Here is a 72,089-nt window from a genome sequence, read left to right as displayed (position 1 = left end):
GCTTGTATGAGTTTTGATAGGAATGGACTAAGCTTGGAAAAGCATTTTGTTCATAAAACATGGGTCATGGAGGAAGTTATGGAACATGAAAGCAGTCATCAAGCATGAAGCATTTGGAGACCGATAAAATAGGATGACTTGTATATGAAGGGAATGTAGGATATAATTTAGAATGGGTAGTTGACTCTGGTCAACTGTTTGACAAAAAGGTTAACAATTGACCAAAAGTCAACTCTATGGAAAAATATGGATTTTTTTTTGTCTTGTGTAATGAAATGGATATTTTGGTAATGAAATTCCCTTTTGAATAGATTTGGGTAACTTGTTTTTTAAGTAACATGCTTTTCCCTCCGATTTGAAATTGAACTTGAACTTGGTTCTTGAATTGATCTTGAGCTTAAATGAAATGCAATCTTTAAGTAAGACTTTAAGTTAAAATGTTCCTTAACTCTCAATGCCATGATGTCACCCACAAAGACCACAAATCGAAGATTAATGACCCATAGAAAATTGATCCAAGAGAATGATCTACCAAAGTCTTGTGGTGCCCCAAGCAAAATGTCAAAGTGAAACATCATGAACCATGTTTACAAACCATGCATTGTTTCTTAAATAATAACCTTTGAATCAAATGATACCACTTGAAGAATGCAATTCTAAATGAATGACCTTAATGCTTATGAGTATGCGGATGAAATCCAAGACCATGAACAAGATGAAAAGTGGAAAGAAGTATGGAAAAATTTGGGGGTATGACTACTGGTATCTTTATTATCTCTACCTTTTTTTGGTACATGTGATTTCTTATATTGTTTTCCTTGGTGTTGTACCACCCCAAAAAGGGGGACATATTCTACATGGGGATTATCTTTTTCGAACGAATTTCTATGGAGATTGCTAGTACCTCTTATTGTCCCATCTTATCGTGTCATCCTTAGTGTATCGACCAAGTCTTATCTTTTTTATATAAAATCTTCTATTGCATTATTCAAATGGATCTAATCATCAGTTTCATGTCCATGACACTTTTGAAATCTACAAAACTTTGTTTCGTCAACCCGAGATAACTCTTGCATGGTGTAGGGGCATTTCACCTTAACTTCCTAAAACTATGTATTAGGACATTCTTGTAAGGTCGTCTCCATGGACATGTTTAACAGAGTATATTCTAAGAACCTTGATCATGGTTTTTTGTTCCTCTCTCTGCCTCTGTCTTCACAATGCTTGTTATCATGCCTTCTAAACCCATTTTTCTTATTCTTATATATGTCTTCAGCCAATATATTTTCTTTATAGTTGATATATGGTTGAGCCATTGTAAGTAGACCAGTTATTCTCCCCGGTTCTTTCAACCACATATTCTACATGAACATGTAACCAGTCCTTATGCCTTTATAAAAAAAATCAAGCACTTCAATTTTTCATCATCTCATATGACCTCCATTGATTCCTTGGTGAACCTATCAATATACTAACTTATGGTCTCCTTCTTCCTCTAGTGGACGGTGTTGAGAAAAACCACATTTTTTGGTTGACACCTTTGGGAAGTGAAATAAGAGGTTAATTTGTGATAAAATTTCCTCCAAGATTTGATATAAATATAGTTATTAGCCATAGCCTTGAACCAAGTCAAAGCAACTCCTTTGAGAGTTATAATGAAAATATTGCACTTAACTATACTCATAGTTTGTTGGTAATCGAAAATGGTATCCACGTGTTCGACGTATTTATCGAGGTTTCAAGTATTTTTGTAAGTTTCCATCTTTTGGTGCTTTTCCAAAGGCTTAGGGATACGACAATCAATGATGTATTTTATGAATGGGTTCTATTAATGATGAGATACAAATTGGTCAATAAGGCGATCGTTCTTAGGTCCTCTTTGAGAATGATCGGAGAAGGATCTTATTGGAAGGTCATCATTTGATGGGGTATGTATGCTACCTCCGTCTCAAAAATCATAGGGAGGGGAATGGGTGAGAGTTATTACCATGTAAAAGTTGATGATGTCTCCTATAAATATATTGACAACTTACTAGTTTCAACCTGAATTCGATAGAATGATCCCTTTGGATACCTCAAGAGTGACCTCCTTAATACACCTCTAGTTGTGTTGTTATTTTAGTTGGATATTTTGTTGGTTTTCATCGGTATAAAGAAGCCTCAGGTTTTACTGTTATAGCATATTGGTGATGTTTATCATAATTTCATTTGGATTCAATGACGCAAGTATGGCCAAAAGTCATTAAGGATCATACTGGAACGACACTGAATGCTAAGAAGGATGTAGTTGATGTTGAGGAGGAGACAATAAAGGGTGTGGTTATGGAATCTAAAATTAGGGAAGAGGAAGTGGATGATAAAGATGGAATGAAAAATTGCATTAATTGTTGAGGATTTGAGAACTTGTTGTTGAGGATGTTTTTTGTCGCATGAAAATATTACATGTGCACCGTTGTCTTGGGTAACTTTTACGGTTAATATGATGTTGTTGTTCATATTATGAGTGTGAATTGTTCTTGGAGGTACTATCAAAGAATGTAGCATAAATCTTAATCACGAATGATTATGGTTGTCAAAATTGTAACGTGAATATAATTGAAATGATAGAAAGGTAGAATATGAGAAAACCAGACAAGGAATTCGAGAGAAACAAAAAATGTTTCTCATTAAGGGAATCGTTATTCCATTCTGGAATATAAGTAGATGAAAGGTGAAGGTGACCACCATGGCGAATCTTTCAGTACATTGGTTATGATCTTTGATGATTCAAGGGGGAGTACTTGGAAAATTAGCACTCCATCCCATGATCTTCGATGATTCTTATCTTTGGAACTAGAGAAGCACATGGATTATGCCTCAACTATAACCCTACTATTTTGCGTTGTACTACTACTATCCTATGATTTATTATAGAAGAAAAATTTACTAATGTCGTATGCAATTTAAGTTACTACGTTAAATTTAGGCATGTATGGAATTCATTTAATTGACTCGGATGCACTCCCATAATTATAAATCCTTTCATTAAATTAATTTATAAAACTCTTGTTACAATAAATCTTCCTTTTGCATTTTCTAAACTGGATAATGTGTTACTTATCACCAATGTTGAAATAACCAACTATGGTGAAATATGTTTTTTTTAATATATATTTTTTTATTTTACAAAAATCTCATTATTATAATATATATTTTTGTGAATCAGAACATATCAAAATGCAACAACAATACATTTGTGAATCAAAACCAAATTGGAAACTATTATGAGCCAAAAAATATGTATTATTACATCATAACCAAAATAGCACCAAAACAACATACATTTTACACATCATTACATCAAACAAGTCAATAACCAACATACAAAATTATGTGCACTAAATTCATTATTCTTAAGGGAGATGCACAACATGACCGAACGTCTTTTGGTGGCGCACGTGTATAAACTCTTAGAAATTATAAGTTTTTTTTCATATGTTTATACATGTTATTATTGTTAGAAAATTGGGTATGATAATCCTGGATAACTTCGGAGAATCGTGTTCGTACACTTTCCGAACAAAGTATTTTGACCATATTCTTGCCTGGGTTCACGAAATCTTTGTGGGGATAATTCTTGAAGAACAATTTGTTTCTGGCAAAGAGAAATGTTCAGGAATGTAGAGAGAAAGTTTGGTTTCGTTATGTCTTTTTTTTAACTGGGGCCAAATGACTCCTTATATAGGAGATCAATAACAGAAACCGAAAAGACGCAACTGTTCAGAAACGGTTACGTCGGTTGGGAAAGGGTTCAACTGTTCAAAAGAAATTTCAAACGGGGCGCTGCCCCGCACCCCGCCAGGGGCTTCGCCCCTTGGAACCCCGTTTCAATTATTCGCATTCAATTATATCTTGGCTCGACGAGCGTGCACTCCGCACTACCCCTAACTCGTTTCCAAGCTTTAACGCATAATTGCATCGGCCTATAGTAAATCACATTACTACTAAAATACATTGATGATACTAAAATCACCAACAAATCCCCCCCATTTTAGTGTAATCCTTGATTTACTCAGTATATACAATAATATATACAAGGGTATAACACACAGGTATAACGATCAAACAAATGCATAAATGAAAATGTCTTGCGATTGAATTTTCATCTTAGTACAAATACACATTCCAAATACTCGAAAATCGGGGTGTCATCGCGATTGAACCCGTCAATCCATTTGAGTGTCTGAAGATATAGTACACATATGTTTCTTACAATACTCTACTATTCATACTTGACACTTTACAAGCCATGTGTCCTTATCCATTAATAAGCATATAGGAAGCCAAGTCCAAGCTTCTTGAAGCGGCAAAACTTCATGCTCACATAGGTGATTCTTTTAATCTTGCACCTGCATTTGCAATTTTCCAAAAGAACCATTAAGAAGATATAATTCAACCTAGCCATCACTTGCAGGTCTGAGCACATAGCTTGGGAAGATAAACACAATTGCTCCAATCTCTAACTATGATCTTTCCACATTGAATTCTGCTTCTAATGTTGTATTAGAAGGGAATTGGGTATACCATAGCTAATAGATTTAAATGGACTTTAATCCCATCCCAATTACCGACTTCTTCACTAAGTCTCTAGCTAACCCCTTCGTCAAGTGGTCAGCTAAGTTTTGTTGCGACCGAACAAACTCAATAGATATCACCCCATTCATGATTAATTCCCTAATCATACTATGTCTAACACCCAAATGTCTAGACTTTCCATTGTATATTTGACTATAAGCTTTAGCCAATGTGGCAGTACTATCACAACGAATAGAAATTGGTGATATCGGTTTAGGCCATATCGGAATCTCATATACCAAATTCCTTAGCCATTCCGCTTCTTTACCAGCAGCTGCTAATGCTACAAACTCAGATTCCATTGCGGAATCAGTTATACATGTTTCCTTCTTGGAAGCCCATGAGATGGCACCTCCCCCAAGCAAGAACACCCATCCACTTGTAGAGGATGAATCTTCAGCATTATTTATCCAACTAGCATCTGAATAACCCTCTAACACCGAAGGAAATCCCATATATGACAATCCATAATTCATTGTACCCTTCAAGTACTTGAATACCCTAGTTATCGCATGCCAATGATGTCTACTAGGATTACTAGTAAATCTGCTCAACTTTCCAACCGCATAAGCAATATCTGGTCTAGTGCTAATCATAGCATACATCAAAGAGCCTATAGCTTTTGAATATTCGAGTTGATCCACAGGTTTACCTGTATTTGACATAAGCTTTTCTCCCGGATCCATGGGAGTACTTACTGGAGAACAACTTTCATAATTGAACTTCTTGAGTATTCTCTCAATGTAATGAGATTGCGTAATTACAATCCCCTTATTCTCCCGTTTAATCTTAATACCAAGAATAACGTCTGCTTCTCCCATATCCTTCATGGAGAACTTTGATGACAAGAAATTCTTCGTTTTATCAACTTGATTTTGGTCGGTGCCAAAGATCAACATGTCATCAACATATAAACAAATGAAAACTCCTTTACCGGAAGTATCAAATTTGCTATATACACATTTGTCAGCTTGGTTTAGAATGAAACCATTAGACAAAACAACCTCATCAAACTTTTGATGCCACTGCTTCGGAGCTTGTTTCAGCCCATAGAACGACTTAACTAGCTTACACACTTTATGCTCATTACCAGGCATTACAAATCCTTCAGGTTGCTTCATATACACTTCTTCCTCCAAATCACCATTCAGAAATGTTGTTTTGACATCCATTTGATGAATCACTAGATTATGAATAGCCGCCAAGGCAATCAACAATCTAATAGTAGTGATACGGGCAACAGGAGCATAGGTATCAAAATAATCAATCCCTTCCTTTTGTCTGAAGCCTTGAATAACTAATCTAGCTTTAAACTTGTCAATTGTACCATCGACTTTCATCTTCTTTTTGAAGATCCATTTGCAACCCAATGGTTTGCAACCTGGTGGTAAATCAGATAATACCCAAGTATTATTTTCCATGATAGAACCAATCTCTTTGTCAATTGCTTCTTTCCAAAAAACAGAATCTTGAGATTTCACAGCTTCATCATACGTTCTTGGATCCTCCTCTATACTATAGCAATAATAGTATTGAGTGTCAATCTGATCCTTTGATCCCTCAATTAAATATAGTTGAAAATCAGATCCATAAGATCTAGATTTTCTAGCTCTTTTGCTCCTACGGGGTTCAAGTGTCTCACTTGGGACATCATTTGAATGATCATCCCTTAGAGATTCATCTGAATTAGGTATAGAGTCCTTTGGTCTAGGTATAGAAGAGAAACAATTCTCATCAAATATGGCATCTCTCGATTCTATAATCGTGTTAATAGAAATCGAGTCATTAGGTTCTATAACATAAAACCTATAGGCCTTGGAGTGCTCAGCATATCCAACAAAGATGCAAGCTACACCCTTTTCACCCAAAGTTTTCCTTTTTGGGTCCGGGAGTCTAACCACGGCCCTACAACCCCAAACACGTAGAAATGTTAAGTTGGGTCGTTTCTTATACCAAAGTTCATATGGGGTAGTCTTGTTCCTTTTATTAGGAACCCTATTTAACAAATAGCAAGCCGTTAACATAGCTTCTCCCCAAAACCCTTCACTCAAACCAGAGTAAGATAACATGGCATTCACCATTTCCTTAAGCACTCTATTTTTCCTTTCAGCCACACCATTTTGTTGAGGTGTATAAGGTGCCGTAGTCTCATGAATGATTCCTACTGATTGGAAAAATACAGGATCATAATATTCACCACCTCTATCTGTACGTAATGTTTTAATCAACACATTTTGTTGCACTTCAACTTCAGTTTTATAAATTTTGAATTTATCTAAGGATTCGTCCTTAGCGTGCAGCAGATAAACATAGCAGAATCTAGATGCATCATCTCTGAAAGTGACAAAATATTTTTTATGTCCTAATGATGGAGTAGCATGCAAATCACATAAATCACTATGTATCAACTCAAGAATGACAGATTTCCTTGTTATACTTTTAAAAGGTTGCCTAGTGATCTTTGTTAACATGCAAGTTTTATAATTTTCTACATTTTTATCAAAAACGGGAATTAAATCATCTTTAGACATTTCATGCATTCTTTTATAATGTACGTGTCCTAGACGAGCATGCCATAACGATGAATTGATAACATTCAAAGAGGACATAAATACAGAACCAGAATCATTAGGAACTCCATTCAAATTCATCATAAACATACCATTATTATAATATCCAAATCCTACAAACACACCAGACTTCGATAAAACATATTTATCGGATTCACACACTTGCTTGTATCCAAGCTTATTTAATACAGGACCAGAAATTAAATTCTTACGTAGTTTAGGAACATACAAAACATTAAACAAAGTAATAGTCTTTCCAGAACTGAATTCTAGCACCACGTTTCCTTTGCCTTCAACGGGAGAGAAGTGATCATCTCCCATGTAGAGGACAGAACCATCTTCCACTGGAACAAGAGTCTTGAACCAGAAACGATCCTTGCAAACATGTGTTGTAGCGCCAGAATCAATCCACCACGCGATAGCATCATCCTGCACATATAATGCTTCAGAATTTAGTGAAACCGAATGTTTAATCAAACTATTCAAATCACGAATTGATTTCTGACCTTGGTTTTCGGATTGGTCCTTAGACCCCTTTCCTGAACCACTTGCGTTCGCGTTATCATGCTTTTTGCCGGAACGGAAATCCTTCTTGAAGTGGCCTATTTTGCCACACTTCCTGCATTCTAGTTTCGGTTTCTTGTTAGCACCGAAATTGCCCTTATTGTTCTTGAAAGCACGCTTCTTTCCTTTGTTTTTGTTGTTACCGTTCTTACCACCCTCTTCGACCATATTAACCGAGGGTCCAGCAATTTCTTTGCCTTTTCCTTTGTCATCCTCCTGCGCTCTTAGAGATTCTTCTATGCGTAAGTGACTTCCAAGTTGGATCAAAGACAATTCGTCTTTTCCATGCTTCAGATTGTGTTTGAAGTCCTTCCACGAAGGAGGCAACTTGTCTATGATGCTTGAGACAGATATTGTTTCATCCATCTTCAATCCGTGTTGTGTGAACTGTCCAAGGATTCGGAGGAGTTCATTGAATTGTTCCATGACAGACCTCGATTCAACCATTTTGTAATTGTTGAAATCGGTTACCAGGAACTTTTTACTGGATGAGTCCTCTGCCATGTACTTGAATTCGAGACAATCCCACAATTCCTTTGCAGATTCTATGTTTTGATAAATATCAAATAAGGGATCAGACATACCGTTAAGAATGTGCCCTCTGCATATATAGTCGTCGTTCTCCCATTTTGATCTACGTCTCAGATTTTCAACCGTATCTTCCTCCAGAAGTTCTGGAATCGGTGTAGAGAGGACGTGCACCACCTTCAACATTGTCAACATGAAATGCATCTTCTTTTGCCAACGCCTGAAGTCTTGTCCTTGAAACTTGTCCAATTTTCCGAAGCTTGTAGTCATCTCCTTGAGCGCTGCCCCGCACCCCGCCAGGGGCTTCGCCCCTTGGAACCCCGTTTCAATTATTCGCATTCAATTATACGTTGGCTCGACGAGCGTGCACTCCACACTACCCCTAACTCGTTTCCAAGCTTTAACGCATAATTGCATCGGCCTATAGTAAATCACATTACTACTAAAATACATTGATGATACTAAAATCACCAACAATTATAAACTCTTAGAAATTATGGTTGGAATAATAATATATGTTAGTATAACACTTATTGGCACACATGTATAAACTCTTAAAATTATAACAAACAATAAATTATGAATAAACAACAAAATTATATTTACTTTTTGGTTTTTTCATATGCCTTCTTCATGATCATAACGAATAACATGCACATCATCTGTATCAACTTCTTCATATGAAATAGGCACACGTGTTACAAAATAAGAAGTCTTAGGAATATCAAAATTTAAATATTGATTTTCATCACTATGATGAATGTGTTTTCCTTGGAGAATAATTTACCATCTTCTGTCAGAAAGGCCAGTGACATAAAATACTTGTTTTGCTTGGGATGCCATGATGAATGATTTGTTCATATAAGTTTCGTTGCGAAGGTCAACACGTGTTAGTCCTAATCCATTAATTTGTACACCAATGTTATTTCCAATCCGCTTGCATTTTAATAAAGGCACTTTAAATATAACATAATCAATCTCCCAAATCTCCTCAGTGACCCTAAAGTACGGTCTAGATGCCATTATAACATTCTTATCTTTAAAACTATAGAAACACATGGATTAAACTTCAACCATAACCCAACTATTTTGCATTGTACTACGACTATCCTATGATTTATTATAAAAGGAAAATTTACTAATGTCGTATGCAATCTAAGTTATTACATTAAATTTAGGCATGTATGAAGTCAATTTAATTGACTGAGATGTACTCCCATAATTAGAAATCCTTTCATTAAACCAATGTATAAAAATCTTGTTATGCTCTTTCAACAACCATTTGTCACTCATTTGGGTAAATTTTTCATTGATAAGTCTTTTGTTACAAGACAAGTAAGGTTGAACTTCATCCATATTATTAAATATATACAAATATGCTTGAAGAACTACATCCCGAGCCATTGAATTAACATTTAAATCTTGAGTACCTCTACCTTCATATTTTCCATCATGACGAGACTTTAGAATTCCTATAGAGTCTGCTTATGACAAATACTTTGCACATAACTCAACAATTTCTTTTGTGATGTACCTTTCCACAATCAAAACTTCTGGACGCTAATGATTCTTTGTATACCCTTTAAATATTTCCATGCATCTCTCTATTGGATACATCCACCTTAAATAAACTATACCATAAAATATGATTTCCCTAACTAGATAAATAATTGAGTGAACCATAATGTCAAAAGATGATGGAGAGAAATACATCTCTAATTGACACAAGATTATTATAGCTTCGTCTTCCAATTCATATAGTTTTTTAAATAAAATAATTTATTACATTTATAATTAAATATTAAGCACAATCTGGTTAAAGTTACCCATACATTTTTCGTAAGATGCCACAGATAGCCACGGGTAGAAGTTTTTGCATCAAGACATGACAATAATGAGATTTTAAGCCAATTAACTTGAGATCTTTCATTTCAAGTTTCTTCATGTTTGATGAGCACCTTTGGGAAACTTTGATACTATACAAACACTCACAATTTTTTTATATATATTTTAGATAGAGTGTGACATGACAGTGTCAAATATGTTATTTTTCCTAATACTTATGGAGCCAAATCTTGTTGTAAACCTATAACCTCCATATCTAGACAAAAATTCTTACCATTTTTGTCTTTCCTTGAATGTTTAGAAGTGTTCCAATTAAACTAACACACATATTTTTCTCTACATGCATCACATCAAGGCAATGTCTTACATCTAGGTTAGACCAATATGGAAGATCGAAGAAAACCAACCCTATTTGCCATATATTTTTCTCAACGGGCCTTTTATGGTTCTTTCCAAAGACAACATTAATGTGTTTTTGTCGTTTATAAACTTCCTCCCTAGTTAAATACTTAAGAGTGATATCAAACTTCTGCTCACCATTAAAAGCATTCCATAATCAACAATATGGATGATTAGGTTTTTTAGAAATTTTTGATGCTCAAGGTAAACAGTCTTTTTTCCATGCTAAAATTGGTGGAAGCACATATTAGATTCACATATAGGAGATACTTTCTATTCATTGACGTTGTATCCAGACAAGTTACCATATGTATGAAAGTCGTGGATTGTACAAATAGCATGACACACGTCTTACACTTTTCACCTGAATACGTATCATCAAAATCAACGAATTTATCCCACAAAACTATTAAATCTTCAATTAATGGACTTAGTTAAACATCCTTATCATTTCCAAGTTATCTTGGCCTCAATATCATCATAGATAACAACATATATTTGCGTTTCATTCACAGGTTATAAATCATAATAAGAACAAACCATTAAGTATGGTTAGTACTAAGATTACCAAAGGGTTTAGTTCCATTAGTGCCAAGTCAAAGCTAAGGTTTCTTTGCTCATGGCCAAAATCTAGAAACAACAAATCAATTTTCGTATATTGCAAAGAATCAGCTACATGGCGAATTTTTCCATCATGTTTTATTTCATCTGCATATCATCTAATATTCCTTGTGTCACTAACATTAGAAAAACATTGGAATTATTTGCATGTACTATAAGACTTTAGCAGGAGGACACTTCTTGCTAATATTGTCATCGTCATCACCATTGTTGTCCTTTACATTGTAGCAAAACTATTCACATTTCAAACATTAATTCAATTTTCCATACACTTTCCTCTATAATATAAAATCATACGGAATGCATTTATTTTGATATACTCCAACCGCATTGGACATAATACCTTTTTGGCCTCATAACTACGATCTTAAAAATTGTTACCTTCTATAAGCATTTCTTTCAGTAACTCAAGCAATTTTGTGAAATTTCTATCTGTCCACCCATTTTTTGCCTTCAGATTAAATAATTTTAACGAATCTTCCTTGTCACTACATAAAGTAGCATACATATGGGATTTCCTAAAATAATCTTCTATAATATCACAAATTATATCTTCTAGTCGATCATCCATATATACATCAACTTCATGCCTTTATGAAATCGTAATTTGGTTTTTATCTACTTCCCCATGCCACGTCCAAATTATATAATTTTTTATAAATTTCATCCCAACATAGATGATGGGATATTACTTTCTTTTCAATTTTTTTGATATTCCCGTATATAACACAAGGACGATAAAAGATTTCATTATTGTGGGGAAGATTTTTTCTATGAATTCAAGGAATTCAAGAACTCTTTTCTCATACACTGGACCTAATCTATCCGCTTTCATCCAATTACACTCCATAATACACTTTAAAATTTATATCAAATGCTTGTAAAATCATTTAACAATACAACAATATAAAAACAACATTCTCAACAACACAATAGCAATCTTAATACAATAACTTACAAAGTTACTTTTCAATAATATGAAAAAACAATATATAAAAATAATACAATAATACAACAACATTCTTAACAACACAATAATAATCTCATTACAATAACACAATAACAATACAACTACTACAACAACAATATATCATATTCTCAATAACACAAAAACAATCTCAACATCACTCAATTAGAACAACATATAACATTAAACAAAAACAATAACAAAAACACACAGATAGAAAAAATAAATTTTATGACAATGATTTCATCTCGCATATCGAAAAACCAAGTTAAAATTCCTGGACACGCCCTATTTTATTTATTTATTTATCCATTGTCGCACACGAGTTAAAAACGAGTTTAAAAGTATAGTAAAACGGAAGTGGCATTCGAATGTTGTATCACAAGGACTCTTGAATGTTGTAATCAGACTAATAAAAAGAAGGGGTTTTCAAGGTTCAGAACTTAAATCAAATATATTTAAGGTAAAAGAAAAATTGATAATTAAGTTAATCTACTTTATCAATTTTCGACTTATCATCGATTCTTATAATTTTAGTTCCCTAGCGGATTCGGTCCTATTCGATTACAATATCCACTAACAAGCATAATAGGTATTATATTATGTATGTTCCTAATTTTTGAGTTAAACAAACGAATTTAAGCAGTCGAGAATTAAGCAAACGCGACTTAATCAAACACGATAATGAAAAAGCTACACTAACGTCATTATAGTTAAGGATCATACAAACAATTAAATTTAATCAATTTTATCCTATAATCAACAATCAAATTAAGCAAACGAAAATAATCGAATTAAGCAAACTATTTTATAGGAAGAATTGAAAAGAGATCGAAATTAAAATGAAATTAATAAAAACCTCAAAGTGGAATTCGAATGCAACAGATCAACTCTTTGTGAATTAGCTCTACATGGTATCTGTATGCCCTATTCTCTATTTTGTGAATTATGAATAGTGAATCCTAAAACTATTAACTTATTTAAATAGAGCAATGGAATTTGAGCCTAATAGCAACCGGAAAAAAAATCGGCCCAAAAATTAAGTATTTTTGTAAGTCTAAATTGAAAACGATTTATTCGATTCTTTTTCACTCCAAATTTGCTTCTCACTTCAACAAGAAACTTATAGCTTATCCTCTCAGCTTTCGAGTGCATATTAGAAATTGTCAATCTGATTCTCATAGCTCAAGTTATGATATGTACAACAAAAAGGTGTAAATAACGGTTTATTTAGAAAATAAACACTTATTCAAAAAATAAGCAGAACCCAACTTAACTTCCAAAAACCTATAAAAGCAATTTTTTTTAAAAGTCATATAAAAGTCTTAGCACAAACTAAAAGATAGTGTATTAAAATACACTGATAAATTATGTTGGTTATTTTGAAAACCGAGGGGTAAACTTATTTAGTGTACATGTTTTGAATCCCAACAACTTCAGATTTTGTTTTTATCTCATTAAAAGTAAGGCATTCTTGAATACTTAATTTTTAATCTAAAAATATGTCACTTTTCATCTCAAGTTTCTTTCTAATCGAGGTGAATATGTTTCTCTGATATATATATATATATATATATATATATATATATATATATATATATATATATATATATATATATATATATATATATATATATATATATATATATATATATATATATATATATATATATATATATATATATATATATATATATATATATATATATATATATATATATAGCTTGTAGAATTCAGTTTCACTTGTCTCAATAACAAAAACAGAACCTTGACGAAGAGCCATTAACAAAAGAGCCCTAAATAACGAGAGTCATAAACACATATCATCTTTAATACGAAGACGTTATGTGTTTGAGACTCTCCTTTTTTCTTCAGAGATCCAAATCATTTCCTTTTACTTCTTCTTCAGATATTTGGTATGTCAAACATCACTAGCCATATTGTTGTCATATTGTTGTTATTGTTATTATTATTGTGTTGTCGAGAGTCGAAACCCTAGTGGTTTTGTCTTGTTGTTTTTGTTGTTCAAACATATTTATGTTATAGGTTTATTGATGTTTTTGTTGATATTCTTGTTCTTTTTGTTAAGACCCTAAATCCTAGAGGCTTAATCTTGTTGTTGTTGTTGTTTCTAATTAAATAGATTTATATTATAGGTTTATTGAAGTTTTTGTTGATGTTGTCGTTCTTGTTGTTGAGACCCTAAATCCTAGAAGTTATTTATTGATGTTGTTGATTGTTTTTTGTTGTTGTTATTTAATGTAAGTTGTTGTTTTTGAGTTGAGTTTACTAAATATATATGTTGTATTTTAGTTGTTGTTATTGTGTTTGAGTTTGAGTTTGAGATTGATTTCGATATTGATATTATGTTTTTTTATGATTTTTTGTGCAGCTATCCTCTTGTTACGTCGAGTTGAGTTTATTATATCTAATGTCGATTGTTTGTTTTACTAAACCCACTTTGAACATACAACCTATTAAAATGATTTTGGAAATAACCATATGAAAAATATGTTGTAGTAGAAACATATCTTACACTGACTAATGTTTTTCTAGCATTCTGCAACTCATCATTTATCTCATGCTTTTTTATCGTTAAAATATCTCCAATACTTCTAATTTGTGTTCAACTTTCTTCCATATTTGTTCATTTTACAATGCATCAAGTTTTATGCTTTCAAGAATGAATTAGTAAAAAAGTAAGTGTTGAATAAAGAAATTGAAATATTAAAGAGGTTTTAACCATGGAAGAACGTGGGACGAGTGATGAATTACACGATGCTTCAAAATCATTAATGAATGTAAGTTGTTCTTCAAATATAACACAATCTCTCATATAATTATTTTCCTAATCAATTTTAAGAAGTTATATGTTAAGTATAACATTTAGTGAAATAAACAATCCACACGTGGTATGAGAAAACCAATGTGAAAAAGTGGTATACCTCAGTGAAATGTCAAAATCAGAGAAGACATGTGTTTTCCTTGGGAATTGAACATATGACCTTTAAACTTACCGTCAATTTTTTTTAAATCGAGAGATAAATTATTCACTTTTCATAACGTCCTTCATTACCTCGTTGGTAAAACCGAAGCGAGATAAAAAACATTTTTTTGTTGTAGTAACACACCAACATTCAGCATTAATATTAATTTTTATTTTAGAAAAAAAGAAAAGAAACACACCTAACTTATAAAACTTTACCACAATTAATAGTATAATCAAAGTAAAAGAACATTTAGAAATCTACATTTTCATAGCAGTGAATATAGATTTACCCTTTGCCAACTATATAAAAATTTGGCCAGTTATTCATAGTGAAAGCCACTTTTATAAAAGCAGCCCTTGCTTGTTCAATATTTGATTTAAACATTGACTTCCCACCCACATAACTAGTCGAGCAACTGTCGTAGCTGTAAGATGATAGCCTATATTGCATATAAATAGGAGTTAGTTAGGGGGACAACAAAGAATATCAAGATTAATTTTAATATAGGAAAATGGTTCCGAGGGGAAATCTCCCTTAAAAAGTTATATTGACGGTCTCTTCAATATGTGTTTGAATCCGCTTTTAAAACTACACTAACTATAAAACCCACATCGCAATATTGTTGGAATTAAAATAGATTCTTGATGTGGAATTAAATCAAATTTATGGAGAATTTCGAATCAATTTTGATGAATAAGAATCAGTCTTTCTGATTGATTACTCATCTTGTTCTTCACTCTTCACTCAAGTGAATCAATCAACCTTGATTGCGAGATGATTCTACTACACAATAAATAAGGAAACAAAAATAAAAAGATGAATTGGAGAAGAAATAAAATTAGGATTTCAACAAAAAAGGGAAGACAAATAATTTTGCAGAGTTTCTCTCTATGCTTTCAAACTCAGATTTTATTCAACTTTTCTCTAAGCAACCTTATTACAATCAATGATAGGGTACCTCTCTGAACAACAACCTGCAAAGCAACAACAATAGCATCATCGTTTCTTCCATCCATTTTTTGTTTCACACCACCACCACCAACAATGGTAAAGAGACAACATCGACAGTAATCAACTATCACACCACACCTACTCTGATACCACTATGTAACACTCTAAATTTTTCCCGCGTAAATTTAAAACATTTATCAGAGTAAACAAATAAACATGCAATTTATGATGCTACACTATAACATTTAATCAACCTGCTCAATCGAAAAGACATGTAACACTTTGCAGCTATAAAAGTAGTAGTAATAACCACATGTCTGAATGTTAACTTTTATTAAATCGCAGCAGAACAACAAAAATAAACAGTTAACTCAAAATATTCAATCATCAACATAACATATCATATAATAAATGTTAAAACATAAAGAAAGACACAACATTCCAATTCCCCGATTTTACACATCAGAGCAGACGCCGAAATTAAAAAAATGGAAGACTTCATTTTCCACTCACATCTGAGCTCCTACTACGGATTATCTACATGTTACCCGCGTGGAGGCAACATTAAAATATAAGGTGTGAGGTATCATAATTATATAATGGAAAACATGATAATAAGTAAACATCAGATTATCACATGCACATCACTCATTCCACAACACAATTCCATATAAATCCTCATAACAACTATTCACAACATAATAACAACATAACAACCATCCGACATAATAACAACATTGTCAATCATCCACATAATAACAAATTCAACCAACGTACAATGCAATGAAACTCAACAACTCGATACATTGCATGTGGTACCAATATGTGAACAGTCAGGTTCACCACTTCGATCCTCACCTCCTAGGATCAAAATCATCAATTCGTTATCATCACCTCTGATAACGTCTCACTGATTCCATCACCTCCAAAATTAGATACCGGTCCAATCCACACAATGGGATTTGAAGCTCACCAAAAAGTGACTATTTATCTCATAACATGAATGCATGTGACATATAATACATGTAACAACAATATCATGCATAATTACTCACTTCATAGTCAATGTATATAGCCAATACTGGCCCCCGCGCATTAAACACATGTTATACAACTTAACAATACCAACATACAACATAACAAGAAACAACAATGCATTTAAGGTTATGTCACACCACCACATAACCATTTCAATGCATATCAACTCAATCACATATAAAAATATTCATTTCCAAGTACTAAAACCAATTTTAAATGACAATACATACTCCTAGCTTTCCGACGCTTCGAACAGTACTAAAATCGGACACTCAGAACATAAGTTATGAATTTTTAAAGTTTTTAATAAATTGCTCCCAGTGTAACAGGTTACCCCAAAACCAGTAACCGGTTACACCACAACCAGTGGCGTAACCCACACTATCACACGCACACACACATACACACCACACACGGTAATCAGTTACCCAAAAAATGGTAACCGGTTACACCCCTCATTCCAGACCCTGTGTGGCTTCTGTTTCATAGGATAACCGGTTACCCAAAAACCTATAACCGGTTACACCCCTCAAAATTGTCCCAGAAACGTATTTTTATGCAGTGTAACCGGTTACTCCAATTCTGGTAACCGATTACATTGTCGCAGAAGCACTTTCCTACAATTTTTTTAAAATGAAAAATTACTTGAAACCCATCCCAAAACCCCATTTTCATACAAGACATTTGTACTATATTTTAACACGAAAAATCACTTTTCCAACGTTTAAAACCCCAACTTATTTTCATCGAAAATAATCATAACTCAGCTCCGACTCTGACTCGAATCAATATCAACCACACAACATTGACAATAAGCAATTCAATCAATTTTATTATTCTAATAGTAGTAATTCACCATTCCAACATCAGTTACAACATCATCATACACACAATTCAACAATTGGCAAATATGACAAAGATCATGAACATAGAGAATAAAAATACAAAACCTACATGGCATAATCTACCCACCATCATCATGTTAACCCTTAGATAATCAGAACTCCACCCTTACCTTAGAGTTCCTAGTAATAACTTTCTTGACCTTCAACAATGGTGATTCTCCCCTTGAGCCCTAATCTCTTCTTCTCCCTTTCTCTGTTTCTCCTCTTTTCTCCCCAAAGTTATGTTACTGAGTTTCTATCCCAAATCCCCTTTTCTATTCTTTTTATTATAATTCCTATTATTTTATTAACTTATTATATTATCATTATTTTCTTAATAATAATAATAATAATCCACTCAAATTTAATAATTAAATTAATATTCATATAATATTGTGATACTGTGAACTGACTTTGTGTTTTTGCTTTGAAAAGCAATGTTGCAGATAGCAAGAGTCGCCACCGAATTTTCTTTTATCCAATAAGGAAAGGCGGAAAAGAACAGGAAAGACCTTGATTAGATTTTGAGTTCGGGAGGTACATTATAGAAAGGGAAGGTGTTAGCACCCTTTGTATCCATGGTTATCCATGGGCTCTTAATTGCTTAACTCACTTATGTTTTCCTTGTTTGAGAAAGTGTTTGAGAAATATGGTGTGTTTAGAAAATATTTTGAAAGGAGAGTTCAACTTTGTAATGATTCTTGTACGAATGTATACAAAGTGTTTATCTCGTTTGATTTTGAAAGATGTTTAGAAAAATATAACTCGGCGATGATTCTGGTGCGAATGTATACCAAGTGGTGATTTTCTAAAAGATGTTTTGAAAAGTGTGAGGTGTGAAAAGTATTTTAAGCTGTGAGCAAGCATTTAAGAGTTATACCTAACCAAGGTCTTTATAGGTATTTCCTATCCTTAGGAGGGCAAAACTGTCCTTACTATTGAGAAGTAAGTAGTCTTATCCTTTGGATGTAAAGGGACATCGTGGGGTCGTCGATTGGTCATTGAAGGCAACATTTGTAAGGATGCCTTAGCATTCGAAGGGACAATCATCATTTAATCGTAGGCTACAACGAAGGGTCATCGCAGGACAAAGTCCTATATTCGAAGGCAACGTTCGAGGGACAAAGTCATATATTCGAAGGCAACGTTCGAGGGACTATGATTTATCTTGTAGGGACATTGACCTTTTGATCGAAGGGACTATGACTTATCTGTTTAGGGATGATGATGATTTAATCGAAAGGGTCTTTGCTAAGGGTATCCCCACATTCGCGGGACATGACCGTAATATCGTAAGGCAACAGAGGGTTACCCTAGAGGTGCAAGTGTGGAAATGATTGGATTCAGATATATTATCTTGAATTAATTTATCTAAGTTCGATTATATATCTTTCCATGCAATCCTATTAGCATACATCTAGACAGTTATATTCACAGTACGAAAAAATTAAAGTGCGAAAAATAAGACTACGCTATTACATGGCTTCGGGATGGGGGGTACATAATTTAAAAGGGGATAGAAAATATCTAAATCTTAATTACCTAGTACAAAATTAAAAAGGCGTACAAAATGATAAAACCTAACTAAACTAAAAAGAAAGAAATAAAAATATTTAAGAATGAATTAAGAATATTTTTAGTCTATAATAATATAAACTTTTTTTTTTATGAATTTATGGGAATACTTAGACTAAATTGATAGAAATTTTAAAAGAAAAGAGAAAAAAAATATAATTAGATTTTTATTATTCAAAATAGCCCATTTTAATTAATTAAGTGATATATGAAAATTTAATTAATAAACTAGATTAAATTATATCCTAGTAAAAACACTGAAGAGCTAAAAAATAGGTCCTGAGGGCTCAAACCCAGGACCTTTACGTTGCAGTGAGGGGGAGCTACCAACGAGCCATATTGGTCCATTTTCTATTTATTCGCCTTCATTAACATATATATTAATTCTACATGGATTTTTCCATTTTTTGACACAACACCACCATGCATGTTACAACTTTCTCTCTTACGGCAAGCTACTTTATTTTTTCTCATGCTGTTTCTTTCATGTGAATACAACAAACCTGTAACTTCATCTTATATCAAACCACACACATAAAATAAGATCATATATAATCATCATGCAATAATAAAAATAGCCATGCACAAATCAAGAAGCTTATATTATTTTACTCATGTATTAGTTCTCTTTACTGCAAGTGATAATGATAAAATAAACCTTACACATACATGTTAAAGACAACCAAGGATTTATATTACCACCATTATATCATCATCATCATTATTTTGTAAGAACAGCATGTGAAATAAACATAATCATGCTAGAAACAACACTCATATAATAATAATTAAATGGCATATATAATTCTTTAATCATGCAAACAAAATTTCTCCAACATGCTATGACATATCAAGAACAGATGCATACTTGAATAAAGCAATATCAACATCCACCAAACCATGAATACATCATCTCAATATATATATTAAGCCAATATTATTCATGCATGAATTAAGGAGTATTGCAAGGTTATCATGCTGGATGCAAATTCCATAATGAACACTTACTAGGGATTTGATTCTTCTAGCTTGCTCACTGTATGTGTGTTGTTCTTATTCAGGCTATGAGTGATTTATGGTTGCTTCTCTTTTCCCTGCCCGTGAATCTTCTTGTTTCTGCCTTGCCTTGTGTATCTTCTTCTGCTGTATCTCTCCTCCTTTTCCTCTTTTTCCTCTTTTTCCTCCTTTTCCTCTTTTTCCTCTTTTTCCTCTTTTTCCTCTTTTTCTTCCCTTTCTCTCGCTGCAGCCATATGAACTATTTATAATGGTGTGGATTAGGGTTTAACCTTGCTAAATATTTGGATCCCTTCCTATACTTTAGGGTTTAACCTTGCTAAATATTTGGATCCCTTCCTATACTTTAGGGTTTAACCTTGCTAAATATTTGGATCCCTTCCTATACTTTAGGAGAGTTAGGGTTTAACCTTGCTAAATATTTGGATCCCTCCCTATACTTTAGGAGAGTTAGCGTTTAACCTTGCTAAATATTTATTAAATACAAATATTATTATAAATAATGAATAATTTAAATGACTTTTAACAAATAAAAATTAATTTGAATTTTAGTTACATAATTGAATTAAAATTTAAACCTATTTCTAATTTTTACTTTCATCATTTAAAAAAATCAAAATTATTCTTACTTATATCAACCAAAATTATTTTATAATTTATGGGCTTTTAAAAAATGTTACTCTTATAAATAAATTTTATTAAGTGAAACGTGAATTACTAAATAAATACTATTTATAAATAATGAATAAATGGAACATGAGTTACTAAATTATAAAAAATAGTTATTATAATTTAATGAGCTTTAACAAATAAAATTAATTTAAAATTTTAATTATACAATTAAAATTCAAATCTATTTTTATTTATCATTAAATTAAAACTATTTTATTTATATATATAAAATTTATTTATATCATACAGATAACCAAAATTATTATTATTTTGTATATCTGTATCACATAATAAATAAATTAAAATTTAAAATTTATATGAGAATGTATGCTAATGAATGAATGAAAATGTGAAATGAATGTCATGCATGAATCAATTTATCATAAAAATTAACAGGCAAATTTTGGGGTATGACAGATGCCCCTGTTCAATATTCTTAAACCGAGAGAATTAAAATGGTATGTACGCCATTCGTGATCTGGAGGTGGAAGATTATTGAACACTTAGAATGCCCCAAAAATTTGCACTTGTTAATTAAAAGATAGTCTTGATGGAGATGGGCTTAAAGATGCCATCCAGAAAGTTTGATGATGAGAGCTTCAGAGTGCGTCGTACATTAGACCATATCTAAAGACATGGGTGTCACACTGGGTCGTACGCTAGACCGTATAATGAGTCATCCATTAGGTGATATTACGGTGAGCTGAACCTGATGAGATAAGGATCAGAATGGGTCATACGCTAGACCGTATCTGAGTAGCAGAGTGAGCCGTCCGTTAGGCTGTATTTGGAGAAATAAAGATCAAAGTGGATCGTACGCTAGATCGTATCTGAGTAGTAGAATGAGCCGTCCGTTAGGTTGTATCTGGCGATAAAAAGTAGTCGTACGCTAGACTATATTTCAGAATGTACCGTATGCTAGGTAGTATCTGATGAGAAGAGCCAGACTGGGTCATACACTAGACCGTATCTGAGTTGCAGAATGAGCCGTCCATTAGGCTGTATCTGAGGATAAAAGATCAGAATGGATCATACGCTAGATCGTATCTGAGTAGCAGAACGAGTCGTCCATTAGGCTGTATCTGATTATAAAAGGGGTAGTCATACGCTATACTACATTTCAGAATGTACCGTATGCTAGGTAGTATCTGAGGGGATGAATATCCAAATGGGTCGTACGCTAGACCGTATTGGAACAGTTGAAGGAACCATACGTTAGGCTGAATCAGAATGAGCCGTACGTTAGGCTATATCTGATAATATTTGTATATGTTGTATTTTCAATAAATGTATGGGATGGGCTTAAAGATGCCATCATTAGGAGGATATCAGAATGCTTGTCAGAATGAATATTCATATGGATTATATCTGAAAGATGTATCTGAATCTTGAATGTAATGAATAAAGATATCCGTCCGAATGAATCTTTATTTTGACTGTATCAGGAGGATAATTAAATTGAAAAAAAAAGAGTTAGCCTCATGCCATGTCATGATGCATGAGATGTTTTATGCTCTTGAAAATAAATGCGAACATTGCATGCATGTATATGCTGTGAAATGATGCATGAATGAATTATGCGTCTGAAATTTTTTCCATGGGAAAATAAATCCCGATATTCTGGTTGGAGATATTTGTATTGATGACCCTTTCTTAGCTGGGGATATTTGATTTCTGTCTGATGGTAGAAATATTCAACAGAACCTGACTGGGGATAAAAGAGATGACCAGTCTGTCTAGTAGTGCCAATTTCTTATGGGAATAACTGGTTTTGCTGGGGAATAGGATTTGCAACCGGATTTGTTAGAACGCATGGTTAAACCTTATCCTTGATCCTAAAGTCTTTTAGTAATTGCTATTTCTATTTTATGCATGTATTTTCGGTAAACATCAATCATATTCAAATGCATGTATTAATTTGAATTAAATCAATGGACGTTTATGCAAACAAAACGGAGAAAGTAAAACAAAAGTATCTTTTTGGAAATAAAATTGTATTGATTTTGAAAGAGGGTCTATAAACAAGGAGACAGAAATCCTAGTAAGAGGAAATTGTCAAGAAAGCAAAGAAAAAACAGCTATGAAAAAAAAAGTCCTATTGATTTTAATTCTACTACTGCTATTATGTCTTCAAGCATCTCATCTCTTGCTGTCAGATAGAAGTGGTTGGCTTGTTCAGTCTCTTTGACTTTGGTGAAGCTTGCCGAGAACGGGACATAGTCATACGCTTTAATCCCTAATTTTTGCCTGGACCGCCTTTTCAGGTTTTCAGTCCACCAGGATACCCTTTTTTGCCCAAGCCGCCTTTTCAGGTTTTCGACTCGCCGGATGTACATTTTTATATGTTTATCTCTAATTTTTGCCCGAACCCTTTTGGTTCGCCGGGATGCCCTTACTTTTGCCTAGATATGTCGACCTAGCGGGTCTCTTTTATGCGTAGTATTTTTTTACTATGTCCGCGTTCACGGGATGCGGGAAATCTTCGTCATCCATTGTAGCAGGCATCATGGCTCCACCAGAGAATACCTTCTTAACGACAAATGGCCCTTCGTATGTGGGAGTCCATTTGCCTCTAGGATCACCTTGTGGTAGAATGATACGCTTTATCACCAAGTCGCCAATTTGATACACCTGTCTCTTGACTTTTTTATTAAATGCCTGGGTCATGCGCTTCTGATACATCTGCCTATGACAAACAACCGCAAGTCTCTTTTCATTAATCAAATTTATCTGATCGAGTCGAGTCTGAATCCATTCATCTTCATCTAAGCCTGCATCTTTCATAATTCTTAGAGAGGGAATCTGAACTTCCACTAGTAAAACGGCTTCCATTCAGTAGACTAAAGAGAAAGGAGTTGCCCCTGTCGAAGTGCGTACTGAAGTGCGATAACCATGAAGAGCAAATGGTAACATCTCATGCCAGTCTTTGTATGTTACTGTCATCTTTTGTATAATCTTCTTAATATTCTTATTAGCAGCTTCTACGGTGCAATTCATCTTTGGCCGGTACGGAGAAGAGTTATGGTATTTTATTTTGAACTGCGTGCAGAGTTCAGTAATCATCTTGTTGTTCAAATTAGTACCATTATCAGTGATAACTCTTTCAGGGATGCCATACCGATAAATAAGCTTATTCTTGATGAACCGTGCCACCAAATTCTTGGTGACAGAAGCAAATGAGGCTGCCTCTACCCACTTCGTAAAGTAATCAATAGCAACAAGAATGAAACGATGTCCATTAGAAGCAGTAGGTTTAATCTCTCCAATCATATCAATGCCCCACATTGCAAAGGGCCAAGGGGTTGTCAACACGTTCAATGGAGCAGGAGGTACATGTACTTTGTCCGCGTAGATCTGGCACTTGTGACAAGTTCTGGAGTGATGGTGGCAATCAACTTCCATGGTAGACCAATAATACCCTGATCTCAGAATCTTCTTGGCCATCGTATGTCCACTAGAATGAGTCCCAAAAATACTGTCATGCATGTCTTCCATAATCTTTTCTGCTTCCTTTTTATCCACACAGCGAAGCAAAGTCGAATCATGATTACGTTTGTATAATACTCCATTACTCAAAAAGAATTTAGCGAAGAACTTCCTCAGAAATTTTTGTCATTGATGGATGCCCCTTCAGGGTATTCCTGAGTTTCTAAATATCTTTTTACTTTGTGGAACCAAGGTTTCTCTTCTACTTCATTAGCATTAAGTTCATAACAATATGCTGGTTCATCTAATCGTTCAATGGTGATCATGGGAGCTTCATTGTCCCATCTGACTCTGAACATAGATGACATGGTAGCCAATGCGTCTGCCAACTGATTCTCTTCTCGTGGAATATGTTCGAATGTAATCTCTTCAAAGTATGGGATTAATGTCAACACCCGCTCTTGATAAGGGATGAGATTCGGATGTTTAGTGTCCCATTCTCCTTTGATCTGACTGATTACTAAGGCTGAGTCTCCGTACACACTCAAAAACTTGATTCTCAGGTCTATAGCAGCTCTGAGTCCCAAAATACATGCTTCACACTCAGCCATATTGTTGGTACAATCAAAACATAGTTTAGCAGTGAAAGGCGTATGGCAACCCTTGGGAGAAATAATTACAACACCAACACCATTGCCCAATGCATTAGAAGATCCATCAAAAACCATAGTCCATCGGGATCCCCGTTCGGGTCCTTCATCCGGCCCAGGTTCTTCATAATCAGTGACAAGCATAACATCCTCATCAGGGAACTCAAAATTCATAGATTGGTAATCATCAACTGCTTGATGAGCCAAATGATCAGCTAACACGCTTCCTTTGATTGCTTTCTGGGTAGTATACTGGATATCATACTCTGTTAAAATCATCTGCCATCTTGCTATCCTTCCGGAGAGAGCAGGTTTCTCAAATATATATTTGATAGGATCCATCTTAGAAATCAATAAAGTGGTATGATTCAACATATACTGTCTTAGTCGGCGAGCAACCCAAGCCAAAGCACAACAAGTTTTCTCAAGCAGTGAGTATCTTGTTTCACAGTCGGTAAACATTTTGCTAAGGTAGTATATTGCATGCTCTTTTCGACCAGACTCGTCATGTTTCCCCATCACACACCCCATTGAATTTTCTAACACGGTCAAATACATGATTAGAGGTCTACCTTCAACTGGTGGCATTAGAATTGGAGGTTCTTGGAGATACTTCTTGATTTTGTCAAAAGCTTCTTGACATTCATCATTCCATATTATCTCTTGATTTTTCCTCAGTAATTTGAAGATGGGTTTGCAAGTAGCAGTCAAATGGGAGATAAATCGGGCAATGTAATTCAAGCGTCCCAAGAAACCTTTGACTTCTTTATCTGTACGGGGAACTGGCATTTCTTGAATAGCTCTCACCTTAGCCGGGTCAACCTCAATTCCTTTACCACTGACAATAAAGCCCAAGAGTTTACCGGATCTTACTCCAAAGGTGCATTTGTTCGGGTTCAATCTCAACTTGTATTTCTTCAACCTCTCAAACAGTTTGTATAAATGATCGAGATGTTCTTCTTCAGTATGAGATCTGGCTATCATGTCATCCACATATACCTCTATTTCATGATGGATTATATCATGGAACAAAACCACCATAGCACGCTGGTATGTTGCCCCTACATTCTTTAAACCGAATGGCATTACTTTGTAACAGAAAGTGCCCCATTGCGTCACAAACATAGTTTTCTCCATGTCTTCAGGTGCCATCTTAATCTGGTTATAACCTGAGAATCCATCCATGAATGAGAATACCTTGTGTTGGGCAGTGTTACCTACCAGAACATCAATGTGCGGAAGTGGAAAGTCATCTTTGGGACTTGCTTTATTCAAATCTCTGTAATCTACACACATTCGCACCTTACCATCCTTCTTTGGCACTGGTACCACATTAGCAACCCATTGAGGATAAGAAGTAACAGCTAGAAAACCTGCATTAAATTGTTTCATAACCTCGGCTTTGATTTTCTCAGACATTTCAGGACGCATGCGACGAACCTTTTGCTTAACAGGATGACAATCTTCCTTCATCGGCAAATGATGTACTACTATATCAGTATCCAGTCCTGGCATGTCTTCATAAGACCAAGCAAAAATCTCTACATAGTCATGTAACATCTGAATCAATCTTTCTTTGACACTGTTTTCCAAGCCTGCTCCTATTTTGACTTCTTTCTTGTCTACTTCAGTACCCAGATTTACAATTTCAATTGATTCCTCATGCGGCTGTATAGTCTTTTCTTCTTGCAGTAACATTCTAGCAAGCTCTCCAGGCACTTCGCAATCTTCCTCACTTCCATCCTCGACTTGGTAGATCGGATTTTTAAAGCCATAATTAACAGTAGCAAAATTATTATCAACAAGATCCAGATTGGATATGGATCTGCAATTTGTTACGTGAGTGTGTGTAAGAAAACATAGCTTAATTGAAAGATGACAGGAAAGATAAAGAGCGCAATATTTGAATGCAAAAAGTCCATTGATTTATTGAATGTGAATATGCTTATGAAAATGACAAAACCCTTAACAAATTAGCTATTGTGCCCCAGGCATAGACACAATGCTTTAAGAAGTTCAATTGTTCATAATAAAAATTACAAAATTTGAAACACTAAAATAAGAAATAAAAATTACTCCTGACTAAAGGAAATCGGGATAGTGTCTTCAGCCTTCCAATTATTGAGTCCGTCACCAATTGTTGGGAAAATCCAGCTATCCAAGTCGCAATCGCTATCAGCATCTTCTACATCATTAATCTGATCTTTGACTATCTTTTCAGAGCTAAACCCCAGGCCAAATTTATCAGACTTATACGGTACATCGATCAGTTGACCCCAGCCAGTACGACCACCATCTTCAACCACGGCTTGAGCATCTTTCAGAGAAATCATAGCAGGAGGAGCACGAATAACCTTGGGCACACGGGAAGTTGGCTTAAGGACATGACTGGTCGGAGGAACTACTTCAAATGACTGAGAAGGAGTCTCAAAGAATTCACCATCCATCTCGACGTATCTGAAGGTATGCACACTACTGACAATATACTCTTCTTCTCGACACACAGTGATAATCTTGCCCTCTATTGGATACCTCAACTTTTGATGGAGAGACGAAGCTACAGCACTTGCCCCATGGATCCAAGGGCGTCCCAGCAAGCAGGAATAGGCAGGACGAATGTTCATTACGTAAAAGGTAGTGTTGAAGACTTGAGGTCCTATCCTGATAGGGAGAACCACTTCACCATGGACAACACTCTTCGCACCATCGTAAGCACGCACCACAACGTCACTAGGTTTCAGTTCAATGCTTTTACAGTCAAGCTTATCGAGCACAGCTTTCGGTAGCACATTCAAAGAAGAGCCATTGTCGACCAACACATGAGACAAGGTGATCCCCTTACACTCAATGGAGATATGCAGAGCTTTATTGTGATTCTTTCCTGCTAGTGTCAGGTCAACATCAGAAAAGCCTATGCCATTATCAACAGCCAATTTAGCAACATAATTTTCTAACTGATCGAGAGATGTCTCCTGAGGTACATGAGCGGTCTTCAAGAGTTTTATCAACGTATTGGCATGAGATTCAGAAGATAACAACAAGGATAACATCAAAATTTTAGACGGAGTATGCCCCAGCTGTTCTACTACATCAAAATCACTCTTACGAATGATTTTCAGCATTTCTTCCATTTCCTGCTTGGCAACATCTTCGGTAGTAACTTCGACTGGTGTCTTTGACTGAGAAGGATTGATTACTGGTCCCTTTCCTCGAGTTTCAGGGGCGGGAGGTGAGATTTCTGGAGAGAAGATCCTTCCACTTCGAGTAATTTTACTAGTCCCAACAATGTCAACGTCATTAGGATTAGCAGAATTATCATCTTGCTTTATGCCGTGGATGTAAACATCACCTCCATAATTCCATGGAATGGCTTTGCTTAAGAAATACGGTACTGGGCCAGGTGCAGCTACCTTGGGCTCAGCAGTAATCTTCACAAGCACTCTAGTAACGGTAATCTTCACTGGAACTTTGGACCTAGCAATCACAGATATTTCTTCAATAGGGTTTTCCACCCTAGGAATCTTTTCAAAGAGAATTGTACGATCATCCATCAGCCGTTGAATACCATTCCTCAACTTCAAGCAATCATTGGGTCGGAGTATACAGAGATCGCAATTTTCAACACAACCTGGAAATAAACCAGCTTGCAATAAATTCTTCTTGATGATCAGGAGAGGAGATGCTAAGTCAGCTACATTAGTAATGTGAGAATTGTCATCCACAGCATTAACAATCTTGTCATGATTAGGCATAGGAGCAGTGATGACATTAGAAGTCTCCGGAGGATCAAATTCAATTTCTCCAGCGTCGATCATATCCTGAATCTTATTCTTCAACAACCAGCAATCGTTTGTATCATGCCCGGGGCTATCGGAGTGATATGCACACCTGGCATTGGGATTATAACGAGGAGAAGTAGTGTTAGGATTTGCAGGAGGATCTCTGAGGGTAATTAAATTTGCTTTTAGCATACCCTGCAGTGCTTGTGCTAAAGTCATATTGATCTTGGGAAACTTCCTTCTTGGCCTGTCTTGTCTGTGTTGGAAGTTTTGAGATGGCGGTGCTGCAATCGTAACTGCTCCAACAGTATGGTCACGATTTTTCTTGTTATGACCCCTTTGACCGTACACAGCATTTGATTCATTCTTCCCCTGATAGGACTTTTTGGTGCTTGCAGAGGTAGCCGCCTGTATCTTTCCACTTCAAATGTCGCTTTCAACACGTTCACCCGTCAATATAAGTTTAGTGAAACCGGATGAGGAACTTCCCAATAGATGGCTGTAGAATGGGCCAGTCAGTGTACCCATGAACATGTCCACTAATTCTCGATCAGTCATAGGGGGTTTGACTCTGCCAGCCAAGTCTCTCCATTTTTGAGCATATTCTTTGAAGCTTTCTTTAGAGCCCATAGTCATATTGTGCAGATGTAGCCGAGTAGGCGCTAATTCAGAATTATACTGGTAGTGCTTGTAGAAAGTTGTCGCTAAATCAGTCCAGGTGCGGATGTTAGAGCTCTCGAGCTGATAATACCACTCTAACTGTGTGCCAGACAGACTCTCTTGGAAGAAATGGATCCATAGCTTCCTATTAGTGGTATACGGCTGGATCTTTCTCACATAAGCTCTCAAATGCATCTGAGGACAAGACGCACCATCATACTTAGTGAAAGCGGGGACCTTGAATTTGCGAGGAATGACCACATCAGAGACCAGACCTAAGCTTTCGAAATCCAGACCGGGCACCTTCTGACCCTCCATAGCTAGCATTTCTTCCAGCAACTTATACTTATCATCTTTCGGAGAGTATTGTTCATTTTCATAACTTTCATAGTAGTCCTCAGGGTTGAAGGGATCAACATTCTCATCTTCCGAATCATTTTCTGTCTCATCTTCTTTATCCTTCGGAATTCCAATCTTGAATCCTGGAGCCTGTCCTTTAAGCCTTCTTCCCGGGTTAATGTAACTCACATATTTCTTGTCTTTCTTCTTCTCGAGCAATAGAGTCTTCAGTTCCTCCTGCCCCTTGGATAAGTTCAAGACCATCTCCTGGAATTGAGTATTCTGAGCTTGGAGATCCTTGACAGATTGTTCGAGGGCCATTTTTCTGTTTGAGAGGAAGACCGTGAGAACATTGATCCTTTAGAGTACCTGTTATGCAATGTTATGTTATGCTATGTAATGTATGAAATGTTTTCAAGGACTTTTGGAATTTAAATTTGCGTAAACCACCAAAAAGGGGAAATTTTATTAATAATTTCTTTAATCAATGTTCATTACAATAAAAAATGAAAGCTCAAGTCTCCCAGGGTCGGCTTCTTTTTGGGCGGAGATATGCATTGAGACTTCGTTCCTCATTAAGCTGGCTGGTGAGCTCTAATACTTTCTTCCTTTCAGCACAGAACTGAGCTTCAAAAGTATCCCTTTCCTCTCTCAACTGGATCCAAGATTTCTTCAATTCTTCAACATTGGTAGGCATATCTGGATAAGGAATGATCTGAGGGGTACCTCCTTCAACTTTTGGTTCAAGAGTCAGAGGTCCGATTGCAAGATATGGCATGATGAGCTCACGAGCTCTGGCGCGTACCCATCTGAGATAAGGTTCCATAGGAATAGAGTTTTTCTGTCCTAAAGTACTTCTTTTCACCATGCCCCAAGCTCGTACAAACCTTTGACGGAGACCTTGAGAATCGTTGTCATAGTCAAACACAGTGCCTTGGATAATTATTTCATGTGGACCATCTCTTCGAGCATAACCAAACTGACGTAGGGCTAAAGCAGGATTATAAGTAATACCTCCTCTTATCCCCAGGAGTGGTACGTTAGAGAATTCTCCACAACGGTCAATGATGATAACATTTTCTTTGGGTTGGGGACACCAATGGATGTCTGAATGGGAGAGCGACATTATCCTTTGAGACCATTTCAAATTTTGCTCATTCTTCAAGACTGATTGAGGAAAGTGCGAAATAAACCACCTAGATAATAAAGGTACGCAGCACATGAGAGTCCATTGCCTTTTCATAGTACGAGTGTGAAGGGAATGCAAAATGTCTCCAAGCAAGGTGGGCACAGGGTTATGAGTGAGAAATATCTTAACAGCATTCATGTCTATGAATTGATCCGGATTAGGAAATATCACCAAACCATAGATTAGTAATGCTAGAACATCTTCGAAAGCGTGGACACTCATAGCTTTTAGGAATTCTCGGGCCTTATTTATCAGAAATTTGGCAAGTAAACCCTTAACTTCACTTCTTGTAACCCAATTAGTTTCAATGTCGGACTTTGTCATGTGTAAAGCTGCGACAACCTCTTCAGGCCTCAGAATCTTTTCTAAACCACTGAAAGGTGTTTGATCAAGGATAGGTATCCCAAGCAACCTGGAAAATTCTTCTAATGTGGGTATCAACTGATAATCTGGGAAGGTGAAGCAATGATGTTTAGGATCGAAGAACTGGAATAGAACTCTCATCATATCTTCCTTGAAACCGGTGGTAACTAAATTGAGGAGATAACCATGTTTCTTGATGAACTGAGCATGATCGGGAAGTTCCGACACTAAATCCTTGAGTTGAGGAGAGGTCGCTACAAAATTGATCCGGGTGGTCTTCCTAGAAGCCATAGCCCTACAAAACAGAGCAAAGTTAAATCCCTAAGTCCTCGAAATGGTTAGTACAATGCCATGATGTCATGATGTTATGATGTTATGATGTCAAGTAAGTAACAAGCACAAACAAGTCACACCACAATCATTCCTAGGTTTTAAGGCTTGCATGAGTTCCATAGGTAAGTACCCTCCCCACTGAAGTTTGGTTGGTTCAACCTATCCTAGAATAGTAACCGGGTTCTAGAAGGATCTAAAATCATTGACCTTTCCTTAAGTCCACTTCAGTGCAACACCAAGCGGTTGACCAAAATTTCCCTAAAGTCCAATCTCAAAGAGTGTAGTATTGAGTATCAACCAACCCCAGTCGGAACCGAAGTCAGTTATCTCACTACTTTCTAATGGATAGGATGAGTCAATTAGGATTCTAAAGGTCTGGTTAATTCTTTGATGACACCACGCAGACGCCAAATTTTTCCTCAAGTAAACATGAAGAACATCAGGACATCCAAAGTGTCACATTAACCGTAGCCATCATTTTAACCATTCCAGTATACGCCGGACAGTCGCGATGATCTCTTGCTACTTACCTAAGGTACACTACATCCGGGTGTAGGATCTTTCACTCAAGCATAAAATACCCAAACAATCCCTTAAAAGTAAATCAGACAAAGAAACAATTCGAAAACATAAGTGATCTTATCTTTAAGGTAACCTCTCTTTTTAAGATTCCCCAGCAGAGTCGCCAGTTCTGTGATACGGTGAACTGACTTTGTGTTTTTGCTTTGAAAAGCAATGTTGTGGATAGCAAGAGTCGCCGCCGACTTTTCTTTTATCCAATAAGGAAAGGCGGAAAAGAACAGGAAAGACCTTGATTAGATTTTGAGTTCGGGAGGTACATTATACAAAGGGAAGGTGTTAGCACCCTTTGTATCCATGGTTATCCATGGGCTCTTAATTGCTTAACTCACTTATGTTTTCCTTGTTTGAAAAAGTGTTTGAGAAATATGGTGTGTTTATAAAATATTTTGAAAGGAGAGTTTAACTTTGTAATGATTCTTGTACGAATGTATACAAAGTATTTATCTCGTTTGATTTTGAAAGATGTTTAGAAAAACATAACTCGACGATGATTCTGGTGCGAATGTATACCAAGTGGTGATTTTCTAAAAGATGTTTTGAAAAGTGTGAGGTGTGAGAAGTATTTTAAGCTGTGAGCAAGCATTTAAGAGTTATACCTAACCAAGATCTTTATAGGTATTTCCTATCCTTAGGAGGGTAAAACTGTCCTTACAATTGAGAAGTAAGTAGTCTTATCCTTTGGATGTAAAGGGACATCGTGGGGTCGTCGATTGGTCATTGAAGGCAACATTTGTAAGGATACCTTAGCATTCGAAGGGACGATCATCATTTAATCGTAGGCTACAACGAAGGGTCATCGCGAGACAAAGTCATATATTCGAAGGCAACGTTCGAGGGACAAAGTCATATATTCGAAGGCAACGTTCGAGGGACTATGATTTATCTTGTAGGGACATTGACCTTTTGATCGAAGGGACTATGACTTATCTGTTTAGGGATGATGATGATTTAATCGAAAGGGTCTTTGCTAAGGGTATCCCCACATTCGCGGGACATGACCGTAATATCGTAAGGCAACAAAGAGAGGGTTATCCTAGAGGTGCAAGTGTGAAAATGATTGGATTCGGATATATTATCTTGAATTAATTTATCTAAGTTCGATTATTTATCTTTCCATGCAATCCTATTAGCATACATCTAGACAGTTATATTCACAGTACAGAAAAATTAAAGTGCGAAAAATAAGACTACGCTATTACATGGCTTCGGGATGGGGGGTACATAATTTAAAAGGGGATAGAAAATATCTAAATCTTAATTACCGAGTACAAAATTAAAAGGGCGTACAAAATAACAAAACCTAACTAAACTAAAAAGAAAGAAATAAAAAAATTTAAGAATGAATTAAGAATATTTTTAGTCTATAATAATAGAAACTTTTTTTTTTATGAATTTATGGGAAAACTTAGACTAAATTGATAGAAATTTTAAAAGAAAATAGAAAAAAATATAATTCGAGGGACAAAGTCATATATTCGAAGGCAACGTTCGAGGGACTATGATTTATCTTGTAGGGACATTGACCTTTTGATCGAAGGGACTATGACTTATCTGTTTAGGGATGATGATGATTTAATCGAAAGGGTCTTTGCTAAGGGTATCCCCACATTCGCGGGACATGACCGTAATATCGTAAGGCAACAAAGAGAGGGTTATCCTAGAGGTGCAAGTGTGAAAATGATTGGATTCGGATATATTATCTTGAATTAATTTATCTAAGTTCGATTATTTATCTTTCCATGCAATCCTATTAGCATACATCTAGACAGTTATATTCACAGTACAGAAAAATTAAAGTGCGAAAAATAAGACTACGCTATTACATGGCTTCGGGATGGGGGGTACATAATTTAAAAGGGGATAGAAAATATCTAAATCTTAATTACCGAGTACAAAATTAAAAGGGCGTACAAAATAACAAAACCTAACTAAACTAAAAAGAAAGAAATAAAAAATTTTAAGAATGAATTAAGAATATTTTTAGTCTATAATAATAGAAACTTTTTTTTTATGAATTTATGGGAAAACTTAGACTAAATTGATAGAAATTTTAAAAGAAAATAGAAAAAAATATAATTAAATTTTTATTATTCAAAATAGCCCATTTTAATTAATTAAGTGATATATGAAAATTTAATTAATAAACTAGATTAAATTATATCCTAGTTTAAATAACTAATATAATATATTAACTAGAAAATTAATTAATGGGTTATATTTTAATAATAGAAAAATAGTGGTGAATTAATTATAGTGGAAAGGAAGTAAACATAGTAAAAACACTGAAAAGTTAAAAAATAGGTCATGGGGGCTCAAACCCAAGACTTTTACGTTGCATTGAGGGGGAAGCTACCAACGAGCCATATTGGTCCATTCGCTATTTATTCGCCTTCATTAACATATATATATTAATTCTACATGGATTTTTCCATTTTTTGACCCAACACCACCATGCATGTTACAACTTTCTCTCTTACGGCAAGCTACTTTATTTTTTCTCATGCTGTTTCTTTCATGTGAATACAACAAACCTGTAACTTCATCTTATATCAAACCACACACATAAAATAAGATCATATGTAATCATCATGCAATAATAAAAATAGCCATGCACAAATCAAGAAGCTTATCTTATTTTACTCATGTATTAGTTCTCTTTACTGCAAGTGATAATGATAAAACAAACCTTACACATACATGTTAAAGACAACCAAGGATTTATATTATCACCATTATATCATCATCATCATTATTATGTAATAACAGCATGTGAAATAAACATAATCATGCTAGAAACAACACTCATATAATAATAATTAAATGGCAGATATAATTCTTTAATCATGCAAACAGAATTTCTCCAACATGCTATGACATATCAAGAACAGATGCATACTTGAATAAAGCAATATCAACATCCACCAAACCATGAATACATCATCTCAATATATATATATTAAGCCAATATTATTCATGCATGAATTAATGAGTATTGCAAGGTAATCATCCTGGATGCAAATTCCATAATGAACACTTACTGGGGATTTGATTCTTCTAGCTTGGTCACTGTATGTGTGTTGTTCTTATTCAGGCTATGAGTGCTTTATGGTTGCTTCTCTTTTCCCTGCCCGTGAATCTTCTTGCTTCTGCCTTGCCTTGTGTATCTTCTTCTGATGTATCTCTCCTCCTTTTCCTCTTTTTCCTCCTTTTCCTCTTTTTTCTCTTTTTCCTCTTTTTCCTCTTTTTCCTCCCTTTCTCTCGCTGCAGCCATATGAACTATTTATAATGGTGTGGATTAGGGTTTAACCTTGCTAAATATTTGGATCCCTTCCTATACTTTAGGGTTTAACCTTGCTAAATATTTGGATCCCTTCCTATACTTTAGGAGAGTTACGGTTTAACCTGGCTAAATATTTGGATCCCTTCCTATACTTTAGGAGAGTTAGGGTTTAACCTTGCTAAATATTTATTAAATACAAATATTATTTTAAATAATGAATAATTTAAATGACTTTTAACAAATAAAAATTAATTTGAATTTTAGTTACATAATTGAATTAAAATTTAAACCTATTTGTTGATTCCTTAGGATTGGCATTAATTTTATAAAACAAATAATGTAATCATCTCTGTTGTTTTAATATGTTGGGTTGAAGAAATTCAACATCTGGACCAACATGTCATGTACGATGTCACGACATCAGGTCTGTGACATCGCACATGTGTAGAAAACTGAATTAATTAATTCAGTATATATTCTTGGATCAGCAAGGATATCTGGTGAATATCCTAACTCCCTTGTGGAGGTCTTGAAGACTCAATTAGAAGATATATAGGCTCAAAATATGGAGATATATATGGAGAGATTCTAGGATTGAAGACCTTGTTTGTAGCAGAATTTTGCTGCTGAAGTTGTAACAGCAAAGAACAAGTCTGCTGCGATTTCTAAAGGCCCAAATCCAGTTGCGTGATTAGGTTATAAATAGCTGATTGTAACCTAGTTTTTGTAAGCCTCTTAGAATGAAAATTTAGGGGTGTGTGTGAGGTAAACCTCCCAATCTGTGGGAAGGTTACCATATGTTTCTCAGTGGTAAAAGCTGAGAGGTTTGTAACTCAAAGCCTGTAGGCAAGAGTGATTTTGTTCTTGAATGAAGCTGTGAAGCAAGTTCAAGGTGTGTTAACATTACATTGTATTTGTAGTGATAGGAATGGAAACTGGAGGTTTCTATCTAGGAGTTCCTAGGTATAGATTGCATTGGGTAGGGATTAAGTGAGGAGTTGTAAACGGGTGAGTTTAACTCTGAATTGATACTACTAATAGTGGATCTTCTTCCTGGCTTGGTAGCCCCCAGATGTAGGTCATGTTGGACTGAACTGGGTTAACAATTTCCTGTGTTTGTTTTCCTTCTGCATGTGTTTTTATTACTGTCATAACTCAGTAGGTATTCCAGTCAGCTTATCAAGATGATAACAGACCTGGCATATAGCCTTCTGTTTGAATGTCAATCAGAATGTTGTAACATTCATCATGGACAGTAGATACTGAATGATAAGCAGGTTAATTTCAGTTCAGTATTTATTTAAGTTTGTTCTTTTCAAGGATAACAGACCTGGCTGAAGGATCAATGTGAAACTGTCAAATTGGATGTTTTGACAGTTGATACTGAAGGTTGATACTGAAGTAGAGACTAGTTAGTCTTTTACAGTACTGCAAACTTAGCACAGTACAGTTCCAGGAACATAACAGAATCAGCATATGTTCTGGATGTCGGACTGAATGTTGTGACATTCATTCCCAACAGCAGGAGCTAAAGTGTAGGATGATTGGTTTTTCTGGGTCAGTATTTTTCTCAGGCTATTCTTCAGGGATTCAACAGCTTAGAGAAAAACCAGGAAACCATCTACTAACCTACAATTAATGAACCTAACAAGTGGCCTAGTTGTTAGCAATCTAATAAGTGAAAATTAGATTAACGTGTTCAACCTTTAATTCAGGAAATACAAGTAAAATACAAACACACTGGAACAATGTAACTGCTGATCAACAGTAAGACATCAGGCTGATAACTGTGGAAGAAAACAACAGAAGTGAATGTTAGGATTGATTTCTGTGGAATCCGTATTCCTGATGCACAGCACCAGGTGTTCATACATTCTAGGGTGACATAGAATGAGATGTCGTGACATCTGTGAACGTGTGCATATCAGTACAGTGATTAATAACTATCTTGCTGTATTAGTTACAATGTTAGATCAGATGTCATGACTTGGAGTAGAACATCTGAATTCTGACTACACCAGAATTTCAAATGGTATCAGAGCAGGCATCCTGTTCTGCTTCTGGATGAGATCCATGGGTGATACTTTCTGGTATCTTGCAAGAAGTTATGTTGGAACCAGTGGAAGGTTCTGTAATTTCCCTGAATGGTCCCTTGAAGTAGGTGGGTGGACTGGTCATGACAGGAATAATGTGTACCTGTATCTGGAGGTTGGCAATTGGCCTGTGTGTGGGACAGCTGTGCCAGTATTGAATCACATTCAAACTTGGTATGGTCTTTGGGGCTGATCTGGTGAAAAGTGTGCTCCTAGGTTGAGTTGTATTATGATTTCCGCTGCATAATACCTGGCAAAACTCAAACTCTGATGTAGTTTCCCCTCATGTGGATGAAAGGCTGCTGTGTTCAAGAGTTCATCAGAACCTCTGAAGATGTCAAAGCTCCTTGAGTCCCCTCAAGTCCACTCATCATGATGTCCTCACGTCAGGATGGTAAGAATCACCTGATCACTGATTCTTTTACACTCTTGGGTAGTGTATATGAAGACCTTGAAGTCTTTCAAGGAGGGTGTGTTCCAAGGAGGTGGAACCAATGTTCTATGTGATGTTAGAACATATTGTTCAACAAGTATGCAGCTGCTGGTTGAAGAACAGATGTTTTTAGGTGTCAAACAAAGGGATACTCTTGTTTGGAACCTACTCCTGACCGAGAAGAGGAGACACCTGTGTGGGCTAAGTCGACAAGGGTAGGGTCAACTGTGTGTATGCTCAAGAAGGTCACATGTAGAGGTCTGGTCTCTAGAAGTGGAGCTGGGTGAGATGTGACATTGAGCAATTTCCTGCTGCTTGTCCTACTCCTGTAGATTGATCAGGGATGGAGGGCTGTTCTCTGGAGTACTATGGAGTGTTGGAAGACAAGTCCTCTGGATGTTAGCAGTCAACAATGAGGTAACCTGACTGCTGCTTCAACTCAGAGGATTGGGACCATGAATCTTGTTATTCAAGCACCACGATCAGAAGTGGCAGTTCTTTCAAGGAGTGAGAATATGAAGATTCATGGGTTGGTTGATGAAGTATGATCTGGCAATGCATATCTGTTATTGACTGGTGTTCCTCCAGTACTTATGGTCAGCTAAAGTCTGATTGGTGTGGTAGAAGTATGCGTAGGTAGGGACGGAGTATGTCTGTACAATGCATGGATAGTGGTGTGAAGTTTCCATGATTGTTAATTTGAGGGGGAGTTTTGGTTAACCTCCTCACATTTGGTCAGCCTAGGATCTGGTTGGCTGTTGACCTGTGTCACATGGGTTCTGGTAGTTGTGTGACACAATTTGCAAGGAAGAATTCATATCTCTCATTCCTAAGGGTGAATTTAATCTGGGAAGACTATCAAAATTGTCTAGGTGCTTGCAAGCAGAAGATGTTGACACAAGAAGAGTACTTTCAAAGTAGTCTTATGGTGGAAGTATCTGAAAGGATAATTGGGAAAGGATTTAAGATCAATGTCTACTTGTGCCAAGTACAAGTGTTTAATTGATTATCCTTGGAGCTCAAGATAACTGATGTTATTAAAGATGTTGGAACATCACTTCTTCAAGACCCTGTGCAGAATCACAGGAAGGATAGTACATTGGCTTATGATCTATCTCTTTGGTGGCAGCAAAAGCATATGATCTCTGAAAAGGTTTCCTGGCAAGAAACATGTTCAGCCTTGGTATGTACAAGAAGAAGAAGACATCATAGTCTTGATGGTGGTTACTTGGATCAGTTTATTTCTGATCTAGGTAAGGAAGTGCATTAGCTTATGCACACTGTGGAGTCAAGATCAAGTGGCAGCAGTCTTGACATCATGGAAACAGCCTTGCCTTAGGATATGGATTCCTTGGTAGAGCTGAAGGGTTAGGTTCTCACTGGTCCTTCTGAAGACTCATACATCAGAGTGTCTGATGTCTTTGGAGAAGAAGCAGGGATTCATCAAGGAGTGAGCTTGGATGACTTAACTGCAAACCTGCAGGATGGAGGTTGTTTACTCCAACTTGGTTCCACAATCAAGTCTATGAGAACATTGAACTCAGTTCTGTGAAGGGAGGAAGTTCCTTCAAGTGGCAGAAGAAGGAGCTGAATTCAACAGCTAGATGTCAAAACACAATGTTGTGACATTTGGTTCAACATCAGATTCTTAGTTGGTGAGGTGGCACATCAACTTGAGATAGAAAGGTCTACAGGGTTGTAGATTGGATACTTCAAAAAGCTTGAAGTTCTAGTCTCACTTGGAAGGTCAGAATATCTTTGGGAGAAGTCTGATAAACTTGGGGAGGTCAAAAAGCAGCTTTTGACCTTTTCATATGAGGATTCATGAAGGAGGTAATCAACCAGTGGCAATTGGGTTACCTCAGAAGTGAGTTCGAAGAATCAAGATAATCAACATATGGCAGCTGATTATTCTTGAGGAAAGTCTGAGACAAATTACTCTTGAGTAGAAAAGTAGTAAGTTGAAGACTAAAGGAGGTGCTTTCTATTCATCCCTTGGAGCTTGTGGTAGGAGTTCTGAGCCATCTATGGAAGATTATCTCTTGTAATGGGATGAAAATGTATATGTCCCAAGTTAGGTCTGGGGTCATCTTAATCAAGCTGATGACTCAGTGATATATGAAGACTATCAGATGGTGCTCCTCGTTGTGAAGGATGTCCCAGCTGATGTTGGAACATCTTGTGAAGTGGTCTTCTGTTCTGATTAGAAGAGAGATTGACACAGAGTGTGAATGTGTTCAGCTAAGAGGGTTGAACAGAGGGTGTGCTCTTGAAGACATGAAGATGCGTCTTATGTTTTCCATTCATCAAGTGGTCTGGATTCTCTTTGAATCAGGAAGTATGTGAAGTTCCAACTTTGGGGTGTTGGATATGCTCATGAGTGATCTCCAAGCTTCAAGAGGAGAGTAGGGCATCCATGACTGGGGGAGTTCTGTCCTTGAAGCTGCAAGTAATCATCAAGCTTGTGGTCTATGTGTACTCATATAACCAGGTATGGCACCTTGCCAGTTATCAGGATGATGTGTCAAGGCTGAGTAAGCTGAAGAATGTCTGACCGAATGTCATGACATTGCCCTGGACAATGCTGCTAATTCCTTCTAAAACTTAAAGTCAGTAGGAATTATGAAGGTGATGTGTCAAATTCTGGTAAATCAGAATAAGCCAGATGGCTACAGCTGTGTGGAACAGGGGGAGTAACCATCTGCTGAAGTGTGGGAATTTGACTGTATCAGTGCCAGATGTCAAGTCTCTTCTAGAGGTATGACAGGAACCTTGGAAAATGTTGAATACTAGCAGAATGCAGGAAATGTTGAGACATCGCGTGCAACGTGTCTGACTGCATATATGGAATAGTCTCCATGCACTGGAACGGCTGTTTTGGAAAAGAAACAGTCAAGAGCTATAAAAGGTATTCAAAGATAATCTGAGATTTTGTTGGTGATTCTCTGACTGTTTCTCAGCAAAAATAAATGCATCTTGACCAAGCATTTATTTCTTCCTGAAATTCCAAGGCACGGGCTGGACTATTTAAAGGATGCACTAGCCCTCTTCCTCTCACAAGAAAAACACTCCATTATCAGATTCATGGGGTATGTTAAGGTTTGGGCAAGCTGCGCCTGGATCTGGTTTTGTGAAGGGTGCCTTTACAAATGTTTAGCTAAAAAGGGGGAGAGAAATATAATTAATATAATCCTGGGGTTGAGAATGTACCAGAAGCAAGCCAACTGTGGATGTGGCAGCAAACAGAAGTTGGCATCAGGCACAAAATCCACCAACTGGGGTTACCACTTGTGTCTTGTGATCTGAGTTAAGAAGACAGTTGTGCCTTGTGATCTGAGTTACATTGTCTATGTACTCAGCATTACATATTCGTCTGGAAGCTCTCCGGTTGAGGGGAAGGGTTCTGGTACAACTGAGTCGTGTCCCTCTTCTTCCCCATGTACACCAACTTTGGTGTTTGTGGTGGTGGAGCCAATGACGGAGATGAAGAGCATTCCCAGATTGGAATGTTTTGTCCAGTGTACTGTTTATTTGTTTTAGCTAAAATTTGCCAAAGGGGGAGATTGTTGATTCCTTAGGATTGGCATTAATTTTAGAAAACAAATAATGTAATCATCTATGTTGTTTTAATATGTTGGGTTGAAGAAATTCAACATCTGGACCAACATGTCATGTACGATGTCACGACATCAGGTCTGTGACATCGCACATGTGTAGAAAACTGAATTAATTAATTCAGTATATATTCTGGGATCAGCAAGGATATCTGGTGAATATCCTAACTCCCTTGTGGAGGTCTTGAAGACTCAATCAGAAGATATATAGGCTCAAAATATGGAGATATATATGGAGAGATTCTAGGATTGAAGACCTTGTTTGTAGCAGAATTTTTCTGCTGAAGTTGTAACAGCAAAGAACAAGTCTGCTGCGATTTCTGAAGGCCCAAATCCAGTTGGGTGATTAGGTTATAAATAGCTGATTGTAACCTAGTTTTTGTAAGCCTCTTAGAATGAAAATTTAGGGGTGTGTGTGAGGTAAACCTCCCAATCTGTGGGAAGGTTACCATATGTTTCTCAGTGGTAAAAGCTGAGAGGTTTGTAACTCAAAGCCTGTAGGCAAGAGTGATTTTGTTCTTGAATGAAGCTGTGAAGCAAGTTCAAGGTGTGTTAACATTACATTGTATTTGTAGTGATAGGAATGGAAACTGGAGGTTTCTATCTAGGAGTTCCTAGGTATAGATTGCATTGGGTAGGGATTAAGTGAGGAGTTGTAAACGGGTGAGTTTAACTCTGAATTGATACTACTAATAGTGGATCTTCTTCCTGGCTTGGTAGCCCCCAGATGTAGGTCATGTTGGACTGAACTGGGTTAACAATTTCCTGTGTTTGTTTTCCTTCTGCATGTGTTTTTATTACTGTCATAACTCAGTAGGTATTCCAGTCAGCTTATCAAGATGATAACAGACCTGGCATATAGCCTTCTGTTTGAATGTCAATCAGAATGTTGTAACATTCATCATGGACAGTAGATACTGAATGATAAGCAGGTTAATTTCAGTTCAGTATTTATTTAAGTTTGTTCTTTTCAAGGATAACAGACCTGGCTGAAGGATCAATGTGAAACTGTCAAATTGGATGTTTTGACAGTTGATACTGAAGGTTGATACTGAAGTAGAGACTAGTTAGTCTTTTACAGTACTGCAAACTTAGCACAGTACAGTTCCAGGAACATAACAGAATCAGCATATGTTCTGGATGTCGGACTGAATGTTGTGACATTCATTCCCAACAGCAGGAGCTAAAGTGTAGGATGATTGGTTTTTCTGGGTCAGTATTTTTCTCAGGCTATTCTTCAGGGATTCAACAGCTTAGAGAAAAACCAGGAAACCATCTACTAACCTACAATTAATGAACCTAACAAGTGGCCTAGTTGTTAGCAATCTAATAAGTGAAAATTAGATTAACGTGTTCAACCTTTAATTCAGGAAATACAAGTAAAATACAAACACACTGGAACAATGTAACTGCTGATCAACAGTAAGACATCAGGCTGATAACTGTGGAAGAAAACAACAGAAGTGAATGTTAGGATTGATTTCTGTGGAATCCGTATTCCTGATGCACAGCACCAGGTGTTCATACATTCTAGGGTGACATAGAATGAGATGTCGTGACATCTGTGAACGTGTGCATATCAGTACAGTGATTAATAACTATCTTGCTGTATTAGTTACAATGTTAGATCAGATGTCATGACTTGGAGTAGAACATCTGAATTCTGACTACACCAGAATTTCACTATTTCTATTTTTACTTTCATCATTTAAAAAAATCAAAATTATTCTTACTTATATCAACCAAAATTATTTTATAATTTATGGGCTTTTAAAAAATGTTACTCTTATAAATAAATTTTATTAAGTAAAACGTGAATTACTAAATAAATACTATTTATAAATAATGAATAAATGGAACATGACTCACTAAATTATAAAAAATAGTTATTATAATTTAATGAACTTTAACAAATAAAATTAATTTAAAATTTTAATTATACAATTAAAATTCAAATCTATTTTTATTTATCATTAAATTAAAACTATTTTATTTATATATATATATAATTTATTTATATCATACAGATAATCAAAATTATTATTATTTTTTATATCTGTATCACATAATAAATAAATTAAAATTTATAATTTATATGAGAATGTATGCTAATGAATGAATGCAAATGTGAAATGAATGTCATGCATGAATCAATTTATCATAAAAATTAACAGGCAAATTTTGGGGTATCACAAATATTAATTAATTAAATAAATAATAACTAATATGATTAATTAGTTTTTACTCACAACACCACCTTTTCTATACTTTTACTCACACCTTCCCCAACGCATCAAAACACCAATAAACACAACACAACACATCAAAACACCAATAAACACAACACATCAACAACTATCACATTATTAAATTACGAAAAATAATTTACATAAAATCAGGGTGTTATAACTCTCCCCTCCTTAGAAAATTTCGGTCTTAAAAAATCACCTGATGCGAACAACTCTAGATATGACTCTCCCATTCTACATTCCAACTCCTAAGTCATACTTCCTCCGACAACGTCTCCCCACACTTCCTTCACAAGAGCAATCTCTTTGTCTCTCAACTGTTTCAGTTCTTGATCATCAATCCTTATAGGCAGAGGCCCAATTGTAAGGTTATCCCTCACCTGAACATCGTCCATCGGAATCACATGCGACGGATCCAGAACATACTTTCGAAGTTGTGAAACATGGAACATATCATGTATATTTGACAAATTCGGTGGCAACGCCACTCTATAAGTAATAGGTCCAACTCGCCCGGATATATGATATAGACCAATAAATTGAGGAGTAAGCTTCCTCGACTTCAAAGCACGTCCTACACCGGTCACCAGAGTGACTCTCAAAAATACATGATCTCCCTCTTGAAACTCAAGATCCTTTCTCCTCTTATCATGGTAATTTTTCTGCCTACTCTGCGAAGCTTTCATTTTCTCTCAAATCAACTTCACCTTCTCAGTATTATGTTGGACAATCTCAGGTCCAAGCACTACACTCTCACCAGATTCATGCTAACACAAAGGTGTCATGTACCTTCGACCATACAAGGCTTCAAAAGGTGTCATTCCAATACTAGAATGGAAACAGTTATTATACGTGAACTCAATCAACTACAAATGGCCATCCTAAGCACCTCATTGCTCAAGAACACAGGCTCTCAACAAGTCCTCTAATGACTTAATGATCCTCTATGTCTGACCATCGGTCTGTGGATGATAAGATGAACTTAACCTCTGGTTCGAACCCAAAGCTTCCTGCAAACTCTCCCAAAATCTGGAAGTGAACCTCAGATCTCTATCCGACACAATACTCAACAGAACTCCATGCAACTTCATAATCACATGGATATATATATATTTGTCGACTTCTGCATAGAAAAACTGATGTTAATCGGAACAAAATAGGCCGACTTTGTTAGTCTATCAACAATTACCCAAATGACATCATGCCCTCTCGGAGTATTCGGCAACCCCGTCACAAAATCCATAAAAATGCTATCCCATTTCCATTATGGAATATCCAATGATTGCATCAATCCTGCAAGCTTCTGATGTTCAAACTTTGACTTGTGACAAGCTAGACATGGATAAACAAATTGAGCCACATCTCTCTTAAATCTACACCAACAAAAGATCTACTTCAGATCCCGATACATCTTAGTAGGTCCTAGATGAATACTCAAGCTTCTCTGATGACTTTCTTCTAAAATCATCTTTTTTAACTCATCTTCGTTAAGAATTCAAATTATGTTTCTAAACCTTAACACACCTTGTTCGTCCACTTTGAAATCATTACTTTCAGTCTGATTACTTCCAACCATCAAGTCCACCAACTTCACATCCAATGTTTGACTCTCTTTAATGTTATTAAGAAAATCATTGTTGATCTTCAGCATACCCAACATCACACTTTGTGGTGTCAGCTCGCATACCAAACTCGTGTCTCTGAATTGTTCAATCATTTCCAATTCTATAACCATCATAGCAGACATATGCAAAGACTTCCAACTTAAAGCATCAGCCACAACATTCACCTTACCAGGATGATAACTCAAGCCAAAGTCATAATCCTTTAGGAATTCCAACCATATGAGCTATCTCATATTCAATTCCTTCTGATCAAACAAGTATTTCAAACTCTAATGATTGCTAAACACTTCAAATCTGGAATCATAAAGATAATGCCTCCAAATTTTCAACACGAACACCACCGCAGTCAACTCTAAATCATGAGTAGGATAGTTTCTCTCATGAATCCTCAACTTTCGTGAAGAATAAGCCATAACCTTGCCATTTTGCGTTAGCACACTGCCTAAACCCATCAACGACACATCGTAATACACCACAAACGGTCCATTCAGTCCAGGTAAAATCAAAACTAGAGTTTTAGTCAACATTTTCTTCAACTCTATGAAACTGTTCTCATAAGGAACGTCCCAAACAAACAGCTTACCTTTACAGTTCAACTGAATTAACGGAAGTGCCAACTTGGAAAATTCTTTAATAAACACACGGTAATAACCAGCCAAGCCCAAAAAGCTTCTAATCTCTGTCACCAACTCCAGAGCCTCCCATTGTAGAACTTCATCTACCTTAGATGGATCCACATCAATACCACCACCTGAAATAACATGACCAAGAAAGATAACCTCTTTCAACTAGAATTCACACTTCAACAACTTAGCATAAACCTCTTCTCCTTCAACACTTGCAATACAACTCGCAAACGCTCAACATGTTCTTCTTCTGATTTATAATAGATTAGAATGTCATCAATAAATACCACAATAAAATGATCCAAGTAAGTATGAAAGATACGATTCATGTACTCCATAAATACTCCAAGTGCATTAGAAACACCAAACGACATCACCAAATACTCATAGCGTCCATACCGAGTTCTAAACACCGTCTTCTGTACATATTCATCCTCCACTCTGATCTGGTGGTAACCTGACCTCAAATCAATTTTGCTAAACATACATGCACCAATTAACCGATCCATCAAGTCATCTATTCTCGGAAGTGAATACTTGTTCTTAATCGTCACTTTATTCAATTGTCAATAATCCACACACAACCTCATGCTACCGTCTTGCTTATTTACTAACAACACTAGAGCTCCCCAAGGCGACACACTTGGTCTCACAAATCTCTTATCTACCAAATATTCTAATTGTTTCTTCAACTCTGCTAACTCCGATGCAAACATCCTGTATGGTGCCATAGAAACAGGTCTGGTACCAGGGACAAGATTAATAGAAGATTCCACCTCTCTCTCTCTAGCGGTACATCTGAAATATCATTCGGAAACACCTCTGGAAAATCCTGCACTACTTACAATTCATCAATCACCGCCAGACTCTTAGTAGATAACGCCATAAATAGCGCAAACACCTGAGCTTCCTCTTCCAAAAGCTCCTTCAACTCTCTAGTAGACAAGAAACCAACTTCTTCCTCTTCACCGGGAGTAAGAAATCGCACCGACTTGTTATAACAATTGAAGTAAACATGATTGAACTCCAACTAGTTCATCCCCAAGATAACATCAAGATTCTCCAATGGCAAGCAAATAAGATCAACGCTAAAATCTTTATCAAAGATCAACAGAGGATAACTCAAACAAACTGAAGTAGTAGTCACCGAACCCTTAGCAGGAGTTTCGGTAACCATTTCTCCACTCATAAAAGACACAACAAGGCCTAGCCTTTTCACACAGTCAACAAAAATAAAATAATGAGTAGCACCAGTATCAATAATAGCAATTAAAGACGTATTATTAATATAGCATATACCTTTGATCAATCTATCATCACTGGAAGTCTGAGTCCCCGTCAGAGCGAACAACTTTCCTCTAGTTAAAGCTTGCTTAGGCTTTGGGCAATGAGTGTTGATATGTCCTGGTTCATCACAATTGTAGCAAGTCAACATATTATCTTTGCAACCAGCCACCAGTTGTTCTGACTTCCCACACCTTTAATACTTCTTCACATCACCCTCGCATTCAATGACATGATGACCCAAGTCACCGCACCTATAGCACTTAAGAGGAGTAGGAGCACCTCCCCCACTTGGCCTCTTACCATTAGCATCTCTATGTTTACCTTTATCAGCTGGAGCATTATATGGCTTCCCATAATTCAGATTTTGCTTTCCTCTCCTCTCGCTCAGCCCCTTGTAGTGAGTCGGTCGAGCCTTACTATCATCCTTATAAATTCTAGAGTTGTTCACCGACTCTAGAAACCTCCTGATTTGTTGGTATCCAATCTCCTGCTTAATTTCAGGATGCAAACCATTCTCGAATTTGATACACTTTGAGAACTTAATTGTCGCCTCGCTGTAATGAGGATATAACTTAGCAAGTTCCACAAATCTGGAAGCATACTCGGTAACCAACAAGTTACCTTGCATCAGCTCCAGAAACTCAATCTCTTTCTTCCCACGAACATCCTCAGGAAAGTACTTTGTCATAAATTCCCTACTGAACACAACCCAAGTTACAACTTCAGATGCAACATCCAACACCTGACGAGTGTTGATCCACCAGTCACCAACTTCCTAAGCTAGCATATGCGTACCGAACCACACCTTCTGTGCTTCAGAGCAATATATCACTCTAAAAATCCTCTAAATCTCCCTGAGCCAAGTCTAAGCTCCATCAGGATCGTACCTACCCAACAAAGTAGACGATTTGTTCCTCTAGAACTTCCCAAAATGTCAGAACTCGTCATTCCCATCAGCATTCGGCTGATTCTGCACAGCCTGAGCAATAACCTATAAAGCAACAACAATAGCTACATCGTTTCTTCCATCCATTTTATGTTTCACACCACCACCAACAACAATGGTTAAAGAGACAACATCGACAATATTCAACCGTCACACCACACTGACTCAACAACTTGGTCGACACTAACATAACATATCATATACAATCAAAGAAAACGCCGACACTAAAATAAAACGGAACACTTCATCTTCCACTAACATCTGAGCTCCTACTGCAGGTTATCTGCATGTTACCCATGTGGAGGCAACATTCAAACAAAATGGGTAAGATATCATAATTATATAAAGGAAAGCATGATAATAAGTAAGCATCAGATTATCACATGCACATCACCCATTCCACAACACAATTCCACATAAATCCCTATAGCAGTTATTCATAACATAATAGAAACATAACAACCATCCAACATAATAACAACATCGTCAATCATCCACACAATAACAAATGCAACCAACGTATAATGCAATGAGACTCAACAACTCGACTCAATGCATGTGGTACCAATACGTGAACACTCAGGTTCACAACTTCGATACTCACCTCTTAGGATCAAAGTCATCAATTTGTTACCATCACCTCCGATAACTTCTCACTAATCCATCACCTTTGGAATCAGCTTCCGGCTTAATCCATACAATGGGATTTGAGACTCACCAACAACTGACCATTTGTCCAACAACATGAATGCATGTGACATATAATACATGCAACAACAACATCATGCACAATGACTCACCTCCAAAGTCAATGTACACCGCCAATACTGGACATCACGTATCCAACACATGTTATACAACTCAACAACATCAATATATAACATAACAAACAACAAAAATGCATTTAAGGTTATGTCACACCACCCCATAAACATTTCAATTCATATCAATGCCATCACATAGAAAATATTCATTTTCAGGTACTGAAACCAATTTTAAATGATAGTACACACTCTCAGCTTTCCGACGCTTCAAACGTCACTCGAATCAGACACTCGAAACATAAGTTATGATTTTTTAAAGTTTTTAAGAAATTGCTCCCAATGTAACCGATTACCCCAAAACTAGTAATCGGTTACACCACAACCAGTGGCGCAACCCACATTGTCACACACACGGTAAACGGTTACCAAAAGAATTGGTAACCGGTTACACCCCTCATTGTGTGGCTTATGTTTCACAAGGTAAGTGGTTATCCAAAAACCCGTAACCGGTCACACCTCTCAAAATTTGCCCAGAAACGTATTTGTAAGCAGTGTGATCGGTTGCTCCAATTCTGGTAACCGATTACACTGTCGCAAAAGCACTTTTCTTTAACTTTTTCAAAATGAAAATTACTTGAAACCCATCCCAAAACCCCATTTTTCTTACAAAATATTTGTACTATATTTTAAGACGAAAAAAACACTATTTCAATGTTCAAACCCCAACTTATTTTCACCGAAAACAATCACAACTGAGTTTCGACTCTGACTCGAATCAACATCAACCATACAACATTTACAACAAGCAATTCAATCAATTTTATGATTCTAACAATAGTAATTCACCATTCTAACATCAGTTACAACATCATCATACACACAATTCAACAACTGGCAAATATTACAAGGATCATGAACATAGAGAAGAAAAACACAAAACCTACATGGGATAATCTACCTACCATCGTTAACCCTTAGATAATCAGAACCCCGCCCTTACCTTAGATTTCCTAGCAATAACTTCCTTGACCTTCAACAATGGTGATTCTCCCCTTGAGCCATATTCTCTTCTTCTCTTTTTCTTTGTTTCTCGTCGTTTCTCCCAAAAGTTAGGTTACTGAGTTTCTATCCCAAATCCCCTTTTCTATTTTTTTAAATTATATATCATATTATTTTATTAAATTATTATATTATCACTATTTTCTTAATAATAATAATAATAATAATAATAATAATTCACTCAAATTAAATAATTACATTATTATTCTTATAATATTAATTAAATAAATAAATAATACCTAATATGGTTAATTAATTTTACTCACCACACTATCATTTCTATAGTTTTGATCACACCTTTCCCAACACCTTAATTTCTAAGACAACTACCTCACACCAAGGGTACACAACACATCAAAATATCAATCAACACAACACAACCACAACTATCACATAATTAAATTAAGAAAAATAATTTAAATAAAATCGAGGCGTTAAAGAGATGTCTAAGTCTATAGTTTCATATCCATTCGTCCCTGCTAGCTGCAGTTGCACGGAACTTGTGCTCCATCATATTAAGTTAAATCCTAAAGGTTCTATTCTGAGACATGAGAGCATTCAAGATTGACTTTCCACTTGAGTCAAGAACTCTCATCATCATGTCTTCAATCGACACTTTGTAATTCTTTTCGACCATCTTTCATATGCTGAGCAAATTATTTTTCATGCCTAGTATATACAATACATTCTAAATTACCTATCTTTTTCCATCTTTCCTCATAATCAAAACATCATAAATACCTTCAGCTGCTAGAGTATTTTCATTTTCAAATTTGACCATGTTCTTCATCGAGGGTTTTATGTTGACAAAATAACTTTTCCAACAAATCATGTGTGATGAGCATCCTGAGTCCAAGTCCATTAGTCTTTGACTCTATTCATCTCTTGTTGTTACCATAAACAACATCTCTTCTTCTTCTTTGTTTGCCAGCTTTGCATCAATTTCTTGATTCTTTTATTTTTCAGGACAATCACTAGAGTAGTGACCATACTTATGACAATTGAAACACTTAAGGTGACTTTTGTCAAGTTTTCGTCCATATCATCTTCCTCTACTTGCAACACCACCTATGTGTTTGCTTTGGTATGATGGTCTTCTTTTATTCGACGAATTTCCTTCTTGCTGGTTTCCTATTCCAGTCGAATTTTTGTAGCCTCCTCTACCTTTATTCTCGAACCACTTCCATTTGCCTTTCTTTTATCTTGCTGATTGCACCTGCAAAGCCACAACACTCTTTGACTTGCTTGTAGTTCTTTCAACCATTATTTGTTCATGAGATTCAAGCGTCCCTGCAAGGTCTTCCTTCTTTAACGTTGACAAGTCTTTCGATTCTTCTATTGCTACTACCACATGATCGAATATTGGGACAATAACCTCAATATCTTTGCGACAATTGATCTTGATGTCAACACTTTTCCACATATCTTGATTTGATTCACTAGTTTCGTAACCCTAGTAAAAAGATCAGTTATGCTTTCACTTTCATCCATCTGAAGAAACTCATATGTTCTTTTGTGAGTTTGTAATCTTACCTCTTTCACCTTCTCAACGTCTCCAAACGATTTCTCCAAGATTTCCCATGCTTCTTTCGCTGATTCTACATCATTGACCTTTTCGAAATTATTTGGATCAACACATTGATAAATCATAAGGAGAGCTTTATAATATTTCTTCTTCAATTCTTTGCCATTGCCATTACAGTCACCTTCATCTTCTCCCCATCCTTCATAATATTTATGGCTCTGAAATATTTTTCAATAGAAAGGATCCGCCAATATGCTTCTTCTACTCCGTAAAATCAAAAGTTCAGCCCCATTTAACAAGAATGAGATTGAAATGAAAGCCCCATGTTAGAGTGCTAAAGCTAGAGCCCCGACAAACTATGAAAAATGCAGTAAATTTCTAAACTAAGAAACTAGAAGATAGAAAAAGATAAAATACAATATTCAATTGATTTGATTAATTTCCAAATATCTCAATGAGAGTATATATTGAGAGAGCTAATAATGGATAATAGAGTAAAAGACCTAAAAGTTAAAAAGCCCAACTAGCCAATAAAAGTTCAACTAAGATAGATTCAACTTCTAACTTAAATATTTAAACTGTCTAAAATTAACTCCATGATCCTATCATTTGTTGTGTGACATTTATATGACATTCGTTCGACACATATTGAAAAAGTCAAGCAAGTGTGGGAAAAGTCAAATAAATGTTTCTAAAAAATAATATTTTTTATTTCAACACTCTTTAAACCGGTGTTCGACATCCGTATGACACTCATATAATATGTGCGAAACAATTCAGATAAGTGTTTTAAAAGAATTTTTTTTCTTCAACACACCCTATATATTTTTTTAGATGAATCTCACGTACATTTAAAAAAATTAAACATATATTAAAGCAAGTTATCAATAGAAATTTAAAGATATTAATTTTAATTAGAATATTTATAACTCTTTTAATAATATATAAATTAATGTAAATGAATGAAGTTCAAATACAATCACATAGGCAATGGTGCCAGGGTATTAAAGAGATCTATAACAACAGCTTATCATAAATATGTAGCTAAAAGACATGTATACTGACATATCCATGTAACTAAAACCCTCGGTTAGTATATGTCAATTTCTTTATAATATGGTATTAAAGAGATCTATAACAACAGCTTATCATAAATATGTAGCTAAAAGACATGTATACTGACATATCCATGTAACTAAAACCCTCGGTTAGTATATGTCAATTTCTTTATAATATGATATTATCAGTGTCAAAGTGTCCGTGTTAAAGTCCATGTTTTATGGTCTATATTTAACCGTAATTTAAACTTATATATGCGAGACTATTATAAAACCGTTCTCCACCGAATTGGACCGAATTTATTGGAACTTTTTCCAAATAAAAACTTAGTTATTAATATTTAAACATCATTTCAATGTTTAGATTTAATATTGGACAACTATAAAAAAAAATTAGACCATTTTCTCTAGTGAAAGCCACCCGTGAAGCATTTAGAAGCAGTCATCGCTAACAACATGTTTGGTCCAGTGTGGTCCAAAGTGTGGATTTGGATTATGGTGCTATCGGGAAACGTTGATTTCTCCAAACATATAGTAATTAGTAGAGCAATTGTCGTAGCTGCAAGATGATAGACTGTAGCCTATAAATAGGAGTTAGTTAGGGGGGCAACAAGGGATATCACGATTCATTTTAATATAAGAAAATGGTTTTTTGGATAATTCTCTCTCTTTTATATATATATATATATATATATATATATATATATATATATATATATATATATATATATATATATATATATATATATATATATGAAAAAACAAGTAGACTTTGTCTGAGAGATTAATAACTTGTGATTTATAACTCTAATCTTTAAAAAAAAGAAAAATAAATATTGAAAAAATCGTAGTAGCAAAAGTAATAACAGTATATATCGAATAAATCACAAATAAAAAGACAAATAAATAAAACAAAACAGGAACCCCACACAAGCAACCACCACCAAAATGGCCAAAAACAATTCATAAACAAAAGATGGAAAACACACATCCCACACCCATAACGATCACAATGCTTCATTTCAACCAAAAGCAAACAAGATAACAAGATCGGTGATCTGCATAACATAGTTTACAAATAAATTATTAAAAATGTAATTTAAGAAAACTGACACTTAAGTTGTATCAAAAGATTTTTAATTAAATTAGTAAAGTTATTTATAAAGAAGGTTTTTGAGTTTGAACAGTTTTTTTGTTGTTGAGAATTTCGACTGAAAATATGTATGAGTAAAAATCAATCGATCCTCTAAATCAATAATTCTAACCTATTAGTTTTACGATTCAATTTTTAGTTTCAATCATATTTATGTTTTATTATATGTACGATATGTCTTTTCTGGTGAAGTACGAGCATAATATTGATCGTCATTTATGGTTTAATAAGGTAACTAAATGATAGTTAGGTTATATTGAATAATATTTAATTTATAATTTTGTGATTTGTAATATGTATACTTTTAATTGTTTTTAGAGAGAGAAGTCCGAAGAAAGAGCCGAAGGTTGTTGGATATGGTCTCAACCTTATTGTCTCCCACCAAAGATGGAGAGTTTGATGACTCGGTTTGGTATATCTTCACTTCAGAGAACCAGTTTGACGAAGATAGACACAAACATGTTATCAACATTTGTAGAAAGATGGCATCTAGAGACATCTCCGTTTCACATGCCATTTGGTGAGATAACTACCACACCGGTCATTGTCTCTTCTGCTTCACTTGTCCATCAACGGTGTGTTTTGGATGTCATTGAAGAAGTTGATGTTGAAATTGGTGTTGATTAATTAGGAGTGTCATATAGTGAGGAAACACCACATGTCTGTAGCTGCAAGGGTGCTTACTATAAGATGGAGTGGATGCACAAGTTATTCACACGTCAATGAACTGCTGGTAGATGAGACTGTGCGACCAGGGCCTATATGTTGATATTGGTGGGCTCCATTATTTTTGTCAACGTGACTTTTACACTTGTCGATGCATGATATCTATTACTATTCAAGAACTTGAAGGGATGCGGGAGATATAGTTAGGGAGTTGTTGCGTTGGTCACCCTTTAGAGATATCTATGAGATACTTTCATGTTCACTTGCAAGCATCTCAGTTGATATCCTACTATGCTAAAAGTATTATTTTAATTTAGTTTATTTATTTTTATTTATTAAATTTTTTACTAATAATATTTATTTTGTAACAATGTTGGATTCATGAGTATTTTTCCACTCTTGGAAAAAGAGGGGAGAATTGGAAACAAGTTTATTGTTGTAGACTTCCCCGGGCTATGATACAGTCATGAAAGCAAGGAGTCCTGAAGGTAGATGAGTTGCAACCATTTTTGGACGATCTGACACCTACAGACGTCATATGGTGCCCTTTCGAGGATCACAGAGTATGGTGCCAATTTGATGATATATGCATGTACATAGGGTTTCTGAAGTGGAGTGACGCGGTTGTTCCATACTTTCCTGAGATATGTATATGTTTGTTTGGATACAAGCAGTATGTTCCACCTCCATCTCTACCTACAAATTATATGATGGAAGGTATTGATATTGAGTAGATTTGGTTGCCATCATAGCGTCCTCGTTGTGTTCCATTCGACAAATGTGGTTACTAATCCATATGAGATAGACGTTGGAAACTTGGAATGGTATTATCGTGTTTCACATTCTTGGTTGGTATTGCCCCGTCAGGATGCGCCAAGAGAGGTGTCATTTCCCATTTATGAAGCAGGGCCATCTGATCCAAATTGGGATCGTGTTTCTACCTTGCTTCATTGTTACCTCCAACGAGTTGGGGCTGAGGAGGATGACCCACAATTTGCTGATTTATTTGAGGCATTGCATATTTCTTGTAGTAGTTAATCTATGTTTATATTTTATACTTATGTATTAACTTCATCCTTGTGTTTTAATTTGTCATAACTTTTAATAACTTCAAACATACGATAGGTTCACATGATTATGCTAGGTAGTTCGTTTCATTCTCTGATTACATATAATTATGCTAGGCTAACACAATATGGTAATATAAGTGTAAGTTGTTGTCAATGTTGTAGACGCCCTGTAAACCCTAAGATCCAATATGTTGCTGCTGAGGAATGATGCTTCTTCCAATCCGATGTGACTGGCGGCAACAGAAACCCCTCTTTCATGTTTACCTGAATAGAAAAATCACACAAACATTAATAAACATTTGAACATTTGAACATAAATAAACATTCATATATTTAAAAAAGTTAAATAAGTACCTGAACTCAATTATTTTGGTTTACAAAACCAATACAATAAGTGGAGACATTTGGTAAACGCGAACTTGTCATAAGAAAGAAAGTCAAGCACGAATTAAGTATGAGATGGTTGAGATTTCCTCTTTTAAGATTGAGATACTTGAGCAACATACTCATGATGTGAAAGGTCCCTATAAACATCATATCCCATAGGTTTCTTCCTTTTCTTCTTAACTACTCCTTTGGTTTTTAATTTCTCATGTGGTGGACACATTGAAGTCGTTGTGGGGTAAGCAAGCTTACAAACCCTGCTTTTTAATTCTCTTTTTCAGACAACATCTAGTGACTTAAACATTTTCCATAATTCATCTATTACATTACTCATATCCACCTCTACATATCATTGACTTAAACCTTTTGCATGCCACTCACCACATATTGCTTACAACTTGAACCAACATTTTTGTTGATGTGAAATCTACATAGAAAATTAATCGTCATTGGAAACACAACTACAATTGATTTCATCAAAGCAACATACCTATCAGTCAAAATCACTTGTGGATACAAATCTTTTTCACAAACAATTGTTTCAGCTTATCCAACACCCAACAAAAAAAATTGTCTGCTCAGATTCCATATAAGCAAATGCAACACCAAATGTCAAATTGGTTAATGTCATGCCAACAATTTCAAGCAGAGGTTGTATATATTTGTTTGTCTTGTAAGTGTTGTCCATAACTAACATAATAAAAAAAATATTCAATAACTTAACTGAATATAGATAGGCCTAAAAAATATCTCTCACAACTTTCGAGTCATTTCTTTTTTTACTCCAGTAAACATAGTTTGTGTCTTCTATAAGTTTAAACAAATATTGTATCGCAATTCTAATACCTCTTGTCTCTTTTTGTAACATACTATTATGCTTATATATTTGTGTGATTCGAGTGACATTCTCTGGATCTCACTCTTGCATGGAACACAATATGTGTCTAGGTGGAACATGTTTCTTTGTCAAATCAATAACATGTTGTTTCTCATCTGTGTTTAACTTACCAACAAGGAATGACCTTATAATCTATCACGTAAACCATGATTTTGAAGTCCATATTTTACATGAATCTTCCATCCAGACCCATCTTTCGCGCGGAGTCAGCCTGATTTTGAATGGACATCCACATTTCTTGGTCGCACTTTGTGTTCCAATATACGTATCCTTGTATTTCTCACATTTATTACAACCAAATGTTATTTTGTTGCTTTTCCTCTCTTACATGTTTTGGTATCTAAACGAGTGATGATAACCGTCACTTTATTTATGATTTTAACCTCTTTAATCTACCTTATCACATTTTCCCGTGTATCAAATCTTTGTGTAGTTGAGAACGCATCAGAGGTGTCTACACATATTTGTTTTTTATCGCATATTTGTAGAGGAATTTGCATACCTGAAACGTAAAAATCAGTTAAAATATTTTTTTAAATGACAATCATATATTTTGATATAAGTGTTCTGATATACAAAAAATGAACACTGGAAGTCTTAACACAAAGAGTTCCAGTTGACAAAAAAATGCAAACTGGAATACTTCTGTCAAGTGTTCCGGTACAATAAAATTTAAAATTAAGTTCCAGAACTTTTTTTGCAAGTTCTCTAAACAGTTGAAAAATTACAAACCGAAACTCATTTTTTTAAGTTATCCGATACACAATTAATATGTATCGAAAGTACTTCTGTAAGTGTTCCAGTTCACATTTTAGGGATGTAATTTTTCAAAAATCTCAAGTGAATAGTAAAGAGTAAAATGGTAAATTAGTTTTAAAAAATACAAAGGTAAAGTTGATATTTTTCATAAAATATAGGGGTATCAGGATAAGTGTAGGGGTATGGACTGGAATTTTCTTTTAAAAGTATGATACAAATTTGAAATAATTGACTAAATTATAGAAACATATTAAAAATACTAAAATTAAATAAAAGAAATAAACTAAAACTTCATTATGACTTAGTTATGACTTAATTAAACTAAAACTTCATTAGGACTTAATTTTAGAAACATATTAAAAATACTAAAATTAAATTCATGAATCCTTCTAAATATCGAAATACAAGGCTATAAAAGATGTGGTAAAATACATTGATCAAATTTACATACACTTAAAACTTTGCCCTCCGGGAAAAGATCTAGCTCACGACTCAAAAAAAGAAAAATAATACAAAAATAAAATAAAGCATGCAATATGACAAGCAAATCTCCATCCCAAACTTTAGGTGATATCGAATTTATGAACAAATTCTTTGACAACAAAAATAAATAAGAGAAAAATTAGCCAAATAATACATCATAAGTGATAAGATCCTCACATGATAATAAAATTCTCTCAATATCAAGTGTTTATGTTATTTGTTTACCCTCAAAACACATAATCAAAGCTAGTACTACCATAAGATTGACAAGACTCTAATATCCACATTAGAAATACATGAACACAAAGATCAAAAGAATTTTATGCACGTTGTAACATGTCCAAGATAAGGGTGGGAAAATCCTAAGAGTGTTAGGCTAAAAATCTAGCAAGATAAGAAGAGATTTGAACAGAAAATGTAAAGGTTGAAGTCTGCAATTTATTGAATTTCAACTTATTTTTTACATTTATTTTATTTTATTTTTCACACTCTCTTTTTTATTTCTAATGAAAAGAGGTGGAAAAAATATAATTGTATTTGTGAAATATAATAAGAATTAATGAGAGTTAACTCACTTTTAGATAGCAAGAGACTATGTATAATGGGATTTAACGGAATGAGTGAATTCATCTCCAAACACTTAGGTTGGAGTATTCATTAATGATTCCTTGGGTAAGTTCAGAAAGAGATAAATGATTATCCCTGACTTTCTAATTAAGGCGTGGAAATAAGGGATGTAATACCCCACATTGAACATTCTAGAATATCAATATGAGGCATTATCGTAATTGGTACTGGTCATTAAAAGAACGTAGATGACATATGAAGTACAACGGGATACATCATGATATCAAGTACATCAAAATAAATGCATACAATAGAAGATAAGAAATAATCAGAGGACACTAAACATCCACTTGTTAGGTCTTTGTCACCTGATCATCTATAAAAATAAAATAAACATGGGGAGAGATAAAAATCCTTATGCAGTTCTTACTATATCCATAACTCCACTCTCTGTGGCCAGCTACATCACCTATAACACACTACCATTATTAATAAGAACTAATAATAATACCCAAGATACTCAACATCTCAAAAGAAAATTGAGACATAATTCATCCCATACACTCTAGAGACAATGACACGCTACTCCATACACCATACTAACCTACAGTTCTTAACAGTAACAATCCCCCACATTCGAGTCTAGGTACTTGTTGCTTAAAAATGTGTCACATGCAAGTATGCATGTATGTTTAAAAGTAGCAAGTGATAAAAAAGTAAATATATCGTACACACATGGAGTGGATGTTACTTAGATTGATTTTGCAAGAAACTATCTTTTGAATTTAAGCATGAGCAAGGATAAAAATAATATAACATTATCACAAGTTCAGTTTTCTTCTTAAACTAGATCTAAATAGTGTAAGATGAGAGTGATAGTATATAAAGAGAGTGTATGTTGAGCTATGATCCATTAATGTTATTGAAGCAAATATGTGTTTATGATGTGTAGTGTCGTGCCATGAAAGGTCAGAGTGATCTTGAAAATTATTTCTACAACATCAAAGCATGCATTATAAGGCAAGGGAACTCTGAGTCACATTTATGACCCTAAAATATGTCTATTTGGATAATAAAATCCCTTATAGTTATAGCTCATTATCTCTAAGTGAACTAATCAAGTGAATATCTCTATCCTACTCTTTTAAACTACTTTTATTATGAAATCCACTTGTTGTTGGATCTCTCGCAATAACACGTTGTTATCTTTTTCTAAATTGATCATTCAAAGAATCAGATTTGTACGCAAGTTATCACATGATAAAACAAAACACTAAATAACGCATCACTTAACCTAAAAACAACATAACATTAACTTTCCATTTCTCAACAAACGAAAGGTTTAGCTCATAATGAGCTGAGTACAAACTACAGACATGGTTCTCAAAGGATATATTCTTAAACAAATAATGAAAAATAAATGTAAACATAAAAGTAACTTGAAGACTTCTTGAGATGTATAATCAGCAAGAGAAGACTCCAGTCGCACCAGAGCTCAATAACGGTGTTGCGCCACGAAAAATACTTGAGTGCATCACACGCTTGAAGATACAACAAACTCGCCACCAAACTTTATTTATTCTAAATGAAATGGAAAATATCAAGAAAACACAAATGGGAAGAGAAGCGGGTAAGGAATTCGGTTATGCAAGGGGGAGGTATTAGCATCCCTCACATCCGTTGTACTCAACGGGAACCATTTTGTTTATTCTTTGCGCAAATGGGTTCTCTTTCATATGATGAGAGCTCTATGATTTCTTCAGTAACTCCACTAGATGTGCTTTCTACGGGAGTTGTCTCATATGCTTTTTACAATTCCTTAGTCGTCTCCTTCTTCTTCTTTTCACTTGTTGTCTCTTTTCTCATCTCCTTGCAGTTTTCCTTCTCAGACTCATGTTTCCCTACCTTGAATGATTTTCTCTTGCCCATTCTTTTTAAGTGTCTAACTCTATGTGCTTTGGTGTTAGTTCTACTTCTGCTTTTATAGTGGTTTGTTTCCAATATCCTCTATCATGAAGACTGTAATTGATCTTTTAGTATTGTGCCTATGAACCTCCTATTTCTTGGAATCTATGTTTGACCATCTTGAAAAATGTGGTTCGTGTGTTTAATTGTCCTTAGTCTATGCATCTATCTTTTTAAAATCTTTTTTATAATGACAAAGGTGAAGAAAATGCAAAGAGTATTTAAGAAGATAATAAAGCATCAGAACTTGAACAAAGTAGTTTTTGCCAAAATAGCTTTTGATTTATAAGCTCTATGTTGTTTTTATTTTGTTGTAATTTATTCTATTGAGCTTAAAAGACTAACTTTAATCTAACAAAGACAAGGATTTAAGGAAAAGATTACAAACCTTACCTTAATGAACTGTCAAGACTAAAGAAAGAGCTTACAAACCTCGACCTAAGGTCTGTCAAACTCAGAGGGAGCTTACAAACCTCAGAATCCGATGTTATACTTTGTTGATTAAAATTATAGGATTAAATTAACATAGATAAGGAGTTAAGAATAACTTACAAACCTTGTCTTAATGCACAATCATACTTAGGGGGAGCTTACAACCTCACCTTAATGGACTGTATAAATTAGGGGGAGCTTACAAACCTCAGTCTCTGATGTTAGACTGTGTTAATTAAATCATTAACTATTGTTCTTAAATACATTTATTTGTCATCATAAAAAAGGGGGATATTGTTAGAACAAGATTTGTTCAAGATCCTAAAAGGTTTTAATGATAACAAAGTATTTAAAGAAAAATAGGGTTTACTAATGGTTATTCTAGTGTGCAGGATCAAAACACATTAAACTTGATATAAATCAAGTTAATCACTTAGAATAACCATTAAAGTAACCAAAGATGTTCTGAATTTGAAGGATCATAACCAAGTTTCCAGTCTCTAATAAGTCTACTCAAGTCTTTCAGATGCTGAACCTAAGCTTACATTGAATACAAAGATCAACAAAGCTCTGAAGACTGGAAATGTTTAACCTAGTTGTCACTATCAAAAGGAATGACCCTGGAACTGTTGAGCATGCTTAATCAATACATATGAAGGATTTGCTTTAATGGTATTTGTCTACATCAAGTCATCAACTCTGCAAGTGTTATCTAGACTAGTTCTAATCAAGACTCTAATGAAGACAAGATCAGAACTATGAACCCTAGAATCTGAAGTCTCACTCCAATCAGGTTCTGAAGACATACTTCAACTTCTGATCAAGTTTTAACTAATTCTATAAAAAGCCTCTAAATCAAGAAGTTAAGTAAAAGGATAGCAACGACTCTGAACAAGCTTCAACAAACATCTACAAGAAGATTTCAAGTATGAAGTTATCCAAGGAAGATCATGTGACAATGGTACACTACTTTATGTCAAATATGGTGATAGTGATGTTGTCAGGATCTTCTCTCTCCAATTGTTCAGAACTTTGGGCTGCTACTCTCAACATATTTATGCTAGCTGAGTTTTTAGCTTACTCTATTATCCAATAGCTAAAGACCTTCAACGGATACTTGTACCATGATAGCTTCAACGACTATTTGTACCATGGTAGTTTCGATCTTCAACGGATCTATTCTTAGTATCTATTTAAAGAAGAAGATTGAAAACATTCAAGAGTGTTCTAAACTAGTGAAGTTCATGAAACAATCTCTCTGAGCTGAGCCTCTACCTCTCAAGATAATGAATGTGAGTTGAAAATTTCATTATTGTGTTCACATGGATGTGATACCAGTTCATTAAAATAAGTTAAGAGATACTGTGTTTTACGGAAAACACATATGATAGAAAGACACTTCAAAAACATATATAACCAGAAGGGTTAAGTGTGTGAGAGCAGGATGAAACGTATTCACATACATTATGAAGATAGAATATGTGAATATGTTCATCAGAATAGGAAGGCACAACAAGATGAATATTTGTGCAAGGAGAGAAGAAGAATGGTCACTTCCTTCTTACACACTCAGGAGAAAACCACTCACCTTTGCTCAAGAGTGTAAACCTTTGTGTATATGGTTATTCAAGAAGCACACACATGAACACAAGGGTATACTAGACTCCTATGGTTAAGAGAATATGAAGACTCTAGTCGATGCGCTTAGAGTAAGTCTCTTTCTGATTAGATTGAGCAAACAAGTCTTTTGTTGGGTGCTTGAGAACTAAAGTCCTAATCAGATTAGTTAGGCAAAGAAGTATCTTTCTATGCGATTGAGCAAAACTTCGTAACATGAGCCTAAGGTGGGAAAATCCTGAATGGGTAATTTAGGTAAGGAAGTCTCGAGCTGGATGCTTGAGCACTGAAGTCTCATGCTTGAAAGCAGAGCATGAAGTCTCGATTTGGACGATTGAGCAGGAAGTCCTGAACGAGTAGTTTAAGCAAGGAAGTCTCATGCTTGAGATCATGAGCAGAAGTCTCTTTCCGTGGGATCGAGCAGGAAGTCTTGAGCTGTTGACTTAAGCAATTATAATCAGTCTGAATATTAGTTAAAAGCTCTTGTGCTGCAAGGGGACTGGACTACTCTCACTTGTAGAGGAAAGAAGATATATCGCGTGTCTCTTTATTTACTTCTGCATTTATATTCCACTATGCAACAAACTCTGAAGTCAAACTCTGATTTGTTTTAAACCCATACTTGTATCAGAATCTAAGCTTGACACCTTAGGTTCTGAATTAAGGTTAAGAAAAAAAAAGTAAACTTTTCCTACTGATACTCACTCTATTATAAAACTCTTAACACGGTTCAAAATTTTATGGTTCAGAATCAATAGCGAAAAGAGTTTTGTAATTTGGGAATACACAATTCAACCCCCTTCTTGTGTATTTTTCTCACCTTCAGAATCAACATTTGTGATTGATTACTCCTTTTATTCTTCACTCTTAACTTTAGTGAATCAACCAACCTTAGTTGTAAGATAATTATGTTGCATAATTAGTAATGAAAGAAGAAGGGAAGATGGACCAGGGAAGAAAGAAAATTAGGGTTTCAACGAAAAGGGGAAGAAGAAGAATTCTGCAGAGTTTCTCTCTTTGCTTTCAAATTGAGATTTTATTCATATTTTTTCTATGAAACTGCATTACAATCAATGATATGGTACCTCCCTATTTATAGACTGAGATTGCTTGCACACTAAACAATCTCCAACTAACCAAACTAACTCAGTTAAAACAAACAAATAAAGCTAAATCAAAATTCTGCCAAAGACATACTTCTTCGATATTTCGACAACTCCTTGTTTCTGCTGAGCAACATGATTCGACACAAGGAATTGCATTCTCAAATATCATAGTCTATGTGGTAAGATTATCTAGATGCTAGGAACATAGAATTTTTTTAGGAATAGACATATTATTGTGTATAAGAAGCGTTGGTGTGTTAGAGAGCTTTTAGAGGGCTAAAGCTAGAGCCCTAACAAACTATGAAAATGCAGTAAACTTTTACACTAAGAAACTAAAAGATAGAAAAAGATAAAATAAAATATTCATTTGATTTGATTAATTTTCAAATATCTCAATGAGAGTACATATATAGAGCTAGTAATGGATAATATAGTAAAAGATCTAAAAATAAAAAACCCAAGTAAACAATAAAAGTCCAATTAAGATCAATTCAACTTCTAAATTAAATATTTAAATTGTCTAAAATTAACTCCATCATCGTATCATTATTTATCCCTTAAAAAATAACCTTGTCCTCAAGGTTGGAAAACCTTATTGCTGCAATAACTTTCCTAGATCCCCTTCTTGAACCAGAAAGACTTTGAAATTTGCACCTCGCCCAACAACCAAAATACTTGTATGTTTCCAACTTGTGACAGAAGCATATGTAATCAATAAAAGAAAACATGTACCATATGTATCATGTTTCACTTTAATGTAATATTTGAGAGATCTTTCTCCAATCTCTGCATCAACTTGTTTTTTATAATTTAGAAGTAGAAACCTTATGGGATGCATAGTAACAACATAGTCCCATGGGTGGTCATGACATAAATTTGAATTCGACAAAATGAGAACCACCAACTCATTTGTACCAAGTTTACTAATTTTTTGGAATCGATAGTAAGAGTGGGTCTTAATATACCTTTCTTCCTCCCTCAAGCATACCAGTGATCCATGGATCACAAAGAACTTGCTTGTGTCAAACCCACTATCTAACAACAATTTGATATAATCTAGTAGAGAAATGACACTATCATGGCTAAAGGTACTTTTCCATAAATAGATAAGTTGTTTCCATCTCCTGTATGCATAAAATGAAAGGAATTGTGAAATTTCATCTTCTTAAATAGGCCCTTCTGAAAATAAATAAACAAGTCTCTTTTGTTGCATATTGTCATTAGTGTTAACTATATCTAAATGCAATTCATCAGAATTTTCACAAGATGTAGGGAACACCAAGACAAATATGCTATAGAATGAGGCCAAAATCAATTGATTATTCAATAATTAACTATGATGAATATGATTAAGAACTTTCCAATATCTATGTTTCAATTCACCATGACCCGTTGGTAGCATTATTATTTTCTTAATCAATCTCAAATCCTTATATCTGCCAATCAGTACTGTACATGGGTTGGATCAACCCACAAAATCCTGTCAAATCCACTCGAAAAAATCTAAAAAAGTGGGTTGGATTGGGTTGGATTGGGTAATTGGGTGGATATGGGTTTGAAAACTAAAAAATCCATTAAAAAAATCGGATTTCAGGTAAAACCAAACTCAAACCCAAAAAACCCATTGATCCACTAATCAAAATTTTATTATTACAATTTTAATGATTTTGATCAATATTATTTTAGTTATTGCAATTTTAATCTCTTAAGATTTACTATTTTATTGAATCATGACTTTAACTAATTTTGAATGTTTCACACTTTAATATTTTTTATGCTAATACAAATTTAAGTCAGACAACTTTAATTTGTTGTTAGTATTTTATAATAATTTTATTAATTGATGATATCGCTTATTATTTTATAATACTAAAAGATAGTAAAAATATGTTATCTAATTTTTTTAAAGAAAATATAAATGTCAAGTAATTTTTATGAAAAAAATATTATGACTCATCATTTTGTTATTTAATATTAATAAAAAGAAAAATTATTTGGACAACCCACAATCCAACCCAACCCAAGCCGAAAATTAGTCGGTTTGCCTAAACCGACTTATTGGTGTAACTGGTGGTTATTTTACCTAACCCAAACCGAAGTATCCTATATGGATTGGTTATTGGGTTTGGCCAAACCCAACCCAAACCGGCTCACGTACAACTATTGACAATTCTTCAATGATAGCCGATTGGATTTAAATTCTTCAAGAACATTCAATTTCAACCCCTTTATTAATGAAAATATCATTGCATATTGGTGTGGAAGTCTTACCTTTTTTTATCTTTCAAAATTTTGGATAAGCACATCCTCCCAAGTGATTGTTGTATCGGACAAATGAGAAAAATTATGTCAGAAATCCCTAAACTGGATTTTATGAAACCATCAAAATTCATCAATTGGAAAAAGGGCGGTGTGGGTACCCAGACATAATATTTTGAGAGAAACAGAGAGAACGAATGAAATTAACGTTAAACCAATTAATTACCTTCTCGTCTTCCTTCTCCGTGTAATGTTGAATTGGTTGTTTTGACCGCCATTGTCACCATTTGAGAGCACGGCCTCTTATTGTCATCATCCTTCATAATATTTGGCAGGAATTAGATTGAAATGAAAGCACCATGTTAGAGTGCTAAAGCTAGAGCCCTTAAAAAATATGAAAAATGCAATAAACTTCTACACTAAGAACCTAAAAGATAGAAAAAGATAAAATAAAATATTTATTTGATTTGATTAATTTTCAAATCTCTCAATGAGAGTACATATATAGAAGAGCTAATAGTCGATAATAGAATAAAAAACCTAAAAGTTAAAAAGTCCAATTAGACAATAAAAATTTAACTTCTAACTTAAATAATTAAGATAGTCTAAAATTAACTTCATGATCCTATAATTATTTGTCTGACATTTATATGACATTCGTTTGACATATATTGAAAAAGTCAAATAAGTATCAAAAAAGTCAAATAAATATCTTTAAAAGATTTTTTTTTATTTCGACACTTTTTAAATCAGTGTTCGACATCCGTATGACACTCATATAATATGTGTGAGACAATTCAGATAAATATTTCAAAATAAATTTGTTTTTTTTCAACACACCCTACATATTTTTTAGACAAATCCCACGTACTTTTAAAAAATTAAACATGTAATAAAGCAAGTTATCAATAAAAATTTAAAGATATTAATTTGATTAGAATATTTATAACTTTTTTAATATGTAAATGAATGAAGTTCAAATACAATCACATAAGAAACCGTGTCGGTGTATCAAAGTGATCTATAACAACAGCTTATCATAAATCCGTAGCAAAAAGGCATGTATATTGACGGTTTTTATCTTTATAACTAAAACCCTTGATAGTATATGTCAATTTTCTTATAGTGTGATATTATTAGCGTCAGAGTGTTTATGTCACATAGTTTCTCAGTGTCCGCATTAGAGTCCATGATTCATAGTCTAGACATAACCCTAATTCAAATTTATATATGTGAGACTATTATAAAATTGTTCTCTATTGATTCAACGTGAAATGTGGATAATTGTTGGATATAGATTAATATTTGAGATAAAGAAAGAGATCATGCTCTTATGTGGTGGTCACCAAGAGAGGTTCACCCATTCACCATTTAGCGCCTCACCGAGTTGGGCCGAATTTATTGGAATTTGTCCAATCCAAAACTCCTAACTTACACATAAAAAAGCTTAGGTTATTTAATATTTAAACGTTATTTCAATGTATGGATTTGATATTCGAAAACTATACAAAAATTAGGTCATTTTTCATAGTGAAAGCCTCACGTGAAGAAATTAGAAGCAGCCATTGCTAACAGCATGTTTGGTCCCGTGTGGTCCAAAGTGTGGATTTCGATTATGGTGCTATCGTAAAACGTTGATTTCCCCAAACACATAATTAGCAGAGCAACTGTTGTAGCTGCAAGATGATGATAGACTGTAGCCTATAAAAAGGAGTTAGTTGGGGAGACAACAAGGGATATCACGATTGATTTTAATATAGGAAAGTTGTTTTTTTTACAACATAGAAAAATTGTTCTTCGGGTAATTCCCTCTTATAAATATATATTGACTTTGACGTTTGGATCCGCCTTTGAAAACCACACAAACTATGAAACCGCATAACCATATCTCAGTATCTTAGTTTCATTATCATCATCATCATCATCATATATATATATATATATATATATATATATATATATATATATATATATATATATATATATATATATATATATATATATATATATATATATATATATATATATATATATGTATGTATATATATACACACACACACGTATGTTGGTGTGCGATGAAAAAATAAATAGTCACTCCGATTTTATTTGAGAGATCATATTTTAAGTTAATAACTTGTGATTTATAACTCTAATTTTTAATGGTGCAGTTGCAGCATACAAGCTTCATGAAAGCAATGCAGAAAACCATTGAAGGTTGAAGGAAGAAGATAAAATGTGAAAGATAAAATTTGTTATTCATTGATTGGGCAAAAGTGGATAACAATATCCAATATATATACATTGGTTAATTTCCAAATCTCTCAATGAGAGTACATATATAGAGCTACTAATGGATAATAGAGTAAAAGACCTAAAAGTTAAAAAGCCCAACTAGACAATAAAAATTCAACTAAGATAAATTCAACTTCTAACTTAAACAATTAATTTTTTAAAATTAACTCCATGATACTATAATTTGTTGTCTGACATTTATTTGACATTCGTTCGACACATATTGAAAAAGTCAAGCATGTGTCAGTCAAGCATCAGTGTTCGACATCCGTATGACACTCATATAATATGTGTGAGACAATTCAGATAAATGTTTCAAAAGAAATTTCTTTTTTTGTTTCAACACACCCTACGTATTTTTTAGACAAATCCCATGTACATTTAAAAAAATTAAACATGTATCGAAGCAAGTTATCAATAAAAATTTAAAGATATTAAATTTTGATTAGAATATTTATAATTTTTTTAATAATATGTAAATGAATGAAGTTCAAATACAATCACATAAGAAGCAGTGTCGGTAACAACAGTTTATCATTAATCCGTAGCTAAAAGGTATGTATACCGACGGTTTTTATCTTTATAACTAAAACCCTCTGTTAGTATATATCAATTTTCTTATAGTGTGATATTATTAGCGTCAGAGTGTCTATGTCACGTAGTTTCTCAGTGTCCGCATTAGAGCCCATGATTCATAGTCTAGACATAACTCAAATTCAAACTTATATATGTGAGACTATTATAAAATTGTTCTCTATTGATCCAACGTGATATATGGATAATTGTTGGATATAGATTAATACTTGAGATAAAGAAAGAGATCGTGCTCTTATGTGGTGATCACCAACAGAGGTCCACCCATTCAACATTTAACGCCTCACTGAATTGGACCGAATTTATTGGAATTTGTCGAATCCAAAACTCTATCTTACACATAAAAAAGCTTAGGTTATTTAATATTTAAACATTATTTCAATGTACAGATTTGATATTCGAAAACTATACAAAAATTAGGTCATTTTCCCTAGTGAAAGCCCCATGTGAAGAAATTAGAAGCAGCCATTGCTAACGGCATGTTTGGTCCCGTGTGGTCCAAAGTATGGATTTCGATTATGGTGCTATCGTAAAATGTTGATTTCCCCAAACACATAATTACTAGATCAATTGTTGTAGCTGCAAGATGATAGAATGCAGCCTATAAAAAGGAGTTAGTTAGGGGGACAACAAGGGATATCACTATTGATTTTAATATAGGAAAGTTGTTTATTTTACAGCATAGAAAAATTATTCTTCGGGTAATTCCCCCTTATAAATATATATTGACTTTGACGTTCGAATTCACCTTTGAAAACCACACTAACTATGAAACCGCCTAACTGTATCTCAGTATCTTAGTTTCATCATATATATATATATATATATATATATATATATATATATATATATATATATATATATATATATATATATATATATATATATATATACACACGTATGTTGGTGTGCGATGAAAAAACAAATAGTAACTCCGACTTTGATTTATAACTCTAATTTTTAATGGTACAGTTGCAGCATACAAGCTTCATGAAAGCAATGCAGAAAACCATCAAAGGTTAAAGGAAAAAGAAGATAAAATGTGAAAGATAAAATTTGGTATTCATTGATTGGGCAAAAGTGGATAACAATATCCAATATATATACATTACTTAATTTCCAAATCTCTCAATGTGAGTACATATATATAAAGTTAATAATGGATAATAGAGTAAAAGACCTAAAAGTTAAAAAGTCCAACTAGACAATAAAAATTCAACTTCTAACTTAAACAGTTAAATTTTCTAAAATTAACTCCATGATCCTATAATTTGTTGTCTGACATTTATATGACATTCGTTCGACACATAAAAAAGTCAAGCATGTGTCGGAAAAGTCAAATAAATATATCTAAAAGATAAAAAAAATATTTCGACACTCTTAAAATCAGTTTTTGACATCCGTATAACACTTATATAATATGTGTGATACAATTAAGATAAGTGTTTCAAAAGAAATTTGTTTTTTTTTTCAACACACCCTATGTATTTTATAGACAAATCCCACTTACATTTAAAAAAAGTTAAACATGTATTGAAGCAAGTTATCAATAAAAATTTAAAGATATTAATTTTGATTAGAACATTTATAACTTTTTAAATAATATGTAAATGAATGAAGTTCAAATACAATCACATAAGAAGGAGTGTCAGTGTATTAAAGTGATCTATAACAATAGCTTATCATAAATCCGTAACTAAAAGGCATGTATAGTGACAGTTTTTATCTTTGCAACTAAAACCCTCCGTTAGTATATGTCAATTTTTTTATTTTGTGATATTATCATCGTCAGGGTGTCTACGTCATGCAGTTTCTCAATGTCTGCATTAGAGTACGCATCATAGTCTAGACATAATCCTAATTCAAACTTGTATATGTGAGACTATTATAAAATTGTTCTTTATTGATCCAATGTGAAATGTGGATAATTGTTGGATATAAATTAATATTTGAGATGAAGAAAGAGATTGTGCTCTTATGTGGTGATCACCAGCAGAGGTCCACCCATTCACCATTTAGCGCCTCACCAAATTGGACCAAATTTATTGGAACTTGTCCAATCCAAAACTCCTATCTTACACGTAAAAAAGCTTAGGTTATTTAATATTTAAATATTATTTCAATGTATAGATTTAATATTCAAAATCTATACAAAAATCAGGTCATTTTCCCTAGTGAAAGCCCTCCGTGAAGCATTTAGAAGTAGCCATTGCTAACAACATGTTTGGTCCCGTGTGGTTCAAAGTGTGGATATGGATTATGGTGCTATCGTGAAACATTGATTTCCCGAAACACATGATTAGTAGAGCAACTGTCGTAGCTGCAAGATGATAGATTGTAGCCTATAAATAGGAGTTAGTTAGAGGCATAACAAGGGATATCACGATTGATTTTAATATAGGAAAGTTATTTTTTTTACAGCATAGAAAAATTGTTCTTCGGGTAATTCCACCTTATAAATATATATTGACTTTGACGTTTGGATTCGCCTTTGAAGACCACACTAACTATCAAACCGTATAACCGTGTCTCAGTATCATAGTTTCATCATATATATGCGTATGTTGGTGTGGGATGAAAAAATAGTCACTCCGACTTTGTTTGAGAGATCGTATTTTAAGTTAATAACTTGTGATTTATAACTCTAATTTTTAATGGTGCAGTTGCAACTACAAGCTTTATGAACGCAATGTAGAAAACCATCGAATGTTGAAGGAAGAAGAAGATAAAAT

At 34.6% G+C, this 72,089-nt stretch overlaps 1 protein-coding gene across 1 annotated transcript; it reads right to left on the bottom strand.

Annotated features, from left to right (window-relative positions):
- Positions 1-44,470: 44,470 nt before the first annotated feature.
- LOC127094226 (uncharacterized) lies at positions 44,471-48,448 on the bottom strand. The gene is made up of 7 exons (XM_051033085.1): positions 47,974-48,448; positions 47,606-47,877; positions 47,319-47,464; positions 47,117-47,214; positions 46,135-46,598; positions 45,747-46,047; positions 44,471-44,796 (listed from the first exon to the last, which is right to left on the bottom strand). The coding sequence occupies exons 1-7, from the start codon at positions 48,446-48,448 to the stop codon at positions 44,471-44,473; spliced, it is 2,082 nt and encodes a 693-aa protein (XP_050889042.1).
- Positions 48,449-72,089: the final 23,641 nt, after the last annotated feature.

The sequence above is a fragment of the Lathyrus oleraceus genome, chromosome 6 (genome assembly GCF_024323335.1).
Source record: "Lathyrus oleraceus cultivar Zhongwan6 chromosome 6, CAAS_Psat_ZW6_1.0, whole genome shotgun sequence".
NCBI lineage: Eukaryota > Viridiplantae > Streptophyta > Magnoliopsida > Fabales > Fabaceae > Lathyrus > Lathyrus oleraceus.
The sequence above is the reverse complement of the archived record's forward strand: the minus strand, read 5'-3'. Positions and strand labels throughout refer to the sequence as shown.

Excerpts from the sequence above, each read along its gene's own strand:
- LOC127094226 (XM_051033085.1), bottom strand. The coding sequence starts at position 48,448 with ATGACAAAGTACTTTCCTGAGGATGTTCGTGGGAAGAAAGAGATTGAG. Across the intron at positions 47,215-47,318 it reads CTGGCGGTGATTGATGAATT|ACCTGTTTCTATGGCACCAT; the intron begins GTAAGTAGTGCA and ends CCCTGGTACCAG. Across the intron at positions 46,048-46,134 it reads TTTATGATTCCAGATTTGAA|GATTATGACTTTGGCTTGAG; the intron begins GTGTTTAGCAAT and ends GAATTCCTAAAG.